At 38.1% G+C, this 72089-nt stretch overlaps 1 long non-coding RNA gene across 1 annotated transcript; it reads left to right on the top strand.

Annotated features, from left to right (window-relative positions):
• Window positions 1–21879: 21879 nt before the first annotated feature.
• Window positions 21880–43849, top strand: LOC120878687. Its single transcript, XR_005724612.1, has 3 exons — window positions 21880–21970; window positions 32575–32578; window positions 43840–43849. It is a non-coding gene; the product is annotated as an uncharacterized LOC120878687 (long non-coding RNA).
• The last annotated feature ends 28240 nt before the right edge of the window (window positions 43850–72089 follow it).

The following is a 72089-nucleotide window of genomic DNA, read 5'->3' as shown; positions in this document are numbered from 1 at the left end:
TCAAATATTGCTCAAATCAACTCTATGAAGTAGTTGCTATTGTTAACGAAAGTTAGGTGTAGTGGGTCTGGGTCCTCACTGCTCAAAAGCCAGTAAACAAGCCAAAACGTGGGAAAAGAAAGTTTCCTTCATTTTAGATAATGGCAATGGGGGTCGGGGGGAGACTGGCAGACATCTGTCCAAAGGCTGACTCCCCTCCCCCCCCTCCTCTACCCCAGCCAAAAAGCAGGGGTGAGAGCATTTATGGACAGAGTCAGGGAGCGGGAGGCACTGCATGCCAAAACATAGTCATCTTTAACAGCTGTCTTCAAACTGGCATCGGTGATCTGACCAGAATCATCTTAACAGTTAATCTTCAGTTCTGTGGTACACCATTTCTTTGTGGTCTGTTCTCAGAATTGTTGCAGCTCATGTTCTGGGAACAGCCTAGTCATCATGTAGGTAACTTCTCCACCTGGTGCTTTGGTATCTATAAGACAGCTCACATGATATGGTTCAGAATATTATCTATAGCACTTGAGAAAGAATTAAAAGTCCTTGACTATGACCACATTATTATTATTTAGTCTCCTTAGACTTGTTTTCCTTTGTTTCAGCATTTCTCATTTATCTGATTAAAGTTATTCTTTGATTAAAGCTTTCCACAGGCAAAAGGCAGGCAGAAGACATGGTGGGGTGGGGGGGGGGAGTGGCAAGGATCATAAAGTCCCACTTCATTTCTATTACTATTCTCACATTTAAAAGTGAAAAATCTGAAGTACAGAAAAGTTAAGTAACTTCCTAAAAGTCACACAGCTTATCAGTGCCGGGCTTTCCTTGCAATGTCTGCTGTCAGTGTGTGCCCTCATCTCCTCCCCCACTGAATCTAGCATCCTTATTCTGGTACCCTGGGCCCTGCACCACCCAGCGCCGCCTGTGCTCTGTCCTTACCCTCTCGGGCTCTCCTCTCCACAAGCATCCTTCTTCTCTTCAGAGGCACAGTGCCCCACCCTTCCCCAGCCCCTTCATTTAACCTAATCCTGCCTAGAATGCTTGACTCCAAAGCCACCATTCTCAGCCTGGAGACCATATCCTTATGTCTTTACTCAAGTACCTCCTACCTTCTCTCTTCATCAATGCTCCCCGTTCTCCTACTGAGGTCTTCACTTCATCTTATCACAATTTGTGATTATATTTAATGTATGTATGTACTTCAATGATTGTTTTCTAGACTTTAGTCTCAATAAAAACAGGAAACATATAACTACTGTGTATCTAGTTATTGCATAGTAGGACTTCAATAAATGTTTACTGAGCAAATAAATGAAATATGGCTATGACTTTCACAAAATTTACAAAACATATAAATGGATGTGTAAATGCATTCAAAATGTGCACGAACTTCATCAGCAGCAGTAATAAGGATTTCTGTTTGTTTGTTTTCTATCAGCCTCTGTCAGGTAGAAACTGAGGTGGAAAATTGTAACAAAATGTATTTTTCTACCATAGCGTAGTATCAGCTAGACCCAGTTCAGTTCAGTTCAGTCGATCAGTCATGTCCAACTCTTTGCGACCCCATGAATCTCAGCACACCAGGCCTCCCTGTCCATCACCAGCTCCCGGAGTTCACTCAGACTCACGTCCATCGAGTCAGTGATGTCATCCAGCCATCTCATCCTCTATCGTCCCCTTCTCCTCCTGTCCCCAATCCCTCCCAGCATCAGAGTCTTTTCTAATGAGTCAACTCTTCACAAGAGGTGGCCAAAGTACTGGAGTTTCAGCTTTAGCATCATTCCTTCCAAAGAAATCCCAGGACTGATCACCTTCAGAATGGACTGGTTGGATCTCCTTGCAGTCTAAGGGACTCTCAAGAGTCTTCTCCAACACCACAGTTCAAAAGTATCAATTCTTCAGTGCTCAGCCTTCTTCACAGTCCAACTCTCACATCCATACATGGCTACTGGATAAACCATAGCTTTGACTAGACAAAGTAATGTCTCTGCCTTTACCCAGTCTGGTTCAAATTCAGAATCCTTGGTATCCCCAGTGTTTCTGCCTGGAGCTCCAGGTTACCTGGAAGCCTTCTGCCCAGATGCTGCCACCACTGTGGACGGTGTTGCCCTCCAGAGACACTGGGCCTCCATGCTGATTCTGCTCTTGGGCTGCTATTTTCACAAATGCTACAGATTCGCTATTGCTGCCTTTGTGTACTGTCTCAGGTCCTGGGGCTGCACTTCCATTCCTTTTGTACCCTGGACCCTACATAAAACCTTGACCAAAATGTCTTGACCACTGAAAAAATTCAGGCTAGGTAGTATCTCACTGCAGTCTAAGGTTGCTTCTGGAACTCCTTTTATACCTGCCTTCTTTTATCCCAGTGGGATTGACAGGAAGTAAACTACTCTTATTTTTGTTTCCCAGTGGTGGGGTGGGGGTGTGGGTGGGTGTGGGGGTGTATTCCCGGTGGCTTAGCAGGTCAGCTGATAAAGAATCCTCTTGCCACTGCAGGAGCCTGTAATACAAGAGACCCGGATTTGATCCCTGGATTGGGAAGATAGATCCCCTGGAGGAGGGCATGGCAACCCACTCCATTATGTTTGCCTGGAGAGTACCAGGGACAGAGGAGTCACAGTCCATAGAGTCCCAAAGAGTAAGACACTGCGGACCACAGAGGGAGCTCTGAGCCAGGAGCAGGGCTGGGGCAGCACTCCCCTGATGGAAGTCTGTCTTCCTACCTCTTTCTTCTGATTGGCTCCTTGATGCTGCGCTTGAGGGCATATTTAAATGATTCTTTTTTGTCATCTCTCTAAATCTTTTCCTTCACAATTATAAACTAAATGTTCTGGGGTTTTGAGAGTAGTGAAAACCTGGAATATTTAAAACTTCAAAAGAGACAAGATTTAAGAGGGAGAAAGATAAAAAGAAGAAGAAAGTATGAGTTTTAAAGCATTATTCCATTAAAAAACAAAACAATGAGCAAATGTGAGTGCCTATTATTTTCGCATTATTAGAGTAGTGGTGAAATAAACAATAAAATGAAGCAGGTGCATTTACAGGAAATAGTAAAGACTTTGAATTTAGAGATACAGTTTCATAAAAGTTAAAGGTAGACTGTGTCAAACAACTTTAGTTTGAATTTTGACTCGGTGCTTAACTAGATTTGTGATTTTGGTGAGAAGGTTCTGTATGCTTATGTAAGAAATATATTTTTCATATTAATGTAAATCCATATACATACATGCCAAAGCACTTGCTTGGTCATTTGGTGAGTTTCTAACCATTGCTGTCTTTATTAGTGTTATTTTATCCAAAAGGTGACTGAATAGGACAGACACTCATGATAAAGTCTCCAGATATTTGCTATGTCATGGCATGTATGACATAGCAGGTATTCTCACTACGCAAAAAATGGTTGCAGCATATAGACTACTAGAGGGATATTTTGTTAAGAGAGCTATCACATACTACACAGTGTTTTTAAATATGCAAAGGATGTTATGCTAAGCAACATAGCAATGAGATTAAATAGACATTTATAAGACTGCCCATTTTATCCCTTCAATGGAGGAGAGAAGGACTAAGATTTGAAAATGGCTGAAAATGGTCACTGCTGGCTGCTTATTGTTCCCATGTTGTCCAAAAGAACTAAAAAGACTTTAATGTTAAAGCATTGTCCTAAGAAGCCCCACCCTCCAAAAAAAATTACCATCATCTCACGTACAACAAGCCAGTATTTTCAGTTAGGCAACTGAATCATTTATTTTATTTTACTTTTTATTTTGTATTTTAATTTTTACTTTACAATACTGTAGTGGTTTTGGCATACATTGACATGAATCCACCACTGGTGTACATGAGCTCCCAAACATAAACCCCCCTCCCACTTCCCACCCCACATCATCCCTCCGGATCATCCCTGTGCACCAGCCCCAAGCATCCTGCATCCTGCATCAACATAGACTGGCGATTCATTTCTTACATGATAGTATACATGTTTCAATGCCATTCTCCCAAATCATCCCACCCTCTCCCTCTCCCTCAGAGTCCAAAAGTCCACTCTACACATCTGTGTCACTTTTCTGTCTTGCATACAGGGTCATTTTTACCATCTTTCTAAATTCCATATATATGTATTTGTATACTGTATTGGTGTTTTTCTTTCTGGCTTACTTCACTCTGTATAATCGGCTCCAGTTTTATCCACCTCATTAGAACTGGTTCAAATGTATTAATTTTAATAGCTGAGTAATACTCCATTGTGTATATATACCACAGCTTTCTTATCCATTCATCTGCTGATGGACATCTAGGTTGTTTCCATGCCCTGGCTATTATAAACAGTGCTGCAATGAATATTGGGGTACATGTGTCTCTTTCAATTCTGGTTTCCTTGGTGTGTATGCCCAGCAGTGGGATTGCTGGGTCATAAGGCAGTTCTATTTGCAATTTTTTAAGGAATCTCCACACTGTTCTCCATAGTGGCTGTACTAGTTTGCATTCCCACCAACAGTGTAAGAGGGTTCCCTTTGCTCCACACCTTCTCCAGCATTTATTGTTTGTAGACTTTTGGATGGCAGCCATTCTGACTGGTGTGAAGTGGTACCTCATTGTGGTCTTGATTTGCATTTCTCTAATAATGAGTGACGTTGAGCGTCTTTTCATGTGTTTGTTAGCCATCCGTATGTCTTCTTTGGAGAAATGTCTATTTAGTTCTTTGGCCCATTTTTTGATTGTGTCGTTTATTTTTCTGGAATTGAGCTGCAGGAGTTGCTTGTATATTTTTGAGATTAGTTGTTTGTCAGTTGCTTCATTTGCTATTATTTTCTCCCATTCGGAAGGCTGTCTTTTCACCTTGATTATAGTTTCCTTTGTTGTGCAGAAGCTTTTAATTTTAATTAGATCCCATTCGTTTATTTTTGCTTTTATTTCCAGTATTCTGGGAGGTGGATCATAGAGGATCCTGCTGTGATTTATGTTGGAGAGTGTTTTGCCTATGTTCTCCTCTAGGAGTTTTATAGTTTCTTGTCTTACATTTAGATCTTTAATCCATTTTGAGTTTATTTTTGTGTGTGGTGTTAGAAAGTGATCTAATTGCATTCTTTTACAAGTGGTAGACCAGTTTTCCCAGCACCACTTGTTAAAGAGATTGTCTTTATTCCATTGTATATTCTTGCCTACTTTGTCAAAAATAAGGTGTCCATATGTGTGTGGATTTATTTCTGAGCTTTCTATTTTGTTCCATTGATCTATATTTCTGTCTTTGTGCCAGTACCATACTCTCTTGATGACTGTGGCTTTGTAGTAGAGCCTGAAGTCAGGCAAGTTGATTCCTCCAGTTCCATTCTTCTTTCTCAAGATTGTTTTGGCTGTTCGAGGTTTTTTGTATTTCCATACAAATCTTGAAATTATTTGTTCTAGTTCTGTGAAAAATACCACTGGTAGCTTGATAGGGATTGCATTGAATCTGTAGATTGCTTCATTTTTTAAACGAAGAAAATGAGTATTCAAACCTTATGGGATTCACATTTCCCAGAGTCAGCCTGAAGGAACTAAAGGATACTTCTCTTAAATTTTAAGGTTTGAAAATCACTGAGAAGTGCTTCCTTTGTCCTTTTATTTAAATTAAACTATGTAGAGGAAATAGCCTCCAATACTGAAAGGGATGTGCTGTAGCACTTAGGCTAGTGAAGACTCATCTCTTCCTCAGGTCTGCCACAGCCAGGGATCTTTAGCTGAAAGTCTGACACGTGGGGTGGCAATGACATTTGAACTATCCCAGAACATCCCAGTCTCACTGTATTTAGAGCTCTTTGACTCTCTATCAGCAGATAATTTTGCAGGTTTCTGCCTAGGGGATAAGATTCACTAATATTATTAGGCTTTGTGACCTGCAATAAAGTTGTTTTCAATGAACATAAGGTTTGCCTGACACAAAGAGCATGACTTTTACTTTTTTTTTTTTTAAACTCTAAACTGAATATGAATTATTTGACCTCTATATTTTGCCTTTTGGTTCCTAGAAAGTTGAAGTGTTTTATATCAGGTAGAAAATGTCTGTTGAAAGAGGGAAAAGTAATTAATTTTTCCCCCTAAAGGAGATCAAATTCCTAGAAACTCAAAGGAATCCCTGTGTAAAATTGATTTAAAACTATAATAACTTTCATAATAAAAGGATTACACAGGATCTGGATACTACAGGGAATATTCCAATACATGCCAGTGTATAATGTAAGTCTGGGCTCCCATGCCTGAGACTTTTCAGAGTTTTTTTTAGATTCCCCTGGACCTGCTTTCCCATCCATCTCTCTCTCTCTCTCTTTTTTTTTTTTAATCACTGAACCTTCCAGATTGTATTTTATTTTCCTGGATTCCCCACATGCATATCTTATAATGGCTTATGCTAGATAACATGTTGCTTTAACAATAATGAAATGTAAGAATATTATTGGAATGTCAACTCTGTTGGGATGCTGCCTCTGAATAACCGTTTGAACCCATAATTCTTGTTCTTAGACACTCACCACTTGATACTATTTTTTCAAATTCACGTTAAATACTGCCATTGCTCTATCTTTATGTGAAGTTATTGCTCTGTTTTTCAGTATCACTCTTGAGATACAGATATTAATAGCTAGATCTAGATTTATCACTCATTTTGACCTCTAAGTAAGTGTTTAAAAGTAATATGTGCTCATGTTCAGTTATTCAATCATATTTGACTCTTTGTGACCCCATGGACTATAGCCCACAAGATTCCTTTGTCCGTGGGATTATACTCGCAGAAATACTGCAATGTGTTGCCATTTCCTTCTCCAGAGGGTCTTCCTGACCTAGGGAATGAACTCATATCTCCTTCACTAACAGGCAAATTCTTTACAACTGAGCGGCTTGGGAAATCCCCAAGCAAATAGATTTTCTTTTAATCTCTCTCCAGAAAGTTGAAAGTGAAAATCCAACATGTGAGAATGGGTATAGGTTGAAAAGAGTATTGGATTAGGCTCAGATTTTGAAATCAGTCTCCATCACTTATTAACTCTGTGTTCCCTAGTTCTCTCCGCTGAGACAGTAGAAATAATGAAGATAAATATTTTTCAGAGCTAATTCAATTGAAAAAATTAGAACAGCCTGTCACATAGTAGATAATCAGTAAATATTAACTATTAAAATTATCTTCCTGGTGTCTCAGTGGTAAAAAATTTACCTGGAACCAGGAGACCCAGGTTTGATCCCTGGGTCACCCATTCCAGTACATTTTAGTTCACTGATTCCTAAAATATTGATGTTCACTCTTGTCATCTGTTTGATCACTTCCAATTTGCCTTGATTCATGGACCTAACATTCCAGGTTCCTATGCAGTATTGCTATTCACAGCATCAGACCTTGCTTCCATCACCAGTCACATCCACAATGGGATGTCATTTTTGCTTTGGCTCCATCTCTTCATGCTTTCTGGAGTTATTTCTCCACTGATCTCCAGTAGTATACTGGGTACCTCCTGACCTGGGTAGTTCATCTTTCAGTGTCCTATCTTTTTGCATTTTCATACTGTACATGGGGTTATCAAGGGACGAATACTGAAGTGGTTTGCTATTCCTTTCTCCAGTGGACCACATTTTGTCAGAACTCTACAACATAATCTGTCTGAGGGTCTCGGGTGGCCATCGAGGCCATGGCTCACAGTTTCGTTTAGTTAGACAAGACTGTGGTCTGTGATCAGACTGGTCAGTTTTCTTGACAGTGGTTTTCAGTCTGTCTGCCCTTTAATCAGATCAGTTCAGTTCAGTCGCTCAGTCGTGTCTGACTCTTTGCAACCCCATGAATCCCACCACGCCAGGCCTCCCTGTCCATCACCAACTCCCAGAGTTCACTCAGACTCACGTCCATTGAGTCAGTGATGCCATCCAACCATCTCATCCTCTGTTGTCCTCTTCTCCTCCTGACCCATATCCCTCCCAGCATCAGAGTCTTTTCCAATGAGTCAACTTTTCGCATGAGGTGGCCAAAGTACTGGAGTTTCAGCTTTAGCGTCATTCCTTCCAAAGAAATCTCAGGGCTGATCTCCTTCAGAATGGACTTGTTGGATCTCCTTGCAGTCCAAGGGACTCTCAAGAGTCTTCTCCAACAACACAGTTAAAAAGCATCAATTCTTTGGCACTCAGCCTTCTTCATAGCCCAACTGTCACATCCATACGTGACCACAGGAAAAACCATAGCCTTGACTAGACGGACCTTTGTTGGCAAAGTAATGTCTCTGCTTTTGAATATGCTATCTGGGTTGGTCATAAGTTTTCTTCCAAGGAGGAAGCGTCTTTTAATTTCATGGCTGCAATCACCATCTGCAGTGATTTTGGAGCCCAAAAAAAATAAAGTCTGACACTGTTTCCACTCTTTCCCCATCTATTTCCCGTGAAGTGATAGGACCGGATGCCATGAGCTTCGTTTTCTGAATGTTGAGCTTTAAGCCAACTTTTTCACTCTCTTCTTTTACTTTCATCAAGAGGCTTTTTAGTTCCTCTTCACTTTCTGCCTTAAGGGTGGTGTCATCTGCATATCTGAGGTGATTGATATTTCTCCCGGCAATCTTGATTCCAGCTTGTGCTTTTTCCAGTCCAGCGTTTCTCATGATGTACTCTGCATAGAAGTTAAATAAGCAGGGTGACAATATACAGCCTTGACATACTCCTTTTCCTATTTGGAACCAGTCTGTTGTTCTATGTCATTTCTAACTGTTGCTTCTTGACCTGCATACAGATTTCTCAAGAGGCAGGTCAGGAGGTATGGTATTCCCATCTCTCTCAGAATTTTCCACAGTTTATTGTGATCCAGACAGTCAAAGGCTTTGGCATAGCCAATAAAGCAGAAATAGATCTTTTTCTGGAACTCTCTTGCTTTTTCCATGATCCAGCAGATGTTGGCAATTTGATCTCTGGTTCCTCTGCCTTTTCTAAAACCAGCTTGAACATCAGGAAGTTCACGGTTCACATATTGCTGAAGCCTGGCTTGGAGAAGTTTGAGCATTACTTTACTAGGATGTGAGATGAGTGCAATTGTGTCATAGTTTGAGCGTTCTTTTGCATTGCCTTTCTTTGGGATTGGAATGAAAACTGACCTTTTCCAGTCCTGTGGCCACTGCAGAGGTTTCCAAATTTGCTGGCATACTGAGTGCAGCACTTTCACAGCATCATCTTTCAGGGTTTGAAATAGCTCAACTGGAATTCCATCACCTCCACTAGCTTTGTTGGTAGTGATGCTTTCTAAGGCCCACTTGACTTCATGTTCCAGGATGCCTGGGTCTAGGTGAATGATAACACCATCATGATTATCCGGGTTATGAAGATCTTTTTTGTACAGTTCTGTGTATTCTTGTCACCTCTTCTTAATATCTTCTGCTTTTGTTAGGTCCATACAATTTCTGTCCTTTATCGAGCCCATCTTTGCATGAAATGTTCCCTTGGTATCTCTAATTTTTTTGAAGAGATCTCTAGTCTGTCCATTTCTGTTCTTTTCTTCTATTTCTTTGCTTTGATCACTGAAGAGGCTTTCTTGTCTCTTCTTGTTATTCTTTGGAACTCTGCATTCAGATGCATATATCTTTCCTTTTCTCCTTTGCTTTTCGCCTCTTCTTTTCACAGCTATTTGTAAGGCCTCCCTGGACAGCCATTTGGCTTTTTTGCATTTCTTTTCCATGGGGATGGTCTTGATCCCTGTCTCCTGTACAATGTCACGAACCTCATTCCATAGTTCATCAGGCACTCTATCTATCAGATCTAGGCCCTTAAATCTATTTCTCACTTCCACTGTATAATCATAAGCGATTTGATTTAGGTCATACCTGAATGGTGTAGCTGTTTTCCCTACTTTCTTCAATTTGAGTCTGAATTTGGTAATAAGGAGTTCATGATCTGAGCCACAATCAGCTCCCGGTCTTGTTTTCGCTGACTATATAGAGCTTCTCTATCTTTGGGTGCAAAGAATATAATCAATCTGATTTGGTGTTTACCATCTGCTGATGTCCATGTGTAGAGTCTTCTATTGTGTTGTTGGAAGAGGGTGTTTGCTATGACCAGTGCATTTTCTTGGCAAAACTCTATTAGTCTTTGCCCTGCTTCATTCCGCATTCCAAGGCCAAATTTACCTGTTACTCCAGGTGTTTCTTGACTTCCTACTTTTGCATTCCAGTCCCTTATAATGAAAAGAACATCTTTTTTGGGTCCTAGTTCTGAAAGGTCTTGTAGGTCTTCATAGAACCGTTCAACTTCATCTTCTTCAGCATTACTGGTTGGGGCATAGACTTGGATTACCGTGATATTGTATGGCTTTCCTTGGAAACGAACAGAGATCATTCTGTCGTTTTTGGATTGCATCCAACCCCTGCATTTCAGACTCTTCTATTGACCATGATGGCTATTCCATTTCTTCTGAGGGATTCCTGCCCCCAGTAGTAGATATAATAGTCATCTTAGTTAAATTCACCCATTCCAGTCCATTTTAGTTCGCTTATTCCTGGAATGTCGATGTTCACTCTTGTCATCTCTTGTTTGACCACTTCCAATTTGCCTTGATTCATGGACTTGACATTCCAGGTTCCTATGCAATATTGCTCTTTACAGCATTGGACCATGCTATCACCAGTCACATCCACAGCTGTGTATGATAGATTAGGGTAAGAGGCTTATGAAAGCTTCCGGATGGTATAGACTGATTGTGTGGGACACTGGGTCTTGTTCTGTTGGGCAGGGCCATATTCAGTAAATCTTTAATCCAATTTTCTATTGATGGGTGGATCTGTGTTCCCTCCCTGCTATTTACCTGGGGCCAAACTATGGTGGGCTTCCCTTGAAGCTCAGTTGGTAAAGAATCTGCCTGCAATGCAGGAGACCCAGGTTCAATTCCTGGGTTGGGACAATTCTCTGGAGAAGAAAATGTCTACCCATTCCACTATTTTTGCCTGGAGAAGGCTACAGTCCATGGGGCCACAAAGTCGGGCACAACTTAGCAACTAAACCACCACCAAACTATGGTGGATTTAATGAAGATAATGGTGACCTCCCTCAAAAGATCCCAGGCATGTACTACTATAGTCCATGCTCCCAACCCTTCAGCAAGCCACCAGCGACCCACGCCTTCACTGGAGATTCCCAGACAACCCACAGGCATGTCTCCTGTGGGTCACTGTTTCTTTCTTCTGGGTCCTGGTGCACAAGGTTCTGTTGTGCCCTCCAAGAATCTATTTCCCAGTCCTATTTAAGTTCTGGCAGCTCTATAGTGGGCCTAATAGCGACCTCCTCCAAGAGGACTTATGCCATACCCACACCCAAAGTCCCTGTCCCTATTCAGCCTCAAAAACAGTAAGATGATTTTTGTATTCTGTTATTATTTACTACTATATTTAGAGCATTTTCTCTGAATAGAATCGTGTGTGGGTGTTGGTGTGGGTGAGAGAGAGTGAAAGCGAGGAAAAAGATAAAGAGGCTATGAGAATGACTTCTTGTTTCTAGGTAGTTTATGCTCATAGTCTTTAGAAATCAAGACTTAGAAATATAAATGTCACCTGTTGAGATAATTTTCACTTCTCCTTACAGGAGAGATTGTGAAGACAAGGGATTGTGTGGTTGGGAGAGTAAAATGATTGACGTTATAGTTGACCACAAATTTTATGAGCATTTTAACACTGAAATGCATATATACACACACAAACATATATCATATACTATACATTAGTTTTATAATCTGTCCATCTGCTTGCAGTTCAAGGAACTCTCAAGAGTTTTCTCCAACACCACAGTTCAAAAGCACCAATTCTTCAGCACTTAGCTTTCGTCACAGTGTAACTCTCACACCCATACACGACCACTGGAAAACCCATAGCCTTGACTAGATGGAGCTTTGCTGGCACAGTAATGTCTCTGCTTTTGAATATGCTCTCTATGTTGCATAATTAAGTTGCTATCTAGGTTGCATGATTATAGTACTATAATCGTGATTATCTGGAGCATGAAGATCTTTTTTTGTACAATTCTTCTGTGTATTCTTGCCACCTCTTCTGCTTCTGTTAGGTCCATACCATTTCTGTCCTTTATCGAGCCCATCTTTCCATGAAATGTTACCTTGGTATCTCTAATTTTCTTGAAGAAATCTCTAGTCTTTTCCATTCTGTTGTTTTCCGCTATTTCTTGGCATTGATTTCTGAAGAAAGCTTTCTTATCTTTCTTTGCTATTCTTTGGAACTCTGCATTCAGATGCTTATATCTTTCCTTTTCTCTTTTGCTTTTAACTTCTCTTCTTTTCAAAGCTATTTGTAAGGCCTCCTTAGACAGCCATTTTGCTTTTTTGCTTTTCTTTTCTGTGGGGATGGTGTTGATACCTGTCTCCTGTACAATGTCACGAGCCTCCATCCATAGTTCATTAGGCACTCTGTCTATCAGATTTATTCCTTTAAATCTATTTATAATCATAAGGAATTTTATTTAGGTCATACCTGAATGGTCTAATGGTTTTCCCTACTTTCTTCAATTTAAATTTGAATTTGCCAGTAAAGAGTTCATGATCTGAGCCACAGTCAGCTCCTGGTCTTTTTTTTTTGCTGACAATATAGAGCTTCACCTTCTTTGGCTGCAAATAATATAATCAATTTGATTTTGGTGTTGACCATCTGGTGATGTCCATGTGTAGAGTCTTCTCTTGTGTTGTTGGAAGAGGGTGTTTGCTATGACTACTTTGTTCTTTTGACAAAACTCTATTAGCGTTTGCCCTGCTTCATTCCATATTCCAAGGCCAAATTTGCCTGTTTCCCCAGGTGTTTCTTGACTTACTACTTTTGCATTTCAGTCCCCTATAATGAAAAGGACATCTTTTTTGGGTTTTAGTTCTAAAAGTTCTTGTAGGTCTTCCTAGAACCATTCAACTTCAGCTTCTTAAGCGTTACTGGTTGGGGAATAGACTAGGATTACTGTGATATTGAATGGTTTGCCTTGGAAACAAACAGAGATCATTCTTTTGTTCTTGAGATTTCATCAAAGTACTGTATTTTGGAATCTTTTGTTGACCATGATGGCTACTCCGTTTCTTCTAATGGATTCCTGCCCACAGTAGTAGATATAATAGTCATCTGAGTTAAATTCGCCAGTCCATTTTAATTCACTGATTTCTAGAATGTCAAGGAATATTTGCTTACACACATACATACACACACACACACATGTACACAGATATCCCCTCTCTTAGATCCCCTTCCCACTTTGTCTTATCCTTCCCAATAATGGCATTGCAGAGCAGTGAGCTGAGCTCCCTGTGCTACAAAGCAGGTTACCACAAGCTATTTGTTTTACACATGACAATGTACCCCTGTCAATCCCAACCTTCCAATTCATTCTTCTTCCCCTTCAGCCCACCCTCTGTGTCTATGTGTCTGTTCTCTATAGTTTAGTAAAGTTCCATCACTCAGTCATGTCTAACTATTTGTGACCCCATGAACTGCAGCACAGCAGACCTCCCTGTCCATCACCAACTCCTGGAGTCCACCCAAACCCATGTCCATTGAATTGGTGATATCATCCAACCATCTCATCCTCTGTCATCCCCTTCTCCTCCTGCCCCCAATCTTTACCAGCATCAGGGTCTTTTCAAATGAGTCAGCTCTTTGCATCAGGTAGCCAAAGTATTGGAGTTTCCACTGCAACATCAGTCCTTCCAATGAACACTGAGGACTGATCTCCTTTAAGATGGACTGGTTGGATCTCCTTGCAGTCCAAGGGACTCTCAAGAGTCTTCTCTAACATCACAGTTCAAAAGCATCAATTCTTCTTTACTCAGCTTTTTTTATAGTCCAATTCTCACATCCATACATGACCACTGGAGAAACCATAGCCTTGACTAGACGGACCTTTGTTGACAAAGTTCTCGATATCTGCATCTCTATTCCTGTCCTGAACATAGGCTCATCTGTATAATTTTTCTAGATTCCATACATATGTCTTAATAAACAATATTTGTTTTTCATCACAGAACCTTGATAGACACATGACTTGTATCAGTTTTTTGTTTGTCTTCAAGGACTGAGCAAGATCTAATCAAGTTAAAGGCAGCACCAAACCTCTCATTGTGTTATGATAACCTGATCACATAAAGAAGTATAGGCTGTGTGAGGCAGGGCAGGCAAACAGGAAGCACTGTGGATTTAAGGAGAGGAGAGTAAGAATGTACTGAGGGATTTATTGGCTGGAGAAAAAGGAGAGTAGTGTGGGAGATGCTATAGACCCAAAACTAGATGTAATGCATGTATTTTCTCCTCAACCACTATTAGTGAAATATTATTCAAATAGCTCCATCCAGGTGCAAAGTTTAGAGATACAACCCATGTTCAAGAAGCATTTCTCAGTACTCTTCTATACTATGGGAAAAGCTACTTTTCTACCACAGTATGGACACATCCTAGGATCCCACAGGATAGGAGGGGACTTCAGAGATGTAAATATTTGGTTGTGTACTGTTTGCCCAACAGTCAAATTTTCCAGAAGCATTTGCTCTTCATTATTTGCTAACATTCAATAAGTTGTTTACTCAGCTTGCTGTCAGAAGTGGTTTGGGGATTTTTATCAGAGCTTCCCCTTGGTCAAGAGTGTTAAGTGAAGTGTAGCAAAGCATGCCTCCCTAATCATAATTGCAATCAAAACATGAATTAAAGGAGAATTTTGATACACCATAGACCAAGCTCCAGCTCCCTCTTCCTATACTGAGACCATCTTTATTTATAAAACATCTTAAATGATGTAGTGTTCAAAAATATTTAATAGAAAGTGGCTATATATTTTCACATAATAATTTTTGTTACTAAATTTAGACAAAAAACATGAAGGAATATTTGGACTATAAAAATAATGATCTACATTTTTAGCCCAGTATTACACATATCTTATTATTATTATTAGAATCTTAATATTAATGAAGTGGATCTTCTACATTGACTTCAAAAGTTAGAAAAGTAAATAGATATGTAAGTAGATGAAATAATTACCTATTCAAAGGTCATGGAAAAATGCCTTTTAATGCCTTTCTCTTCATTTTTACATTGTGTTGCAGAAATCACTGACCATATTAAAGAGCTTTCTGAATTTCCATTTTCAATTAAAGCTAATAGCTTTTCATTTTCTCTTTTACAAAGAATTAAAAAGTTTGTTGCCTAGTTTTAAATTTTTTTAATTAACCTGCAGAAACAGTCATATTTCAACAGAACACAGTCTAGTTGAATACAGATTAAAGAATATTTATCTTTAACACTGGGTTTTAAACATATTACAGGAGGAGTTAAGATGATGGAATAAGAAGACATAGAATCCATCCTTCCTCACAACTACATCAAAACTACTTCTGCAAATGGACCAGTTCTCACAGAGCATCTGCTGAACATTAACTGAAGTCTTTGGACACCTAAAAGGACAAGAAAAAAACCCTTGCAGCCAGGTAGGATGAAAGAAAGAAAGAAAGTCAGAAAAAGCAAGATGTGAAACTGCAGGTAAGAAGGAGAAAAATGCCCTCACAGTGGGGTAATCAGCTGGAGCTGAAAGAGACATTTGGAAGATCAAAGGAGACCTTCTGCAGAAGGTCTGCAGAATGCAGGACAAAGTTAGAGCTATGTGCATGGTCTGTACTACAGAACAGTGCACCCCAACCTGAGTCTTGGATCTCTTATTGTGGAAGGGGGCTAAGGTGCTAGATAGTGACTTTGGAGCACAGACCCAGGGAGGAGACAGCTGTTGGCTGTGAAAAGACAGCTTGAAGGGACAGGAGTAAGCAACTCCACAACTGGGAAGGTTTGCAGAAAAAGTCAGGATACCATAGAAGCAAGGTGTTATAGTTGAGCAGTATGCAAGGGATTGGGCCAGCCACCACTCTAATGCCCTTCCCCATTCACTGACTTTTGCCTCCAAGATCATTGTGAGGGACACCCATCTAAGCAGGCTTGCCTGTTCCTCAAGGCAAGGCCTCTCCCACCTATGTAGTCTCTGGGGTCTTGTACACTGCCCATCCCAAAGCCTTCTTGGGAATCCTGCCTGAGACAGGAATGCCAGTTTTGGCCGTGGCTGAGTGCTAAAACATGAGGTTGAGAGAGCAGATTCAAGGAGAAAACCACTGTTGGCTGCTCAGATAAAACAGAAAGAACAGGAGTGACAGGTTCCAACACGCCTGAAATACCCCTAGAGGAAATATGGTCTGCCTGGGAAACAAGGTGTCAGTATTGAGTGGTGTGCCGGGAGTGAGACCACTACCACTCCTACACCCCAGTCCCTGTCTCCAGAAGCACTGTGAGGAAATCCCACCAAAGCAAGCAAACCCCAGACTATCGCAACTGCCTGCCAGCCTACACTGCTGCAGGAGAATCCCACACACTACAGCTGTGACCACCATAATCCTCCTCAGCCTGAGTAAGGCCCAATCAGCTGTTACTTTTTTTTTTCTCTTGCCTGGGTGGGGAACAGATATCTGAGGGTGACCCATATGCAGAGATGGGACCCAAAATCAAACCTGAGCCCCACAGGCAATGCAGTTAAGGAAAGGAAGAGAAATCTCTTCATGCAGCTGCACAAGCCATGAATTAAGTTCCACCTATCAGATTGCTAAATCACACATCTGTGGGATATCTAAATAGACAATAATTGTTCCCACAACTGAGACCAGTCTAGCTCTAGCAACAGTGGGTTTTGGGGGCAAATACATGTGGGAATCAGGCCAAGTCAGAGTGCCAGCTGATGCCACAGATCCCACAGCAGGTTCAGAGACGTCTATAGAGAAAATGGAGGGCCTCTTCAGGAGTCAGAAATTGGCTGTGTGATGTTATGGGAACTAGGACACTGATAGATAAGACATCAGGAAAATCTTATCACTATCATACCTTTCCTGTCGGTTTCATGTAGCTTAGTTGTTGATGTTGTTGAATTTTTTTTAATTTTATTAAGTTTAAATATATATTTATATGTTGCTGTTGTTTTGTATTTTTTCTTAATTTTCATTCTTTATCATATTTGTTTTTTTTAACATTTGCTTTCTTTTTTTTTTTTAAGTTTGCTTTCTACTTTTGTTCCATTTTACATTTTTTTGTTTGTAAAAGTATAGTATTTATCGATTGTTTTCATTTTTAGTTTCTTTGGCTTGTTTTCCTATTTGTTTTAATTTGTTTTTCTGTATGCTTCTTTGCTTCTGCTTGACTTTTTTTTCATTTGTCTAGGTGTTTGTTTGTCAGTTTGATTTGTGTGTGTGTGTGTGTGTGTTTGTCTGTTGTTATTGTTTCTGTTTTTTTGTTTGTTTGTTTTGGATTTTTTTTTATATGTTTCTTTTCTTTTCTTTCTTGCCGGAGTCCAGCCCCAGTGGATCCAGGGTGATTCAAAGGTGGGGACGGAGTCGGTGTCCTTGGAAATAACTTATTTAATTACAGATAGCGAGTGATTAGAAAATTAGCAGAGAAAAAGAATCTGAATAACTTGGTTTACATGGAATACCAATCACCACCTATGTAGGCCGCAGGCGTCTTCCCATTCTGCTGAAGGAGAGGAGGCACTGAGGCCCCCCTGGCCCAATCTTAGAAACCCTGGCAAAATTAGCAGGTTGGTGGGTACCCATGCATCAGATGGGAATTTGGCCAGAAAATAGCAGGAGAGAAAAAGAGGCTGAGTAACTTGGTTTATGTGGGATACCAACAAAATTCCAAGACAAGGAATTTGCACCATCTACACTGGGCCACCGGCACCACTTGAATATCGGAAGGTGCCCCTCCTTGGGCTCCTTCTTGCCTGGGCTTGAAAGCCGGGACAAGAAAGTAGACATGGCGAGCACCCACACTCCAGATAGGAATTCAGCCAGAAAAACAGGGAGCAAGAAAGAAGGACATGGGGGAATCAGTCTTTTCGGAAACTGATCCGATTTCTTTATTTTTGGGTTTGCTTATACACCTTTTGTTACACATAGGGATGAATACAGAGTCACCCGGGGGTCAGCAGTCCTGACCTTTATCAAAATCAGGTGCTTTACATAAAAAAAAGATCTTAGGGGTTTTACATCATCTTCTGGCCATGAGACCTGCTGACATTTTACGACCCTTTCTTTCTGATAACCAAAAAATTTTTGTCCAAAGGTGATTTTTCTTAAACCAGGCACCACCCTCCAAATAAAATTGCGTTTCTATAGGGTGAGGGTGTAGTGAGTTACAATCAAGAAAGGAATTTATTTAACCCAAGGTTAACATGATTAATCTTAAAGGTTAATACTTATTTCTCCTATATGCTAGTTATATTCATTATAAGGGCAGGGAATATGGAGATTTAGCAGCAAACATCAGCCCAACAAATGAAAATCCTTTCACCAATGTTCCCCTTAAGATCTATTTAGTCTTAAGATAGTGATAAAGTTACATTTTTACATAGCAAGGACACAGTGATTTATAACAAAGTACAGTGATCTATTACAAAAGAGAAAATTCATTAACTCAAAAAGTCTAGTATTGATAACCTTAAAAACTACTATATTTCCTTTTCTATATTCCAAATACATTGATTAATATATTCCCAGGTGCTTAAGGATATGGAGGCCTGGTGACAATCATTGACTCAACAATGAGAAAAGCCCTATGCTAATTAAGGTTCTCAAAATACTCCAAACTCTCTGTGCTGTTTATGGTTGAGAGGTAGTAAACAATCATGTGTGTAGTGGCAGGAGTATGGATAATCCTGTCACACAAGCTAGTTTGCCAGCAGAGAGGTTTGACCTGAGACACCCTTGTCCCATCCAGGGCAGGAAATTAGAAGCAATTATTGGCATAACAAATGAAAAACCCTTCACTAATATAATTCCTAACCAACCCACTATACTAATAATTTCTAACTTCCCAAAAGAATTTGCCTTTAGTAAGGCTAAAACATCTCATGCCTCTCAGGTTGGGAGGCTGTAAACAATCACATGTGGCCGGACGAACCTATACAGGCAGGCTAGATAACCTTCAGAGGAGTCTGTAAGTTGAAACACTCTTGTCATGCCCAGGAATTTTTATTGACTTGGAGCTGCACGGTTACTCCTTCTCTGAGAGAACCGGTGGGGAACAGCCCCCCATAAAGTCGGAGGTGTAGGCGAGAGCATGAAACAGTAAAGTAGATAGACTCTGGTATTGGGGGTAGATGCTCTGGAACAGGGAGTTTCCTGAGGCTTGATCACGCCTTTGTGTATGCCAAGCCTCCTTCCTCATGACCTTTGCCATGGGCGGAGTTCCTCATGCTGGCTCCCGACACTTTCTTTCTTTATTTTTCTTTTCATTTCTTTTTTCTTTGGCTTTGTTGCATGACTCTGTTCCCTAGTCAGGAGTCAGACCTTGGCCTCTTAGGTAGGACTGCCAAGTCCAGGATGCAAGACTGCCCAGGAATCCATGTGCCCAGGGGATATTATTTGAAGTGTGCTTTTCTGGGGGTGTGCATCTCAACACCAAGACCCAGCTCCACCTAATTGTGTGCAGGTTTCAATACTGGGCATCTCATGCCAAACCCAGCAAGATAATATAGCCCCATGCATCAATAGACAGGGTGCCTAAAATCATACTAAGCTCATGGAAACTCTAAACAAGATACCTGATGTGGCCCTGCCCATCAGAGGGAAAAGCTCAGCCCCATCTATGAGAGTACAGACACTGTTCTCACCACCAGAAAGTCTACACAAGCCCCTAGACCAAACTCACCCACCAAGGGGCAGACAACAGGCACGAGAAGAACTATGACCCTGTAGCCTGCAGAAAGAAAAGCATGAATACAGTAATTTAGACAAAATGAAATGACAGAAAAACATGTTGCAGATGAAGAAACAAGATAAAAACCACAAGATCAAATAAATGAAGAGGAAATAGGCAGTCTACTCAAAAAATAATATGGAGCGTTAATAGTAAAGATGATCCAAGATCTTGGAAGTAAAATGAAACCTTGGATTGGAAGATATAAGAAATGTTTAAAAATACAGAAGAATTAAAGAACAAAACAATCAGTGGTGATTGCACAGTAACTGAAATGAAAAGTATACTAGGAGGAATTAAGACCAGAATAATTGAGGCAGACGAATAGATAAGTGAGCTACAATGGTGAAAATAACTGCCACAGAGTAATAAAAAAAAAAAAAAAAGAAATCAGGACAGTCTTAGAAGTCTCTGAGACAACACTAAAAGTATCGCACTCATGTTTTAGGAATCTCAGAAGAAGAAGAGAAATAGAAAGTGTCTGAGAAAATATTCAAAGAGATTATAGTGGAAAATTCCCTAACATAAGAAAGAAAATAGCCATCGAGTACAGGAAGCACAGAAAGTCCCACTCAAGATAAACCCAAGCAGAAACACCTGAGACAAATATTAATCAAACTAGCAAAAAATTTAAAATAAAAAATATTAAAAGAAGAAAAGGAAAAGCAATGAATAATATCCAAAGAAATTCCCATCCTGTTATCAGCTGATATTTCAGCAGAAACTCTGCAGGCCATAAAGGAATGGTAGGATATATTTAAAGTTAACAAAAGGAAAAACTCACAATCAAGATTACTCTAACCAGCAAGAATCACATTCAAAGTCAGTGGAGAAATCAAAAGCTTCACAGAAAACCAAAAGCAAAGAGAAGTCAGCATCACCGAACCAGCTGCACAACAAATGTTAAAGGAATTTCTTTGGATGGGAAAGAAGAGAAGAGAAAAGACCTGCAAAAACAAACTCAAAATAATTGAGAGAATGCTAATAGGAACATACATATTGATAATTAACTTACATGTAAAGGTATTAAATGCTCCAATCTAAAGAGAGAAACTGGCTGAATGGATACAAAAATATAACTCATATATATGCTGTCTTATCACAGACCTATTTCAGACCTAGGGACACATATAGACTGAAAATGAACAGATGGGAAAAGTATTCCATGAAATGGAAATTAAAAGAAAGCTGGAGTAGCAATATTTATATCAGACAAAATAGACTTTAAAGACTTTTACAAGAGACAGAGAAAGACACTACCTAATAATCAAAGTAACAATCCAAGAAGAAGATATAACAATTGTAATTATTAACACACCAGAATAGGAGCACCTCAATATATAAGGCAAATGCTAAAAGTCATAAAAGGGGAAATCAACATTAACATAATAATAGTAAAGGACTTAAAACTTCACATAAACTAATGAGTAGACTAAAGAGACAAAAATTAATAAGGAATCATAACCCTTAAAAGATGCATTAAATCCAATAGACTTAATATTTATAGAACATCTCATCTAAAAGCAGCAGAATGCACTTTCTTCTCAAATTCACATGGAACATTCACCAGGGTTGATCACACATTTGGTCAAAAATCAAGCCTTGGTAAATTTAAGAAAATTGAGGTCATATCAAGCATTTTTCTGAGCATAATACTAATGGATTAGATATCAATTGCAGAAAAGAAAAGCAGTGAAAACACAAACACCTGAAGACTAAACAATATGCTACTAAATAACTAAGAGATCCCTGAATAAATCAAAGAAGAAGCCAAAGCATACCTAGAAACAAATGACAACGAAAACTCAGCAATGGAAAACCTATGGGACACCACAAAAGCAGATCTAAATTGAACATTTATAGGAGTGCAATCCTACCTCAAAAAAATAAGAAAAAGCTCAAATAAACTAACATCACACCCAAAGCAACTAGGGAAAAATAACAAAACCCAATACTAATAGAAAAAAATAAATTATAAAGATCAAAGCATAAATAAATGCAATAGAGATGAGGAACAAATTATTAAATGCTGGTGAAAATAAAAGCATGTAAGAAGATAAACAAAATAGATAAACTTTTAGATGGACTCATCAAGAAAAATAGGGAGACAATTCAAACAAGTAAAATTAAGAATAAAAAGAAGTTACAACTGACACCACAGAAATACAAAAGATCATTAGAAACTACTACAAGCATCTATATTCCAATACAATGGACAACCTTGAAGAAACGTACAAATTATTAAAAAGGTACAATCTTCCATGACTGAACCAACAAGAAATAGAAAATATGGAAAGACCAATCACAATTACTGAAATTGAAACTGATCAAAAATCTTCCAACAAACAAAAATCTAGCACCAGAGTACTTCACAGGTGAATTCTGCAAACATTTAGAGAAGAGCCAACACCTATACTTCTCAAAATCTTCCCTAAAATTGAAGAGGAAGCTTCATGTCTTCAGGAAGGAAAGCTCCCAAGCTCATTCTATGAGGTCACCATCAATCTGATACCAAAACCTAAAGAAGATAGCACAAAAAAAGAAAACTACAGGCTTATATCACAGATGAACATAGACACAAAAATCCTCAACAAAATATTTGAAAGCAGAATCCGACAACACACTGAAAGGATCATACACCAGGATAAAGTGGGATTTATCCCAGGAATACAAGAATTCCTCAATAGATGCAAATCAATCAATCTGATGCACCATATTAACAAAATGGAGAATACAAAACACATGGTTATTCCAATAGATGCATGAAAAGCATCTGTTAATACTTACAACATTTAACACCCATTTATCATTTAAAAATAATAATAATAATAATAGACAATGCCTATAGAGGAAAACTACCTCAACATAATAAAGGCCACACATGACAAATCTAGGACAAAAAATTATTCTCAATGGTGAAAAACTGAAACATTTCCTCTAAGATCAGAAACAATACAAGGGTATCCACTCTAGTCATTATTATTCAACATATTTTGGAAGTCTTAGCAATGGCAATCAGAGAAGAAAATTAAATAAAAGGAATATAAATTAGAAAAGAAAAACTGCCACTCTTCACAGGTTACCCCATCAGGTTCTCCTGTCTGTGAGACTTTTCAGGCAATAATACTGGAGTAGGATGCCATTTCCTTCTCCAGGACATTTTTTGGACCCAGTAAATAAACCAGTATGTCCTACATATCCTGCATTGAAGGTGGAATCTTTACCTGCTTAGCCATTAGGAAAGCCTCCTAAATTGGAAAAGAGAAGTAAAACTGCCACTGTTTACAGATACTGTGATACATAAAAAATCCAAACATGCCACCAGAAAGCTATCAGAGCTAATCAATTAATTTAGTAAAGTTGCAGGATACAAAAATAATACACAGAAATCTATCATTCCTATATAGTAACAAGGAAAGATCACAAAGATAAATTAATAAAATAGGAATTTAAAAAATTACGTTTACCATTGTCACAATAAGAATAAAATTCCTAGGTATAAGCCTACCTAAGGAGGCAAAAGACCTCTACTCAGAAAACTATAAGATACTTATCAGAGACGATGCAAATGGAGAGATATACCATGTTCTTGGACTAGAAGAATCAATCTACAGACTCAATGCAATCCCTTTAAAATTGCTAGTGGCATTTTTCACAGAATTAGAGCCAAATATGTTAAAATATGGAACCGCAAAAAACCCTGAATAACCAAAACAGTCTTATGATAAACCAACAACAGTTGAAGGAATCAGACTCTCTGACTTCAGACTATTCTATAAAACTACAGTAATCAAGAGAATATTATACTGACGCAAAAAGAGACATGTCAATCAATGAAACAGGATACAAAGATCAAAGGGAGACCCACACACCTATGGTCACCTAATCTATGAAAAAGGAGGCAAGGTAATACAGTGCAGAAAAAGTAGACACATCAATAATTGGCACTGGGAAAACTGGACAGCTACATGTAAAAGAATGAAATTAGAACATTCCTTTAGTTCAGAACTTTCCTTAATACCATGCAAAAAAAAAAAAAAAAACTCGAAACACATTGAACACTGAGATGGGGTCTAGACACTATTAAGGCCTTGGAAGAAAACATGAGCAACACACTCTTTGATAAGTATTCTGTGAGATATTTTTGATGTCTCAAAAATATCTGCAGTGAGATACTTTTGATCCACCTCCTAGAGCAATGAAAATAAAAACTAAAATAAACAAATGGGACCTAATTATATTTAAAAGCCTTTACAAAAAAATAAAATAGTAAAAGCTTTTACATAGCAAAGGAAGCCATAAACGAGGTGAAAAATAACTCTGAATCAGAGAAAACATTTGCAAATGAAGCAACCAGAAAAGGATTAATATCAAAAGTATATAAACAGCTCCTGGAGCTCAATATCAAAACATAAACCATCCAATTAAAAAGTGGGTAAAAGACCTAGACATTTCTTTGAAAAGATCTACAAATAGTCAACAAACACGTGGAAAGATGCTCAGCATCACTATATTATTGGAATTGCAAATCAAAACTATAATGAAGTATCACCTCACACTGCTCAGAAAGACTATCATCAAAAAATCTATAAACAATAAATGCTAGAAAGAATGTGGAAAGAAGAGAATTGTCTTACATTGGTGGGAATGTAAATTGATACAGCTACTATGAAGAACAATATGGAGGTTAATAAAACTAAAAATAAAACAACCCTATGACCCAGAAATCTAACTCTTGGGCATATACCCAGAGAAAATTATAGCCAAATGATACATGCACCCCAAGGTTAATGTTAACACTATTTACAATAGCCAGGACATGCTGCTGCTGCTGCTGTTAAATCACTTCAGTCGTGTCCGACTCTGTGCAACCCCGTAGGCAGCAGTCCACCAGGCTCCCCTGTCCCTGGGATTTTCCAGGCAAGAATACTGGAGTGGGTTGCTATTGCCTTCTCCAAGTCAGGACATGGAAGCAACCTAAATGTCTATCAACAAAGGAACAGAAATATGTGATGTGGTACATATGTACAGTGGAATATTACTTAGGCAAATGGAATAAAATTGTGCATTTGGAGAAACATGAATGGATCTAGAGATTGTCATAAAGAGTGAGGTAAGTCAGAAAGAAACAAAATAACATATATTAAGACATATATGTGGAAATCCAGAAAAAGTTGAAGATGATATTATTTGCAAAGAAGAAACAGAGACACAGACATAGAGAACAAATGTATGAATACCAATGGAAGAAGGGGGGTGGAATTCATTGGGAGACTGGGATTGACATTTATATATTCCAGGTTACATTAGTGGTAAATAACCCGCCTGCCAATGCAGAAAACATGAGACGTAGGTTCAATCCCTGGGTGGGTAAGAATCCCTGGAGTAGGAAATAGCAACCCATTTCAGTATTCTCACCTGGAGAATCCATGGACAGAGGAGCCTGCCAGATTACAGCCCATAGCGTTGCACAGAGTCAGACATGGCTGAAGTGAACCAGCATGCACAGTATTCTATATAAATTAGGTGACTAATAAGAACCTAATGTTTAGCACAGGGAACTCTGCTCAGTGCTCTGTGGTGACCTAAATGGGAAGGGAATCTGAAAAGCGTGGACATATGTATCTGTATGGCTGATTCACTTTGCTCTATAGAGGAAACTAACACAAGAGTGTATAAAAACTATACTCTGATAAACAAAAACAACTATACTCTGATAAACAAACATTAATACAAAATAAAGGTTCTGAGAAGTCCTACTTGAAAATAGCCTATTTAAATTCATATTTACTTTCATGCTATACTTAAGTACATCCTTACAAACATAATGTTACATGGAATAAATCTTGGTACTGCTAAATTTAAAATATTCTTAAAAAATATAGGAATACCAGAAGCATCCTATAGCATAATTCCTTACGGAAAACAGTTTTGCATAGTGTTTAACATTTCCACATGTATTTGTAGCTTCCATAAATTTTAAATCAGTCCACATAACTCATACAAAAAAAATGTAAAGCAGAAAATGATACAATTCATAGAAAAGAGAAAGCACAAATATGACATTGAAAGTTTGGCTTTGAAAATCTGTCAGCTATTTCCTCATAGTGTATTAACCGAAGGAGAAAAATGGAGCACCAGGACGTTTGGCCATGCATCACTTCAGCTGGGGTTTTCAATTTGTAAAGGTTGAAAAGTCATTTTTCCTTTCCAGCTCATAAAAGGTGAAGCTTTATAGCCAGAGGGCATTTTGTTCAGATCTCAGATCCCAGTCTTCTTTGCCTCATGTGTGAATACATTACCCTGGTTTCACAGTTACTTCTAATTTATGTTTATTTGGAAGAATGAAGTCACAATTTTTTCTCTACAATGAATGTTTCAAAATATAAATAGTTGAACCAAATTGTCTTATAGTTTTTATTTTACCTATCATTTTTTAAAATTGTGTATAACTAGAGACATATTTCTGAAGAGTTCATATAAGCAGTACTGGAGAGATTACAAACATGATATTTATTTGACTCAGGTAAATTAAAACCATATAATAAATTTAAATTTTCTGGTAAATTAAATGCTAAAGAAAGGGGTAGTGGAAGAAATTTAAGGTTTCAAAATTATTTTTGTATAATAATGATAACTGTCATGACAAATAGACTTGAATATTGCAAAATTCAAATAGAATATGAGTATTGTAAAATTACTTTCTAAAAGACTGAAGTATATTTGGTATTGAAAATAAATGGGATAAACTAATAAAGTAAACATTTCCACAAAAACATATATCCTTAATTTTTTGAACATTTTAGCACTTAGGCCTTTTATTTATTTATTTATTTATCACTTATTGTAATTTTATATTTTGGATCATTCCTAAAGGATATTAACCCTGAATATTCACTGGAAGGACTGATGCTGAAGCTGAAGCTCAAATACTTTGGCCACCTGATGCAAAGAAACTGCCATGATTTTGGGAAAGATTGAGGACAAGAAGAGAAGGGGGCAACAAGGGCTAAGATTGTTGGATGGCATCACTGATTCAATGGAAACTAGTCTGAGCAAACTTAAGGAGACAGCGAAGGACAGGGAAGCCTAGTATGCTGCAGTTCATGGGGTCTCAGAGACTACGACATGACTTGACAATTGAAGAGTACAAATTTTGAATCATAAATTATACTCAGATTTGCTAGAAAAAGCTGCAATATTCTACAAATTTTGCCATATGCTTTTAATTTCTGCTGTGAATAATATGTAACTGAAAACACATACAATGGATGCTTTTGCTATAGAGATGAATCATTCAATGTTTTTACAAAGAACCAAAGAAGGCATGTGTGCCCATGTTCTGAATCACATACAGGTCTAGATTTAAATTTGTTTAATGCAGCCAAAGATGGAGAAGCTCTATACAGTCAACAAAAACAAGACCAGGAGCTGAGTATGGCTCAGATCATGAACTCCTTATTACCAAATTCAGACTTAAATTGAAGAAAGTAGGGAAAGCTGCTAGACCATTCAGGTATGACCTAATTCAAATCCCTTATGATTATACAGTGGAAGTGAGAAATAGATTTAAGGGCCTAGATCTGATAGATAGAGTGCCTGGTGAACTATGGAATGAGGTTCATGAAAGGAGACAGGAGACAGGGATCAAGACCATCCCCATGGAAAAGAAATGCAAAAAAGCAAAATGGCTGTCTGGGGAGGCCTTGCAAATAGCTGTGAAAAGAAGAGAAGTGAAAAGCAAAGGAGAAAAGGAAAGATATAAGCATCTGAATGCAGAGTTCCAAAGAACAGCAAGAAGAGATAAGCAAGCCTTCTTCAGCGATGAATGCAAAGAAATAGAGGAAAAGAACAGAGTGGGAAAAACTAGAGATCTCTTCAAGAAAATTAGACATACCAAGGGAATATTTCATGCAAAGATGGGCTCGATAAAGGACAGAAATTGTATGGACTTAACAGAAGCAGAAGATATTAAGAAGAGGTGGCAAGAATACACAGAAGAACTATACAAAAAAGATCTTCACAACCCGTATAATCACGACGGTGTGATCACTCATCTAGAGCCAGACATCCTGGAATGTGAAGTCAAGTGGGCCTTAGGAAGCATCACTACCAACAAAGATAGTGGAGGTGATGGAATTCCAGTTGAGCTGTTTCAAATCCTGAAAGATGATGCTGTGAAAGTACCACACTCAATATGCCAGCAAATTTGTAAAACTCAGCAGTGGCCACCGGACTGGAAAAGGTCCGTTTTCATTCCAATCCCAAAGAAAGGCAATGCCAAAGAATGCTCAAACTACCACACAATTGCACTCATCTCACATGCTAGTAAAGTAATGCTCAAAATTCTCCTAGCTAGGCTTCAGCAATATGTGAACCGTGAACTTCCTGATGTTCAAGCTGGTTTTAGAAAAGGCAGAGGAACCAGAGATCAAATTGCCAACATCTGCTGGATCATGGAAAAAGCAAGAGAGTTCCAGAAAAACATCTATTTCTGCTTTACTGACTATGGCAAAGCCTTTGACTGTGTGGATCACACTAAACTGTGGAAAATTCTGAAAGAGATGGGAATACCAGACCACCTGACCTGCCTCTTGAAAAATCTGTTTGCAGGTCAGGAAGCAACAGTTAGAACTGGACAGGGAAAAACAGACTGGTTCCAAATAGGAAAAGGAGTACGTAAAGACTGTATATTGTCACCCTGCTTATTTAACTTATATGCAGAGTACATCATGAGAAACGCTGGACTGGAAGAAACACAAGCTGGAATCAAGATTGTCGGGAGAAATATCAATCACCTCAGATATGCAGATGACACCACCCTTATGGCAGAAAGCAAAGAGGAATTAAAAGCCTCTTGATGAAAGTGAAAGATGAGAGTGAAAAAGTTGGCTTAAAGCTTAACATTCAGAAAACGAAGATCATGACACCTGGACCCATCACTTAATGGGAAATAGATGGGGAAACAGTGTAAACGGTATCAGAATTTATTTTGGGGGGCTCCAAAATCACTGAAGATAGTGACTGCATCCATGAAATTAAAAGATGCTTACTCCTTGGAAGAAAAGTTATGACCAACCTAGATAACATATTCAAAAGCAGACACATTACTTTGCCAACTAAGGTTCGTCTAGTCAAGGCTATGATTTTTCCTGTGGTCATGTATGGATGTGAGAGTTGGACTGTGAAGAAGGCTGAGCACCGAAGAATTGATGCTTTTCAATTGTGATGTTGCAGAAGACTCCTGAGAGTCCCTTGGACTGCAAGGAGATCCAACCAGTCCATTCTGAAGGACATCAGCCCTGGGATTTTTTTGGAAGGAATGATGCTAAAGCTGAAACTCCAGTACTTTGGCCACCTCATGTGAAGAGTTGACTCATTGGAAAAGACCGTGATGCTGGGAGGGATTGGGGGCAGGAGGAGAAGGGGATGACCGAGGATGAGATGGCTGGATGGCATCACTGACTCGATGGACGTGAGTCTGAGTGAGCTCCGGGAGTTGGTGATGGACAGGGAGGTCTGGCATGCTGCTATTCATGGGGTCGCAAACAGTTGGACACGACTGAGCGACTGAACTGAACTGAATGCACCGCCAATTATTATGTAAAATAATTGCTGCTAAGGATGTATAACTATTATATAAAAATATAACAGTTTTATATCCTGCAACAATTGTCAATTTTGTTAACTTTTCAAAAAGGTATTTTTTTTTTACTCATTTTCTCTCTTTTCCATTTTCATTTTCAATGATTTCTTCTCTGATCTTTACTATTTCCTTCCTTCTTTCTTTCTTATAGATATACCTTGCTTTACTATTACTAGTTTTTAGTTTCCTGAAGTAAATTATTTATTTGAAACCTCTTCTCATTCCTAATGTAAGCATTTTTGTATTATACATTTCCTTCTCAGTACTACTTTAGCTGTACTCTGTATATGTTGATATGTTGTATTTTAATTTTCTTTCTATTTTTATTGTTGCTGTTCAGTCTCTAAGTCGTGTCTAAATCTTAGCAACACTATGGACTGCAGTACACCAGGCTCCTCTGACTTTCACTATCTCCCAAAGTTTGCTCAAATTCATATCCCTCTAGTCGATGATGCTATCTAATCATCTCATCCTCTGCCGCCTCCTTCTTCTTTGAATTCAAGTTTTCCTATCATCGAGGACTTTTCCAATGAGTTAGCTCTTCCCATCAGGTGGCCAAAGTCTTGGAGCTTCAGTAACAGTGTTTCCAATGAACATCCAGGGTTTATTTCCTTTAGTAATGACTAGTTAGATCTCCTTGCAGTACAAGGGACTCTCAAGAGTCATCTCAGGCACCACAGTTTAAAAGCATCAGTTCTTCAGCACTCAGCCTTCTTTATGGACCAGCTCTCACATCAGTACAATAGCTTTGACTATACAGACCTTTATTGGCAAAGAGATCTTTGCTTTTCAATACACTGTCTAGTTTTCTTATAGCTTTCTTTCCAAGGAGCAAGTGTCTTTTAATTTCATGGCTGCAGTCAGCATCCATAGTGATTTTGGAGCACAAGAAAAGAATATCACTGTTTCCACTTTACCTCTTCTTTTTGCTATGAAGTGATGTGGTCAGATGCCATGTTCTTAGTGTTTTTTTTTTTTTTTTTTTTGAGTTTCAAGCCCTCTTTTCTACTCTCTTCTTTCACTCTAATCAAGAGGTCCTTTAGTTCCTCTCATTGTCTGCCATTAGAGTGTTATCACCTGCATATCTGAGGTTGTTGCTATTTCTCCCAGTCTTGATTCTAGCTTGTGATTCATCCAGCCTGGCATTTCAGATGATGTACTCTGCATAGAAGTTAAATAACCTGGGTGAAAATATACAAACTTGTCATACTCTTTTTTCAATTTGGAATCAGTCAGTTGATCTTTGTCCATTTCTAACTGTTCTTCATGACCTGAATGCAGTTTTCTCAGGAGACAGAAAATGTAGTCTGATAGTCCCATCTATTTAAGTATTTTCCATGATTTGTTGTTATCCACACAATCAAAGGGAATAGCATATTCAATGAAGCAGAGGAAGATATTTTTCTGGAATTCCCTTGCTTTCTCCATGATCTGACATATATTGGCAACTGATCTCTGGTTCCTCTGCCTCTGTGAGATGCAGTTTGTATAACTGGAAGTTCTCAGTTCAAATCCTGATGAAGCCTAGGTTAAAGGATTCTGAGCATAATTGTATTAGCATGTGAAATGAGCCCGATAGTTGAAACATTCTTTGGAATTGCCTTTCTTTGGGATTGGAAAGAAAACTAACATTTTCCAGTTCTATGGCCACTGCTGAGTTTTTCAAATTTGCTGACATATGGAGTGCCACACTTTCACAGCATCATCTTTTAGGATTTAAAATATCTCAGCTGTAATTCCATCACCTTCACTAACTTTGTTCATAGTAATACTTCCTAAGGCCCACTCGACTTCACACTCCAAGATGTCTGTCTCTAGGTGAGTGATCATACTGTCATGGTTATCTGGGTCATTAAGACCTTTCTTGTATAGTTTTTCTTTTTATTTTTGCCACCTTTTCTTAATTTCTTCTGTTTCTTTGCATGAAATGTTCCTGTATACCTCCAATTTTCTTGAAGTGATCTGTAGTCTTTCCTATTGCATTGTTTGTCTCTATTTCTTTGCACTGTACATTTAAGAAGTCTTTCTTCTCTCTCCTTGCTCTTTTCTGGGACATTGCATTCAGTTTGGTTTACCTTTCCCTTTCCCCCTTGCTTTTCTCTTCTCATCAGTCCTCAACTATTTGTTAAGACTCCTAAGAGAACCACTTTACCTTCTTGTGTTTCTTCTTCATTTGGATAGTTTTGGTCACTGCCTCTTTAACAATGTTACAAACCTCTGTCCATTGTTCTTCACGCACTCTGTCTACCAGATTTAATCCCTTGACTCTATTTGTCACCTTCAATGTATAATCATAACAGATTTGACTTAGATCATACCTGAATGGCAGGAATTCAGAAGTGGACTCAATTACATCAATTCTCTTTTTCTTCAGAAAGCTCTGACTGACCAATACACAGGCTCCCACAGTTCTCTTTAGGTTTTCTCTTTTGATAGTTCTAGACATTATTGTTGTAGTTAGTGCAAAGGAGAACAGAGGAACCAGTCTAAATCATCTTGTCCTAAAATATATATTGTGGTAAAGCTCACGATCATAAGAAAATTATTTCAAGCACTTTCTGATATGCATCTTTAGAAAACCTCTTTCATTCTCTCCTTTGTTTTAGATACTGTGACTTTCAGGGGATAACTTCTCACAGTATCAAAGATGCCCAGTACAAACAAGTCGTCTCTGAGAACTCATTTCTGATAACAATCATTAGTCAACTGTAATGGCCTCTGTGTTGCATTTGCCACATCTGTTACCTAAGATCTTCTTTCTTTTCTCAGATATATAATCATACCACTGAAGCTAACACTCTTATCTGTAGAAGGTAGTTCCTTTTTTATGAAATTTCAAGTCATTTAATCTAAAATCCCATGGTAGCCTTCCTCTTTTATTCAAAAATCTACTCTTTCCCTTAGAAGTTGGAGATACCTAATATAATAAAGTATTGCAAGAACTAAAGGGAAACTGTCTTGAAATGAGAAGCTGGAGATAAGAGGTAACATAATATTGCTGTCTTCAAACCTTTGATCTCATTTCAAAGGGAAGAAGAATGAGACATTTTCTATATTTTCCAAAGGACAAAATCAGGACTCAATGAAAAAGCTCTAAAAAGAACAAAATCTTGGCACTAAGTGAGTAAAAATAAACTAAAATTATATCTATATCTATAACTATATCTATATATAATGTTTAACTTTCAGCAATGTCAAAAGGTGAAGTAGGTTCTTTCGGGGAGTTTTTAGTTACTAATTCATCAGTGGAGTTACTCTTATGATTTGAATCCATAACAAGACTGTGCAAAATGCCTACAAATATAGTGAAAAGAGATTATAATATCAAAGGACCTTTAGATCAGATGTTCTCTAATGCCCTTTCCAAGCTTGAGACTATAAAGCTTGAGACTTTGCCATTTCTCAAAAAAATAAGAGAATAGATAATTTATACTTAAGACCAAAGGGTCTTAAGTACTATACTTAAGTACTAGAAAGGTCTAGTACTGATAAAAAATATTGGAAGAAATGTTTTAAAATCATTTATAAACTACAGATAGATAATAAATATAAAACAAATAAATACAATTTATTATTACAGGACTACTAAAATAGAATGTTTTTATTCTACACATATTTTATCATTTTTGTATGAACATTATAAACATTTTTATACTGGACTGGTCTAATTTAACCACTTTGCACTCTTCAAAGGAATAGGACTGAATTTGAGATTAATTTCTACCTCTTTCTACAAGTCAACACTTCCTTCATTAAAGATACATTTATTTTTCTTACCTACACTATTTAGTTATTCATAGCTTTTGCTTTAAAGTTAATAAGATACAGACCTATGTTTAGTGAACTTTTCTGATTTTAGGCTTTCATATGAAGGGATGCTGGGTTTCCCTGGTGGCTCAGATGATGGGGAATCTGCCTGCAATGCAGGAGAACTAGGTTCAACTCCTGCATTAGGAAGACCTCTTGGAAGAGGGCATGGCAATCCACTCAAGTATTCTTGTTTGGAGAACCCCTATGGACAGAGAAAAGGCTATGGCCCATGGGGCCACAAAGAGTCGAACATGACTGAGTGACAGCACACACACAAGAAGGAATGGTAAAGAAGGCCATTTATAGCTTTGCTAACAAATTTAGTTCATTCAGAAATATTTTATAAACTTAATATGATAACAAATAAAACCACTAGCAGATTTCCTTATTTGTGGCTTTTCATTTTGAACCTTTTTAGTAAGAAAATTCATTCTTAATAATAGCAATTTCATAATGCCTTCAGGAAAAAGAAGATCATCAATTTCAGTGGTGTGGAAAAAAAAGAAAATCAACTATTGTATAACTGGTGGAAAGGGCACTGTAATATTCCTATCTATGACTGTAAGTAAAATGATCAGGATTTCAGTATACTTTAGTGTGTTACTTAAATTAGCCACGTCAAGAATTATGTAGGAAACCTGTTAATGGACACAGTACTAGGCTTTTAGAATCAAGTTTCTGAGAATCGATTTGAAGATTTGTATATATCATAAAGACACATTCAAGTCTCATGACAGCAACAATTAAATAAATAATAAAATAATTATTAAAACAAAATAAAACTCTTTATGAAGTGAGAAAAATATGTTTAATGATTTTGAAGAGCTATAAACATGTATAAAACATAACATTTTTTCTTGCTTTAGAAAAACACCTTTAGACACAGATGTATAGAACAGTATTTTGGACTCTGTGGGAGAGGGAGAGGGTGGGATGATTTGGGAGAATGGCATTGAAACATGTATAATATCATGTAAGAATCGAATTGCCAGTCTATGTCCGATGCAGGATACAGCACGCTTGGGGCTGGTACATGGGGATGACCCAGAGAGATGTTGTGGGGAGGGGAGAGGGAGGGGGACGTTCATGTTTGGGAACGCATGTACACCCGTGGTGGATTCATGTCAATGTATGGCAAAACCAATACAGAATTGTAAAGTAAAATAAAATATATATATATATATATATATATATATATATATCATATATGAAATGAATCACCAGTCCAGGTTCAATACATGATACTGGATGTTTGGGGCTGGTTCACTGAAACGACCCAGAGGGGTGGTATGGGGAAGGAGGAGGGAGGGGGGTTACCTGTGGCAGATTCATGTTGATGTATGGCAAAACCAATACAATATTGTAAAGTAATTAACCTCCAATTAAAATAAATAAATTTATATTAAAAAAATAAAATAATTAAAAAAAAACATCTTTATCTCCATCAGAAGATTAATTGTCTCATGGGCTATTTAGTAAATGGGAACTACTTTAAAACTTTTTATTATTTGTACAAGTAAAGCAGGCTGGAACATATATAGCACTAAATATTTGGGAATAATATTTTCACAAATTGAAAAGTTGTAGGGATTTAGCTCAGAAGTTCCTAAGTGTCATCCAAAATGGAAGGAAAGGCTTTGTTCTCAATGTTTTAATCTGTTTGAGGGATTACTACACAAAAAATAAGGTGGGGAGGCTCCAGGTAGAATGGCTGAAGGAGAGTCCACCAACCCTGGTCATGCAGTTCATCAGGGAGAGGTTCTGTGGTTGTGTTGTTGTGTCCACAGTTGGATCTTTTCCCCTCCTGGTTTTTGCACTCTTCTATGTGAAGGTTGTCTCAGATTCTGTGTGTGTCATCCAGATCCAAAGGTTGGTTTTGTCTTTGGTTTTCATGACAACAAATCTGCACACATAGAAATTTTTCATAACTTCTGTACATTATTCTGTATTGAAGGTGTTCTAAGAATAAGAAAGCAGACAGACTTCTGCAAAAACCTGTTTCCCTCATTTCTTTCTTTCTGTTTACAAAACTTGTATATATATGCAATACATCTTCTACTCTAAAAGAATCTTCAAAGACTCTTTTTCAAATACAAATAATTATATTTGTGAAAGAACTCCTGAAGACATGTTTACTCCCATGAGAATGGAAAAGTTTTATCAGCTGTAAACTGTTGTTTATTTATTTTTGTTGCTTTTTATCAAATCCCCAGGGACTTGGTCAAGTGCCTGGAATATAGTTCTAGACTCTCAACAACTAATTAATCTTGACTAAACAAGTGAGATGCTTTGTCTACTGAGAATTTTCTTTCTTTTTTCTTTTTTTCCCCAGTTGGAGTATAATTATTTTTCAATTGCTTTGTGTTAGTTTCTGCTGTATGACAAAGTGAATCAGCTATAGGCATGTATGTGTGTGTGTGTATAAACCTATGTCTATAATATAAACCCAAATTCATATTTATATGGCTTCCCAGGTAATACTAGTGGTAAACAACCTACTTGCCAATGCAGGAGACATGAGAGATGCAGGTTCAACCCCTGAATCTGGAAAATCCCCTGGGGAAGGTCATGGGAATCCACTCCAGTATACTTGCCTGGAGAATCCCATGGACAGAGGAGCCTGGTGGGCTATAGTCCATAGGGTCTCAAAGAGTCAGACACGACTGAAGTGACTTAGCACACACACACACACACACACACACACACATATTTATATTTATCCCCTCCCTCATGGACCTCACTCCCATCCCACACCCTTCCTATCCCTCTAGGTCATCAGTTCAGTTCAGTCGCTCAGTCGTGTCCAACTCTTTGTGACTCCATGAATTGCAGCACGCCAACTGTCCATCACCAACTCCCAGAGCTCACTCAGACTCACATCCAACGAGTCAGTGATTCCATCCAGCCATCTCATCCTCTGTCGTCCCCTTCTCCTCCTGCCCCCAATCCCTCCCAGCATCAGAGTCTTTTCCAATGAGTCAACTCTTCACATGAGGTGGCCAAAGTACTGGAGTTTCAGCTTTAGCATCATTCCTTCCAAAGAAATCCCAGGGCTGATCTCCTTCAGAATGGATTGGTTGGATCTGCTTACAATCCAAGGGACTCTCAAGAGTCTTCTCCAACACCACAGTTCAAAAGCATCAATTCTTCAGTGCTCAGCCTTCTTCACAGTCCAACTCTCACATCCATACGTGACCACAGGAAAAATCATAGCCTTGACTAGATGGACTTTAGTTGGCAAAGTAATGTCTCTGCTTTTGAATATGCTATCTAAATTGGTCATAACTTTCCTTCCAAGGATTAAGCGTCTTTTAATTTTATGGCTGCTATCACCATCTGCATTGATTTTGGAGCCCCCCCAAAAAATAAAACCTGATACTGTTTCCACTGTTTCCCCATCTATTTCCCATGAAATGATGGGACCGGATGCCATGAGCTTCCTTTTCTGAATGTTGAGCTTTAAGCCAACTTTTTCACTCTTCACTTTTACTTTCATCAAGAGGCTTTTTAGTTCCTCTTCACTTTCTGCCATAAGGGTGGTGTCTTCTGCATATCTGAGGTGATATTTCTCCCGGCAGTCTTGATTCCAGCTTGTGTTTCTTCCAGCCCAGCGTTTCTCATGATGGACTCTGCATGTAAGTTAAATAAGCAGGGTCATCAATGAGCAGCAAATCGAGCTTCCTGTGCTATACAGCAGGTTACTGCTATCTATTTTACACATAGCTGTGTACATATGGGCTTCCCTACTAGTGCTGATGGTGAAGAGTCTGCCTGCAGTTTGGGAGATCTGGGTTTGATCCCTGGGTCAGGAAGATCCACTGGAGAAAATAATGACAACCCACTCCAGTATTCTTGTCTGAAAAATACCATGAACAGAGGAGCCTGCTTGGCTACAGTCTATGGGGTAACAAAGAGTCAGGCAAGACTGAGTGACTAACACTTATATATATATATATATATAGGTACCACATCTTTTTTTATCCACTGCTCGTTTAATGGACAGCTAGATCATATTTGGTAATGTTGAGCATCTTTCCATGTGTTTATTGGTTGGTCATCTGTTTATCTTCTTTGGAAAAATGTCTATTTAGGTCTTCTGATACCCAAATTGGATTGTTTATTTATTGACATTTATATTGAACTCCATGAGTAGTTTGTATACTTGTGATATTAATCCCTTGTCAGTTGCTTGGTTTGTAAATATATTCCCCCATTCTGAAGGTTGCCTTTCATATTGTTTATGGTTTCCTTTGCTATGCAAAAACTTTTTAAAATTAGGTGTCATTTGTTTAGTTGTATTTTCACTACTCTAGGAGGTGAGTCAAAAAATATCTTGCTCTGATTTATTTATGTCAAAGAATGTTCTGCCTGTGTTTTCCTCTAAGTGTTTAATACTGTCTGGCCTTACATTTAGGTCTTTAATGCATTTTGAGTTTATGTTTATGTATGGTGTTTGGTAATCTTCTAATTTCATTCTTTTACATGTAGCTGTCCAGTTTTTCCAGAACTACTTATTGAAGAGGCTGTCTTTTCTCTATTGTGTAGTCTTGCCTCCTTTTCCACAGATTACAATTGATGAACCTCCATACATAGCTGTATGGGTTTACCTCTGGGTTTTCTATTCTGTACCATTGATCTATATTTCTTTTTGTGCCAGTACAATATTGTAGTGAATACTGTAGTAATCAACTGTAGTGATAACTGTAGCTTTGTGGTATAACCTGAAGATGCAGAATCTGATTCCTTCAGCTCTGTTTTTCTGTCTCAAGATTGTGGTATTTGGGGTCTTTGGTGTTTCCACACAAATTGTAAAGTATTTGGTTCTGATTCTGTGAAAAAAAAAAAAAAAGGTAATTTGAAATGGCTGCACTGAATCTATAGATTGCTTTGGGTAATACAATCATTTTCCCCATATAGATTCTTCCAATTCAAGGACATGGTATATCTGTTTGTCTGTTTGCGTTGTCTTCTATCGGTATCTTATAGTTTTCTGAGTAGAAGTCTTTTGTCTCCTTAGGTAGGTTTATTCCTAGGAATTTTATTCTTTTTGTTGTAATGGTAAATGGGATTTTTTAAATTAATTTCTCTTTGTGATCTTTCTTTGTTAGTGTATAGGAATGCAAAATTATGTATTAATATTGTATTCTGTAACTTTACTAAATTAAGTGATTAGCTCTAGCATTTTTCTAGGGGTATGTTAGGATTTTCTATGTATCATGGCATCTGTAAATAGTGACAGTTTTACTTCTTTTCCAATTTAGATTTCTTTATTTCATTTTCTTCTCTCATTACTATTGCTAGGACTTCCAAAATGATGTTGAATAAGAGTAGCTAGAGAGGACATCCTTATTTTATTCCTGATCTTCTAGGAAATGCTTTCAGTTTTTCAGTGTTGAGAACAATATTTATTGCCTTTATGAAGTTGAAGTAAGTTTCCTCTATGTCCACTTTCTAGAGAGCTTTTATCATAAATGGGTGTTGAATGTTATCAAAAGCTATACCTGCATCTACTGAGATGGCCATATAGCTTTTAGTATTCAATTTTTTAATATGAGGTATTACATTTTATTGATTTGCATAAATTGAAGAATCCTTGTACCCCTGGGATAAATCCTAGTTGATCATGATGCATGATCCTTTCAATGTGTTGTTGAATTCTGTTTGCTAATATTTTGCTTAAGATTTTTTCACTTATATTCATCAGTGATATTGGCCTGTAACTTTCCTTTTTTGTAATATCTTTGTCTGGTTTTGGTATCAGGGTGATTGTGGCCTGGTAGCATGAGTTTGGGAGTCTTCTTGAGTATTTTCTTATATGGGTTCAAAAATACATATCTTACTAACACTCCTTAACATGCCTTTCACAAGTGAGGAAAAAATCACTTTGTGATATCCGTCTTCATTGTAGTCAAATAAGTTGGAGAGTTTCCTGTCTTCTAACCTGTAAAAACAATTGTGACTCCATATACATTTCCACAAAGAAACACACATACACAAACACACTCTAGGGCCTTGGTTTAAGTTTAAGGAGCATTCTGATGGATGGGGAAGTAGTTGTTCCTACAGGAAGGTATTACCATGTGACAGACTAAATCATATCTGCGTCAACTCCAGCTCTCTAAATGAGGCTAATGTTGCTGCTTCTGACCTAGTTGTTTGCTCTCACTTTCTGAGGATAACTCATAGTTTCTCACTCACATTATTCTTTTAAGAAGAAGCCAAACTTACACTTTTCTGTGATTCATTTTCACAGTAACTCAGGTTGACTTGGATGAGTTTCCCAGGCAGTATTTTGTCTTATCTTACTGACAGTTTCATTCCCAAATATATGTATTATTCCTCTTCTTTCATGTTTTCTAATCATAAATACATATAGAATATGGTCATATTTAGTCTGGTAAAGGTTTCTGGGAACATGAAGTATCTTTACTTCTCCAGTTAGGGTTCTTCTTCTTCATGAATCAATCTTTTATTTTTTTTATTTTATTTTTTTAAGTTCCTAGGCCACACAGAAAGATTGAAAATTATCCTTCTTGTCCTTGGAAAAGGATGACCAAAGGGCTGAATTACAAGGACATGTGGTGTTTTGGTTGGTCCTGTAGACATGTCAGCCTCTAACAGTTTCAGCATCTCAAGTTTTTATAAGATTGCTAGATGCCAGAATCAAAAGCAACTGAGAAGGGGCTAATTAGATAAGTGGGGAGAGAGGATGTTTGCAACAGCCATTGATGGATCATTTATAAAGGTGATATTCAGAGGTAGTTCAGTTCAGTTCAGTCGCTCAGTGGTATCCAACTCTTTGCAACCCCATGGACTGCAGCATGCCAGGCTTCCCTGTCCATCATCAACTTCCAGAGCTAACTCAAACTTATGTCCATGGAGTCAGTGATGCCACTGAATTGGCAGAGGTAGAGAACTCTCTAATTTTTAAAGCAACAATGACCTGTTGGCAAGTGTTTTTCTATTATTATAAAATACCACCTGCTGCATAGCAGACTGAATTTGACTTTTGCTCCCTGAAAAATAATCACTTGACATGTGACATAAGTCTCAGTACCTTAAAAATTGTTTTACCAATTGTCTCCAGGATGGCTATTTTACAATCCAATAAAAATATAACAATCTTAAAAAATATATATGGGGCCCTCACATTTGTAGAAAAAGGACTCATAAGGATATTATTTCACTAATATTAATGTAGTTACTGCCTTAGTACTGAAGGTAACAAATCTTTAGTAAAAAATATTAGGCCTCTCATTGTTGTTTACCAAGCAGCATTTCATGAGATTTCCTGCCTGTGTCATTACACATAGAGGAAACATTGGTTTTACAATAGAAATGCTGTGCAGAAAACCTGTAATCACCAGATTGTCTTCATAAGTAACACGAATGTGGATTTCCATTCACTAATTTACACTCCTTAAGCTCCACTGGGTCACAGTAGAAATAGGTTTTGTATAAGGGCCTTACTCAAATAAACTCCTAAATTACAAATCCTCATGTCCAACCACAATTCATATCTGGTCCTTTCCCTCACTCCTCATGTCAGAGATGTTGCTGCTGCCTTTGCCATGATAAATGCTGCAGAAACAAACCAACAACTCACACATGAACTCCAGATTTTAGGAAATGTGTAAATTTCAAAATATAACCTGAAAGAATTAAAAACCTGAGATTTAAATGTACTGGAAATAGATTGAAAGTTGGGATTGATTTCTATGTATGTTAAACCAAAATACTACCCAACTGTGTGGGCTCAGAGGACATTCATCCCCCTTTAATAAAGCCATAAACTCAGTACTTTACTTTGTTATACAGTCAAAACCTAAGAACAAAACTTTCAGGTGGATACACATATGTTTAAAGAGTTTCTTATTCAGCCATCTCAAGTAACACTGCCCAGTAGAAATACTGTTCAGTTCAGTTGCTTACTCGTGTCCAACTCCTTGCAACCTCATGAATCGCAGAACGTCAGGCCTCCTTGTCCATCGCCAACTCCTGGAGCTTACTCAAACTCATGTCCACAGAGTTGGTGATGCCATCCAGCCATCTCATCCTCTGTTGTCCCCTTCTCTTTCTGCCCCCAATCCCTCCCAGCATCAGGGTCTTTTCCAATGAGTCAACTCTTTGCAAGAGGTGGCCAAAGTATTGCAATTTCAGCTTTAGCATCAGTCCTTCCAATGAAAACCCAGGGCTGATCTCCTTTACAATGGACTGGTTGGATCTCCTTGCAGTCCAAGGAATTCTCAAGAGTCTTCTCCAACACCACAGTTCAAAAGCATTAATTCTTTGGTGCTCAGCTTTCTTCACAGTCCAACTCTCACATCTATACATGACCACTGGAAAAACCACAGCCTTGACTGCTGCTGCTGCTGCTACGTCGCTTCAGTGGTTGCTGACTCTGTGCAACGCTATAGATGGCAACCCACCATGATCCCCTGTCCCTGGGATTCTCCAGGCAAGAACACTGGAGTGGGTTGCCATTTCCTTCTCCAATGCATGAAAATGAAAAGTGAAAGTGAAGTCATTCAGTCGTGTCCGACTTCTAGTGACCCCATGGACTGCATCCTATCAGGCTCCTCCATCTATGGGAATTTCCAGGCAAGAGTACTGTGGTGGGGTGCCATTGCCTTCTCCTTAAACTTGACTAGATGGATCTTTGTTGGCAAAGTAATGTCTCTGCTTTTGAATATGCTATCTAGGATGGTCATAATTTTCCTTCCGAGGAGTGTCTTTTAGTTTCATGGCTGCAATCACCATCTGCAGTGATTTTGGAGCCCCCAAAATAATGTCTGACACTGTTTCCACTGTTTCCTCATCTACTTCCCATGAAGTGATGAGAATAGATGCCATGATCTTCATTTTCTGAATGTTGAGCTTTAAGCCAACTTTTTCACTCTCTTCTTTCACTTTCATCAAGAGACTGTTTAGTTCCTCTTCACTTTCTGCCATAAGGATGGTGTCACTTGCATATCTGAGGTTATTGATGTTTCTCCCAGCAATCTTGATTCCAACTTGTGCTTCTTCCAGCCCAGCGTTTCTCATGATGGACTCTGCATATAAGTTAAATAAGCAGGGTGACAATATACAGCCTTGACATAGTCTTTTTCCTATTTGGAACTAGTCTGTTTTTCCATGTCCAGTTATAACTTGCTTCCTGACCTGCATACGGGTTTCTCAAGAGGCAGATCATGTGGTCTGGTATGCCCATCTCTTTCAGCATTTTCCTCAGTTTATTGTGATCCACACAGTTAAAGGCTTTGGCATACTCAATAAAGCAGAAATAGATGTTTTTTTCTGGAACTCTCTTGCTTTCTCCATGATCCAGCCAATGTTGGTAATGTGATCTCTGGTTCCTCTGCCTTTTCTAAAACCAGCTTGAACATCTGGAATTTCACAATTCATGTATTGCTGAAGCTTGGCTTGGAGAATTTTGAGCATTACTTTACTAGCGTGAGAGATGAGTGCAAATGTGCCGTAGTTTAAGCATTCTTTGGCATTCCTTTTCTTCGGGATTGGAATGAAAACGGACCTTTTCCAGTCCTGTGGCCACTGCTGAGTTTTCCAAATTTGCTGGCATATTGAGTGCAGCACTTTCTCAGCATCATCTTTCAGGATTTGAAATAGCTCAACTGGAATTCCATCACCTCCACTAGATTTGTTCATAGTAATGCTTCCTAAGGCCCACTTGACTTCCCACTCCAGAATGTCTGGCTCTAGGTGAGTGATCACATGATCATGATTATCTGGGTCATGAATTTCTTCTTTGTACAGTTCTCCTGTATATTCTTGCCACCTCTTCTTAATATCTTCTGCTTCTCTTACGTCCATACCATTTCTGTCCTTTATGGATCCAATCTTTGCATGAAATGTTCCCCTGGTATCTCTAATTTTCTTGAAGAGATCTCTAGTCTTCCCCATTCTGTTCTTTTCCTCTATTTCTTTGCATTGATTGCTGAGGAAGGCTTTCTTATCTCTCCTTACTATTCTTTGGAACTCTGCATTCAGATGCTTATACCTTTCCTTTTCTCCTTTCCTTTTCACTTCTCTTCTTTTCACAGCTATTTGTAAGGGTTCCTCAGAGAGCCATTTTGCTTTTTTGCCTTTCTTTTCCACGGGGATGGTCTTGATTCCTGTCTCCTGTACGATGTTACGAACCTCCATCCATAGTTCATCAGGCTCTCTGTCTATCAGATCTAGTCCCTTAAATTTATTTCTCACTTCCACTGTATAATCATAAGGGATTTGATTTAGGTCATATCTGAATGTTCTAGAGGTTTTCCCTACTTTCTTCAATTTAACTGTGAATTTGGCAATAAACAGTTCATGATCTGTGTGACAGTCAGCTCCCAGTCTTGTTTTTGCTGACTGTATAGAGCTTCTCCATCTTTGGCTGCAAAGAATATAATCAATCTGATTTTGGTGTTGACCATCTGGTCATGTCCATGTATAGAGTTGTCTCTTGTGTTGTTGAAAGAGCACGTTTTCTTTGACCAATGTGTTCTCTTGGCAAAACTCTATTAGTTTTTTCCCTGCTTCATTTTGTACTCCAAGGCCAAATTTACCTGTTACTCCAGGTCTCTTGAGTTCCTACTTTTGTATTATAGTCCCCTTTGATTAAATTGACACCTTTTATGGTTTTAGTTTTAGAAGGTCTTGTAGATCTTCATAGAATCATTCACTGTTGTCTTATTTGGCATTAATAATTGGTGCATAAACTTGGATTATTTTGATGTTAAATGGTTTGCCTAGGAATGAACTGATATTATTCTGTCGTTTTTGAGATTGCAGCTAAGTACTACATTTTAGAGTCCTTTGTTGATTATGGGGCTACTCCATTTCATCTAAGGGACTCTTGCCCAAAGTAGTAGATACAATGGTTATCGAAATTCCATTTGCCCATTCCCATCCATTTTAGTTCACTGATTTCTAAAATGTCAGTGTTCAGTTTTTCCAATCCCTGTTTGACCACGTCAAATTTGCCTTGATTCATGGACCTAATATTTCAGGTTCCTATGCAATATCGTTCTTTATAGCTTCAGAGTTTACTTTCACCACTAGAGACATCAACAGCTGGGTGTCTTTTCTGCCTTGGCTCAGCCTCTTCATTCTTTCTGGAGCTATTTCTCTGATCTTCCTCAGTAGTTGATTGGACAACTACCAACCTGGAAGTCTCATCTTTCAGTGTCATATATTTTTGTCTTTTTATATTGTTCATGGGGTTTTCAAAGCAGGAATACTGAAGTGGCTTGCCATTTCCTTCTCTACTGAACCACATTTTGTCAGGCCCTGACTAGCAGGGACAAGCCTTTCAGCTGCTTCTTGTATCCAGAGGATATGCCTGGTGCCCTAGTTTTTCCACAGCTGGTCCTCTTGAGTGTGTACACCTTCAGTGGCCACTGTGTCTTGGTCAATGTGCTGCTGTCTGGAGGCCTGGGCAAAGGCCCTGCTGGAGTTGTTGGCTGCTGCCAGTTGAAGTTGGAGAATGCCCAGGAGGGGAGTGTTTTCTGGCTTAACCATTGCCATTGGCCACCCTGGGGCAATCTAAGAGGCTGAAATTTACGGTGTTTTGTTCCCAGGAGATGAGAAAGAAGCTTATGCATTTAGTTGGGAGATTATCCCCAATTATAAATAAATAAAAATAATAAAAAAAAACTTCCTTAAATGATGTCTTTTATTTTAAGTTTTAGACAACTTCTTAAAATGTATGCCCAAGGTGAGAAAGTCACGTGTCTCCCTATAATCTTTCTTCCTGAGTGTCAAAGATGATCTGTATACATTTAGGTTGCCACCAGTGGCCAGCCTTGGATCACTATGCTGGCAAAATCTTTTTCCAACTTCTCCACTCTTTCTGCCTCAGGACTCCTTGACTCCAAACAAGCAAGCAGTTAGCCACTAGTCATAGACCCAGTTAAATCAATAGGTACACGTCTTGCATTTTGTTATTATTTTTAATAATGTCATTTTATGGGAAATGTGTTTACAGTTTCAAGTAATTATTTTTAATCATTTTTCTTTCAGTTCATATATTTATTGCATTAAGAACAATGCTGTTTTTGCACTATTATGGAAAATTTTTATTTTATTTTATTTTTTGTTAGAATATCTTATTTATTTATTTTCAGTTCTCTTCTACAATCTGCCTGCATGGTCATTCATCCTATTTCTTTTCTTTCTTCCTTTCTTTTTTTTTTTTTTTCTTTACTTTACAATATTGTATTGGTTCTGCCATACATCAATATGAATCCGCCACAGGTATACACGTGTTCCCCATTCCAACCCCCCCTCCCTCTTCCCTCCCCATACCATCCCTCTGGGTCGTCCCAGTGCACCAGCCCCTAGCATCCAGTATCATACATCAAACCTGGACTGGTGATTCGTTTCATATATGATATCATACATGTTTCAATGCCTTTCTCCCAAATCATCCCACCCTTTCCTTCTCCCACAGAGTCCAAAAGCCTGTTCTATACATCTGTGTCTCTTTTGGTGTCTCACATTGTTTTGGAGAATATGGAAGGGAGAGATTGATGCTTAAAGCACACACATTCTACCAGAGTCTTCCCTAAGGAATCAAAGGTAGTTTTGCTTAATTTTGCAGAGAGCTTCAAATGCATGGTTGACAGGTGATGTTCCCTCAAGTATTTCAGAGGATGACTAATCTGGGCCTATTTCTTTCTGTCTTTAATGCTCATTTCAGTTAGATTAAGGAAAATACTTATTAGTTCTGGTCAAAGTTGTTTAGTAAGAGATGGTAGACCTAGCAACCTGTTAAATATAAGGATCTTGCAGTGATTTGGGAGAGCTGCCCAAGGGTATTCTCCTTTATATGATGATTGCAAAAGAAAAAGGTTATCAATACTTCCTCACTCTCAAAAAAAAAAAAACAAAAAACAAAAAACAAAAACAAAAAAACAAACTTCCTCACTCTCCTGTAACTCTAGGAGGTATTCCTTCTCCAGGAATCAGAACTGTTGCTTTTCTTCTATTGACCACAAATCCTCAAGCCCCAATAACTTCAATCTGCATTTACTGGAAATGACCTCTTTTATCGAAAACCATGTGTAGAAAGGAAAAATAACTTTTTTTTTTACAACATATAAAAATATCTTTTTGTCCCTTTTCTGTTTAGGCCACTTTTTGAGGGGATAGCAATCATTGTACATGATCAAGTGTTCCTTTTCCTTTTGTTCTATTATTATATCAAGTCATTATGAGGATCCAGGTGGCTCATTTAGCATTTTTGCCACTGTCTAGCTGAGCTGCCAGTTGGAACAGTTACCACTCAGTTCCACTTAGGGATGCAATTGGGGGAAAGAAAGGATCTGCCCAAAATCAAGCAGAGAAAAATTCCAGACTTTCTTTTTTTAATATAAATTTATTTATTTTAATTGGAGGTTAATTACTTTGCAATATTGTATTGGTTTTACCATACATCAACATGAATCTGCCACAGGTATACACGTGTTCCCCATCCTGAACCCCACGCCCTCCTCCCTCCCCATACCATTCCTCTGGGTGGTCCCAGTGGACCAGCTCCAAGCATCCAGTATCATGCATCGACCCTGGATTGGCAATTCGTTTCATATATGATATTATACATGTTTCAATGCCATTCTCCCAAATCAAAATAGGTATATATGAAATCCCACACCTTTCATTCTGATCATTATCTAGAGAGTCACTAAGTGGAGATGGCCTTTCTCTAAAGACAGCTCCATTCATGACCAATCTGCCCTACTAAGGTATGTAGACTAGGAGCAAGTGATGGAGACATAGCCATAAATTATTATGAATTTTGAGGAGGATGCTTCAATAATCAAGCTATTAGGGTACATGAAAAGTTTATTGAAAACATTGATTACCAGACCATTGTTCATTAGCTTCTGTGAAAAAGCGTGATTCATTAGCACATGAGATTGTCAGGAAACTGAAAACAAACGTTTCAAAAGCCACGATCATATGGCCAAAGTCATCTGATCACACAAGAACAGCAGCGCCATGACTTGAATAAGTGCCCATTTTGGTGCGACCTCACCAGTCATGAGGGTGATCAGGTTCTGGCAGTCAAGAGTGAGCAGGGCCACAATCTATCATGTTGTTAGGAAATAAATAGATCAAAAAAGAGCCACAAGTCTGGCAGAAGCCACACATCTGGCAGGCACTGCTGGCCTCTGCATCAGACACATAGATCTGTTTACTTTGTGCCTAGTCTAGGAGAGTAGTTTTGTTGCCATATCTGGCACAATTATGAGCATAAGACAATAGTGGCAACAATTTGAATTTTAAGTCTCTTGATCAGGAGCTTGACTGCATTTGGCCTCTTTAGTTAAGCAGCTTTTAGTGTGGCCATTCTGTGTTGATCTAATAACTCTGACATTTATCTCACATGTGGAGTTTCATCTTTTGGAAGATGGCCATGTGCATCTTCCAAAAGTGGTATCTTTAATTCCCCAATCTGTAGTTTTCTGAGTGTGAAACTAAACTGGAACTGGATCTCTGAGGAAATAGCTCAAGCACACCGAACACATAATAGACTAATTAAGGGTAGAATAGGCCAGATAAATAAGAACAGCCTTAGGCTGGGCTTATTAAATTAAAACCATGCCTTTCTCAACTGTGTAGCCTAAAAGAGTGCAACAGCCTAGTGGACACCATCAAGTTCCACCTTGGCCAAAGCACAGTGAAGCTCTGTGAGTTAAGGGCCTTGTTGAAGACCAGCTTTGCTCCAGTCAATGGAATGGATATGAAATTTTCCTTCATAAGATAGTTGCCACTTTTTCACAAAAAATATTGAGGAGTCACTGGGGCCAAATAAAGCAGTGTTTTTGAATATAACTTTTCTGTTTGACTAGCTAAGTTTCTGGTCCTAATTTCTTTGTTAATCATTGAGCCTGAGTTGATCTACCCCCAGAAAGGAATGCATCTCAAAAAGGTCTTGCATCTCAGCAGTTGCAAGACCATGGTACATGTGCTCAAGTTGTGCTGTGCTATGCTCAGTCACTTGGTTGTGTATGACTCTTTGAGACCTTAGGGACTGGAGAACATCAAGTTACTCTGTGCATGTAATTTCTCAGGCAAGAACACTGAAGCAGGTGGCCCCTACTCCAAAATATCTTCCAGATCCAGGGATTGAACCTGCTTCTCTTGCATCTCCTGCATTGGCAGATGGATTCTTTACCAATGCACCACATGAGAAGCATGCTTCGTTTATACAAAAGTTTAATAATAAGCTAATGGGTGACTTTGAAAATGAATGTGTCCATTTGTCATGCCAGGGATATAATGAGCTCAAATCCTCAAGGCAGGGACTCCTTCCCATTTTTGAGGTGCCTATCATCAACATGATCAAGCACAGAGACTCACAGCTTTAAGGACTGTTAGAGCAGTGAGACCCAAAGAAGACACCTATTATCTTCATTTAATGATGTAAATCCCAAATTTCCCAGCAACTGTCTACATGTGCTTTTTTTTTTTTTTTCATTTGAGGAATTCCTTCTGATACTAATGAGAAGTTAAAAATGTTAAAAACATTTAACATGTTGACTCAGAAGTAGAATCAACAACCACATGCATAGAATTGACTATAGAGGCTTCAGATCACTTCCAGAGTAGGGTGTACACTTTCTAGGATGGGGTATATAGGGTAAGGGCCAATAACGACACTCTAAAAGGAGAATGAACAGGGTTAGGCAGGTTTTCAGGATAGACTTAGAGCACTATCTCTTCTCCAAATCCACAGATGTGTCCTGCTATGATCCCTACCCCCCATCATCAAATTCATATGTGAAAAACCTACTATCCAAGGTGATAGTCTTAGGAGGTGGGGGCTTTAGAAGGTGATTAGGTCATGAGAGGAACCCTTCATGAATGGGTTTTCCTTTATGTCTTGCTCAGTCGCCAAGTCATATCCAACTCTATGATCCCATGGACAGTTACTAACTTTCATTTCTAATGTTTTTTAAAATGCCCCTTTTTTTTTTAATGTGTTCTTCTCTTTTCTATTTACTGAAGTAAGAAATCTTGGCCTCCCAAGACATAATGCATTCCATTTCCATTCCGTTTTAAGGTTAATATCCCTTTTGTTCCCTGTAGCCATTTCAAGCTTAATTTTTCCTTTACTGCTGTCACTGTTTAAGACAACACGCACACATATAATACCCAGATAGTACTCACAATACTGATGAATATGAATCTAGGATTTTTGAATTGAAAATAGTTATAGACACTCCATTTCTTCTTTTGAATGATGGATACTTTATGTTTATGTTTTTCTAAAAAATTAATAGGTGTGGTTTTGAGGGTGGCGATGCTGGTACTGAAATGAGTCAGGGACTCCAGGTCCAACCAAGTATCTATTCAGCCAGGCCTCCTCGGGATCCAGCATTTTGGGGTCCACCATGCTGGATCATGGAAAAAGCAAGAGGATTCCAGAAAAACATCTATTTCTGCTTTATTGACTATGCCAAAGCCTTTGACTGTGTGGATCACAATAAACTGTGGAAAATTCTGAGAGAGATGTGAATACCAGACCACCTGATCTGTCTCTTGAGAAACCTATATGCAGGTCAGGAAGCAATAGTTAGAGATGGACATGGAACAACAGACTGGTTCCAAATAGGAAGAGGAGAACATCAAGGCTGTATATTGTCACCCTGCTTATTTAACGTCTTTGCAGAGTATATCATGAGAAACGCTGGACTGGAAGAAACAGAAGCTGGAATCAAGATTGCTGGGAGAAATATCAATAACCTCAGATATGCAGATGATGCAACCCTTATGGCAGAAAGTGAAGAGGAACTAAAAAGCTTTCATTATGTTTTGTTCAATTAAAAAAAAAAAAGCTTCTTGATGAAAGTGAAAGTGGAGAGTGAAAAAGTTGGCTTAAAGCTCAACATTCAGAAAAAAAAGATCATGGCATCTGGTCTCATCACTTTATGGGAAATAGATGGGGAAACAATGGAAACAGTGTCAGACTTTATTTTCTGGGGGTCTCCAAAATCACTGCAGATGGTGACTGCAGCCATGAAATTAAAAGACGCTTACTCCTTGGAAGAAAAGTTATGACCAACCTAGATAGCATATTCAAAAGCAGAGACATTACTTTGCCGAATAAGGTCCGTCTAGTCAACGATATGGTTTTTCCTGTGGTCATGGATGGATGTGAGATTTGGACTGTGAAGAAGGCTGAACGCCAAAGAACTGATGCTTTTGAACTGTGGTGTTGGAGAAGACTCTTGAGAGTCCCTTGGAATGCAAGGAGATCCAACCAGTCCATTCTAAAGGAAATCAACCCTGGGATTTCTTTGGAAGGAATGATACTAAAGCTGAAACTCCTGTACTTTGGCCACCTCATGCGAAGAGTTGACTCATTGGAAAAGACTCTGATGCTTGGAGGGATTGGGGGAAGGAGGAGAAGGGGATGATAGAGGATGAGATGGCTGAATGGCATTACTGACTTGATGGACGTAAGTCTGAGTGAACTCCGGGAGTTGGTGATGGACAGGGAGACCAGGTTTGCTGCGATCCATGGGTTTGCAAAGAATCGGACACGACTGAGCGACTGAACTGAACTGAACTGATGCAGGTGGAGGATGAGTGGACAGTGGGTGGAGGAACTTGAGGAACTTAATCTAAGCAATAGTTTCTGAACCTTATAACCACAGGATTTCAGATTTAGATAGAGTAAATTATAAATATGAAAGTGGTATTTGCAGTAAGGTTATTGATAATGAGACTATAGTCAATGCTTTGAGTTCATCTTGGCAGCCTTCATTTCAAGATATTTCAGGATTCTTAAAAGAACTCAATATTGCCAAAGGAAGTGCAACAGTTTGAAATCCCAGGATTAAAGGAGTAGAGATTTTCTAGCTAGGTGTTTGAGTAGGAAGTTCAGAGATCTGGCATTGCACAGCTATAGATATTGCTTGGGGTGACAAGTTTACAATTGGGTTTATGATGCAAGCAGGTGAAGAATTTCTTGAAGACATATTTCGACTTCTCTTGCAAGGAAAGTCAAGTCATTGCCTGCGTGTAGGACTCTCTCCCATGGGCACATCTGAGAAAGGAACCTTTTTTGGAAAACATGTCCTGATGACTGGAGAGAAGGAATGTATCCTTTTTGTGACCTACCAAGATGGCAGGCCAGCAGAGAAGGCTTATATCTTCTTTGCTGAGCCCAGAACACATTGAGGAGGCACAAGGACTTGTTAGATAAAAGATACATTGAGCCTCTCAGGAGCACAGAAGCTGACATTCAGCAAGTGGGTTGGGCTGCCATCCTCCTGGCACAGGGATGTCTTCAACAACCCTGAAGTTCTCTGAACTTCATACTATTGAAATTTTATTGAGGCTTCATACCAGAGGCATGACCAATTACTATTTCCATGTATAATCCCTCTCTTATCTCTAAGGAATGAAAGATGGGGCTGAAAGTCCCAAATTTTTAATTATAGCTTGGTCTTTCTGGTGACAAACCCCCATCCAGGAACCTAGAAAGAGTCACTTCATTATAACAAAAGACACTCCAGGAAACTCCAAGGGATTTAGGAGCATGGTGTCAGATGTTCTTATCACTCAGGAAATATCAACAGTCTCATGAGTTTTGTGCCAGCAATTGGGATGAAAGACTGAAAGTTAGAACAAAAGATTCTCCTGTCAGCCTTCTTTACAAAGAGTTTAGGAGCTCTGCATCAAGAATCATGTCAAGAGATCTATCTATCTATCTATCTATCTATCTATCTATCTATATAATTATTTCACACCAGAGTAACTAGCCTGTTTTTTTTTTTTTTTTTCCTCCTTACACCTCACCTTCACTCCCTCCCCTGCCACATGATTTATTGGGTTGAACAAAAATCCTAGGCCATTGAAGTTTTCTTAGATGAAGCCACAGCTGCAATGCTAAGAGGCAGTTTGTATTAGCTTTCAACTACTGCCTAACAAATTATCAGCAACTTGTTGTCTTAAGCATCCATTCATTAGTTCATAGTTCTGTAGGTCAGAAACTGGATGGGCTTGATATGTTCCCTGTATATGGCTTCATGAGATCAAAATTAAATGTTGGCCAGGCTGAGCTCTTACACAGAAGTTCTGGAAAAGAATCTAAACTTCCAGGCTTATTCAGATTGTTGGTAGATTTCAGTCTCTGTGGTTGCAGACTGAGGTTTTCTCTTCTTTCCTTGAGCTGAGGATCGGTCTCAGTACCCAGAGACCACTCTCTTCTTTCATGTAGCCTCCTCCTTCTTCAAGCTGGAAATGGCCTATGGACATCCACACATGTCCATTGCTGGGCTCCAGCATCTCAGTGTGCATCCAGTCAGGAGAGTGGGCTCTCTCAAGTGCAGCTTCTTTTCCCAAACTGCCAAAGCCATTAGATCCTGGCAGCTCCCTGACAGCTTGGGAGCCCCCTGCTGAGGTTCCCTGAACAAGAGGGAAATTTACCAGCAGAGGACATGTCTTGCCCACCCAGATGAGGATGGCCACTTTTTTCTTTTCTTTTTTTTTTTTTTAAGCTATAAATCTCAATATTTACAAGAATAATTCCATTCTTGGTTCTCAGACTACTGGCTACATAAGGAACTGTTTACTTCTGATAACAAAAAAAGCCTAAACATGTGCCTTCTATTAAAAAATAGAATAACAGGAACGCATGTACACCCGTGGTGGATTCATGTCAATGTATGACAAAACCAATACAGAATTGTAAAGTAAAATAAAAAATAAATTAAAAAAAATTAAAATAATAAAAAAAATGCCTCCCTTATTGCATGAAGGCTTTTTCTCCTTTTAGGAACAGCATACAACCAAATTTTGTCAGGGGGCCTTCCTGCCAACTGCCCTGACCCCCAGCTATGACTCTATGCCTTTAAATCTGCCTGAGGTTGTCATTATCACACTGGTCAAAGAGAGGCAGAATGTGGGCCTGGTGAGTCCCCAGACAAAGACTGCTTACAGTCTTCTCATCCCTTTTTGGGAGAGGTAAGTACTGAAGTAAGTGCATAAGGGTTTAGGAGTCTGGCAGGCTGTAGTCCATGGGGTTGCAAAGAGCTGGGAATGGCTGAACGTGCACATACAAACCTCAAAAATAAAATACAGGAGCAAAAACCAATTTGTTAAATGCCAATTTTAAAGAAGGAACTAGATTTAAAGATATTGCATAGTTCTGTGGGGTCATAATTGAAAAGAAATAAACATAAAGGAACTTTAATTGTGTTTCTCTATTTGTATCATCCAATGTAATCTATTGTGCCCTGTATATTTTGTGAATTGTCTTTCTTAAACAAGATTATTCTACACTGAGTAAATGCGGTGAAATGATTGTAGTGGTATAATTCTGATATCATCTAAACTTTTAAAAATTCCTAGAAGAAGAAAAATAAAAAGAGCAGTGGAAGAGCACATTTTGCCTATTTTGGGCAGCACTGTGTGGATGCTATTTTAAACAATGCTCTCTTGTTTTGCCCAAGTTCAGTTGACGCATCCAGCCCGGAGTTCATACTTGAGCATCGACGGACTGAGAAAAGAGAGTTAAGGAGAGCTTAAATTCTACATGCATCATTCAGACTCTGGAACAGGAGTGATGAGGAATATCTATTCTTCTTCTGTTTCCTTTCCCCTTCACTGTGATAACTAACACCCAACACCACCCCACACCCTCAAAATAAATAAATAAATAAATAAATAAATAAAAGGCACCTACACTGGACCTGTTCCTTTCTGGGACAGGATCATGGGTTTCTTTGTCACGTCTGTGTTGGGGCTCAATGTGGCATAGTGGTAGTGGTTTACTAGGTAAATTGTATCCAGTTCTTGTGACCCCATGAACTGTAGCTTGCCAGACTCCTCCGTCCACGGAATTTTATATGGAATCTAGAAAGATAGTACTGATCCTATATGTAGGGCAGCAATGGAAACATAGATATACAGACAGATTTTGGACACAGTGGGTGAAGGAAAGGGTGGGATGACTTGAGAGAGCAGTATTGAAACATACATTACCATATGTCAAATAGATAGCCAGTGGAATTTGATGTATAAAATAGGAAATCCAAACCTGATGCTCTGTGACAATTTAAAGAGATGGGATGGGGAGTGTGGTGGGAGGGAGGTTCAGGAAGGAAGGGACAATACTAACGCATATATATGGAATTTAGAAAGCTGGTAACGATAACCCTGTATGTGAGACAGCAAAAGAGACACAGATGTATCGAGCAGTCTTTTGGATTCTGTGGGAGAGGAAGAGGGTGGGATGATTTGGGAGAATGGCACTGAAGCATGTATAATATCATATAAGAAAGGAATCACCAGTCTAGGTTTGATGCAGGATATAGGATGCTTGGGCTGGTGCACTGGGATGACCCAGAGGGATGGTATGGGGAGGGAGGTGGGAGAGGGGTTCAGGATTGGGAACACGTGTACACCTGTGGCAGATCCATGTTGATGTATGGCAAAACCAATACAATGTTGTAAAGTAATTAGCTTCCAATTAAAATAAATAAATAAATTAAAAAAGAGAGAAGGAAGGGACATATGTATGTCTACGGCTGATTGATGTTGACGTATGGCAGAAACCATAATGAAAAATAATCATACTTCAATTGTAAGCAAAATAAAATTTTGAAAAAAGGATAATGGAGTAGGTTACCATGTTCTTCTTCAGGGGATCTTCCCAACCCAGGTTTCCTGCTTTGCTTGCTGTCTTCTGCATTGATTGTGGTTTCCTGCTTTTCTTTTCCAACTGAGCCAGCAGGGGAGGCCCAATATGGTGTAGACATAGTTGCAAAATAAAGTAGATGGTTGCCTACATAAAAAAGGCCACATTATATTATAAATGTCATAATATACCCTTTGCTTAAGACAAGAAAATTCTTAACCCCAAGTAATTGTTAGTAATTTTAAACTTGAATTTCATGAATATATAAGTAACTTTGCCCTTAATTGGGAAAATTAACAAGTGTAAGTGCTTAGTTTTCTAAGTTCTTCTTTAATCTAGGAATTATTGATATTTGTAGCTATGCTAAAAATTATTATACCCAGGATAGTGTTAACATTTAAATAATCTTAAACCAGATTTCTCACTGCCAGAGAATGAAATTGAAAATAAACAAAGGAGGAATGCTGGAAGGAACTTATAGCGTTGAATAGATAAATAGAAAGATACATACAGAAATGAAATACAGATGAGCATTTAGACCTGGGTGAGGTTTTTGTATTCAGCTCTTCTTGGGTCACTTTTTAAGTGACTGATGCTGCAGCATTGTTCTGGTTGTTGATTATGTTGTAAGAAGAACAAAGTTATATTTTTTGTACTTGTGCCTCTTGATATCACTAGAAACATATGTATCTCAAAAATTATATATACATATAGGCATATCAGGACCTTAACATATGAGTCTGGAACATATGTAGTGCCAAACAGTGAGGGAGTTCTTTAAGAAAGGATGGAGGCTTGTCTACAGAAAATAGGATCCAAACTCAAAGTGCTTCCAAAGGTCATAAATATAACTGTCTATGTAGTAGTAGCAATAGTAGTCATGGTAATAATAAAAATGATATAAAGTTACCACTGGATTATAACTTTATTCAAATGATTAAGATTACCAGTAATATGACTTGTTATCTTACACTGACGAACTCTATGGCATTCTTGGCCAAAATGAAAAGCTTCAATCTAATTTCAAGGAAACATCAGACAAAAGCAAATTGAGGCACCTTCTATAAAAGAACTGACTAAAGTTTTTTCAAAAGTATTAAGTTTTCAAAAGTCAAAGGCTAACAGAGTGTCAAAAACTGTAGGATATTCATTCCCCCAAATCCCCTTCCCATACACACTGCTACATGACTTTTAACAGAGATATATATGTACAGCTGAGTCCCTTTGCTGTTCACCTGAAACTGTCACAACATTGCTTGGTACAAACAATACAAAATAAAAGTTTAGAAAAAAATTATAGCGATCAAAACACATAGCAACTTAATGCAATGTTGGATTCTTAGGTTCAGCAATAGAAAAAAGATATTAGTGGAAAAAATGGTGAAATTAGAATAAAACTTAGAACTATGGTTATATAAAATGTTTACATTAGGATAAGTCGAGTAAGGGTATACAGGAGCTCTGTATTATTTTTGCAAATATGCTGTAATTTACAAATTGTTTTAAAGTTAAAATTTATGCAAATGACTAGGAAACATTATAAGTTAATAAACTAAAAATATATTTTATACATAATATTCAGAATAACCAATATTTCACCTATAAGTGATATTTATTAGCATTTTTATAACTCAAAAGTTTAAGTGAACATATATTATGACATGATCACAAAAATACTGGAAATATAAACAAGGAGAAAAACTGGATTAAATATGCAAATGTATTAGCAGTCACCATGCGTTCAACTATAATTCAAAAACTAGTGAGGACTGGGACTTCCTTGGTGGTTCAGTGGTCAAGACTCCAGATTTTAATGCAGGGGTCACAGGTTCAATCCCTGTTCTGGGAACTAAGATTCAGATCCTGCATACCATGAGATGTGGCAAAAATAAATAAATAAATAAACAAACAAAAAACTAGTGAGCATCTACAGAGTGAATAAGACAAAAACAATCTTTGCTTTCAGGAACTTACATTATATTTTGGGAGACATACTAAAATAATCATATAACATAATGCAGTATTTAGTAACTAAAGGAAAAATTCTACAAAGGAGGAAAAAAAACACAAAACATAAGCAATTCAGAATGTGTATTTGGTCTTTATTTCTGAAGCTAAATGGGAAGATACTAGAAGTGTAGGCAGGGAAATACAGTTTTATATGAAGGAGATGAGAGGTGCAGACTCTCGGGCAAGGTTTCCTTTCCAAGTTCAGGTAAGAGATTCTGTTTTCTTGGGCTAGCGGCTTGCCACTGGAAGTGTGGAAAACAAGACAGCTTGATCTAAGTTTTGGAGAGAGAATAAACAGGGGTTTTGGTGACCTGGATGAGGAAGGTGAAGAGAAGGAAAAAATGGAGACTGACTCTGAGATTCTTGTATTAAGTAATATTGTGAGAAGATGGAGAAAACAGACAAACAAAAAAAAAAGAGGTTTACTGTTTGAGGACGCAGGGGCTCACTATGTAAGAATTGTTTTGGGATTGGTGGAAATGGACAGTTTGGGGTCAAAAGTGAGCAGGACTCAGCAGGAGACAGAATTTTGCAACTTGACTGTTCTTCCTCTAATTGCTGAAATACAGCACCATTTCACTATGGCAATGCTAATACACCTTAAGTAGCTGTTAGTGTGGCAAATTTTCTGGTTAAGAGGTAGGGAAGAGGAGAAGATTATTTCTTCTAAGCTAAGCTAGTTTTTTTCTACTTAATTTTTTTTATCCTATTTTAAAATATTTTATAATGTAATCATATTAATTTACAACTTAAAGTAATAGTAGTTATAATTTCTAAAGAAGGTGTTTCAAACTATACTGGTTTGATGGAAAAAAATAAACTATGATAGGTGGTTATAGTTTATTAACCAGTTGAATACTGATTGATTTCAGAATCAAATATAGACTTTTTTTTTCTTTGCAAGGAAATTAGTGCATTAAATATGAAAGCAAATAGATATTAGTGCTCACAAGCATTGCAGACAGAAATTTTTTTTGAGTTCTCATTTTTTGAAGTAAGGTGTTTTCAGTCATTCAGAAAAGTCACACTTTATAAAGACTATTATTCTTCTATATTGTTGAAGTACATGTAAATCTTAGAATTTTTCTGTTTTACTTATTAAATAATGATGAATCTTTAAATGTAGTTACTGTAATACTGACCTTTATATATATATACACACACACACACACACACACACTCTGAGTGTACATGGTACAGATAATTCACAACAGTGGTTGGTGTTAATTTGGCTTACGGGAGCCACATGAAACTTCTGTACTTACCTGTGGCAGATTCCGGTATCCCAATGTTCATTGCAGCAGTATTTACAATAGCTAGGACATGGAAACAACGTACTGTCCATTGACAGATGAATGGATAAAGAACCTGTGGTACAATAATGTGGTACAATACAATGGAATATTATTCAGCCACAAAATGGAACACATTTGTGTCATGTTGATGTAAGGCAAAACCGGTACAATATTGTAAAGTAATTAGCCTCCAATTAAAATAAATAAATTTATATTTAAAGAAAAAACAAAAATGCTATAGGACAATAAACAATATTGAATTTAGAAAATCTAAATGTAAGACCAGAAACTATAAAACTCCTAGTGGGGAACATAGGCAAAACACTCTCCGACATAAACCACAGCAGGATCCTCTATGATCCACCTCCCAGAATTCTGGAAATAAAAGCAAAAATAAACAAATGGGACCTAATTAAAATTAAAAGCTTCTGTACAACAAAGGAAAATATAAGCAAAGTGAAAAGACAGCCTTCCGAATGGGGGAAAATAATAGCAAATGAAGCAACTGACAAACAACTAATCTCAAAAATATACAAGCAACTCCTGCAGCTCAATTCCAGAAAAATAAATGACCCAATCAAAAAATGGGCCAAAGAACTAAATAGACATTTCTCCAAAGAAGACATACAGATGGCTAACAAACACATGAAAAGATGCTCAACATCACTCATTATTAGAGAAATGCAAATCAAAACCACAATGAGGTACCACTTCACACTAGTCAGAATGGCAGCCATCCAAAAATCTGCAAGCAATAAATGCTGGAGAGGGTGTGGAGAGAAGGGAACCCTCTTACACTGTTGGTGGGAATGCAAACTAGTACAGCCACTATGGAGAACAGTGTGGAGATTCCTTAAAAAATTGCAAATAGAACTGCCTTATGACCCAGCAATCCCACTGCTGGGCATACACACTGAGGAAACCAGAATTGAAAGAGACACATGTACCCCAATGTTTATCGCAGCACTGTTTACAATAGCCAGGACATGGAAACAACCTAGATGTCCATCAGCAGATGAATGGATAAGAAAGCCGTGGTACATATACACAATGGAATATTACTCAGCCATTAAAAAGAATACATTTGAATCAGTTCTGATGAGATGGATGAAACTGGAGCCGATTATACAGAATGAAGTAAGCCAGAAAGAAAAACACCAATACAGTATACTAACGCATATATATATGGAATTTAGAAAGATGGCAATGATGACCCTGTATGCAGGACAACAAAAAAGACACAGATGTGTATAGCGGACTTTTGGACTCAGAGGGAGAGGGAGAGGGTGAGATGATTTGGGAGAATGGCATTGAAACATGTATAATATCATGTAAGAATCGAATTGCCAGTCTATGTCCGATGCAGGATATGGCACGCTTGGGGCTGGTACACGGGGATGACCCAGAGAGATGTTGTGGGGAGGGGGGTGGGAGGAGGGTTCATGTTTGGGAATGCATGTACACCCGTGGTGGATTCATGTCAATGTATGGCAAAACCAATACAGAATTGTAAAGTAAAATAAAAAATAAATTAAAAAAATATGTTGAGAAGAATTCCAAGCTCTTAAAATATTTTGAATTAATGTAAATGATATCTAAATTTCAAAATCATATGATTCACTTTTGTAGTCACTTCTCCCTAAAGCATGAAAAGCTAATATATCCTAATGATGGTAGTGGTTTAGTCACTTTTACAAACCATGGACTGTAGTCCACCAGACTCCTCTCTGTGGGATTTCCCAGCAAGAATACTGGAGTGCGTTGTCATTCTCTTCTCCAGGGTATTTTCCCAATCTAGGGATATAATCTGATTCTCCTTCCACATTGAAGGCAAATTCTTTACCATTTGACCTACAAGGGAAGTTCATGGATTTAGATAGGGTTCCTTTATCACCATTTATTTCAAGCACCACTATGAATCTGATGATAATGGAATGATATCCTACTTTGGAAGCAATGGTCTTTAAACAAGCTTTCTATTTTCCCTAGAGCCCAGAGAATGCTAATCAACTAGGTGGTTCACTGAAAATATGTGATATAGATAATTATTCAGACTGCTTATACAACCCCAGACATGGAATACTTTTTATGTCCTACAGTCTTTTGGTGATTCAATGAGTCATTTCATTTATCTGTAGATTCCACCACAAGACCTGGTCCTATATTTTGGGATGAATCCAAGTAATTCTAATCACTTTCCTACAAGGAGTCCTCCTCTATTTTCTTTACCAAGTGTCTCCTTCCTTGAATATGTCCAAGAATGGGCTGTTTAAATCTCTCTTCCATTTGAGAGGTCCAGTGGTTTGTTAATAACCTTCAGGTTTAAGAAGTTTTCCATGTGTTTGAGGTATGGAAAGAGCAGTTTGATTTTCTTTCATCATTCAGGTACTTTATATCCATTAATGTAGCAGTTCAGAAAAATCCTAGAGAGATTGCTATATAAATGGTGGTTAAAAACATGAGAGTTGGTAGGAGACAGAAATAGATTTGGATTTTGTCTCTATTATTAAATATTCAAATTTTCATAAGATTGTTACATATGCAAGAGTGGTAAATAATTTTTATTTTTAAATTATTTTTAGTAGTTTTTATTTTCATGTATATGGTAGAATTAGTATGCAATTTTTATAAAAAAAAATTTCAAATCCTGAAAGATGATACTGTGAAAGTGCTGCACTCAATTTGCCAGCAAATTTGGAAAACTCATCAGTGGCTACAGGACTGGAAAAGGTCAGGTTTCATTCCAATCCCAAAGAAAGGCAATGCCAAGGAATGCTCAAACTATTGAACAATTGCACTCATCTCACACGCTAGTAAAGTAATGCTCAACATTCTCCAAGCCAGGCTTCAGCAATATGTGAACTGTGAACTTCCTGATGTTCAAGCTGGTTTTAGAAAAGGCAGAGGAACCAGAGATCAAATTGCCAACATCTGCTGGATCATGGAAAAAGCAAGAGAGTTCCAGAAAAAGATCTATTTCTGCTTTATTGACTATGCCAAAGCCTTTGACTGTGTGGATCACAATAAACTGTGGAAAATTCTGAAAGAGATGGGAATACCAGACTACCTGACCTGCCTCTTGAGAAATCTGTATGAAGGTCAGGAAGCAACAGTTAGAACTGGACATAGAGCAACAGACTGGTTCCAAAGGAGTACATTAAGGCTGTATATTGTCACCCTGCTTATTTAACTTATATGCAGAGTACATCATGAGAAACGCTGGACTGGAAGAAACACAAGCTGGAATCAAGATTGTCAGGAGAAATATCAATAACCTCAGATATGCAGATGACACCACCCTTGTGGCAGAAATCGAAGAGGAAATAAAAAGCCTCTTGATGAACATGAAAGAGGAGAGCGAAAAAGTTGGCTTAAAGCTCAACATTCAGAAAACAAAGATCATGGCATCTGGTCCCATCACTTCATGGGAAATAGTTGGGGAAACAGTGGAAACAGTGTCTGACTTTATTTTTTGGGCTCCAAAATCACTGCAGATGGTGACTGCAGCCATGAAATTAAAAGACGATTAGTCCTTGGAAGAAAAGTGATGACCAACCTAGATAGCATATTCAAAAGCAGAGACATTGCTTTGCCAACTAAGGTCCATGTAGTGAAGGCTATGGTTTTTCCAGTAGCCGTGTATGGATGTGAGAGTTGGACTGTGAAGAAGGCTGAACGCCAAAGAATTGATGCTTTTGAACTGTGGTGTTGCAGAAGACTCTTGAGAGTCCCTTGGACTGCAAGGAGATCCAACCAGTCCATTCTAAAGGTGATCAGCCCTGGGATTTCTTTGGAAGGACTGACACTGAAGCTGAAACTCTAGTACTTTGGCCACCTCATGTGAAGAGTTGACTCATTGGAAAAGACTCTGATGCTGGGAGGGATTGGGGGCAGGAGGAGAAGGGGACGAGAGAGGATGAGATGGCTGGATGGCATCACTGACTCGATGGACGTGAGTCTGAGTGAACTGCGGGAGTTGGTGATAGACAGGGAGGCCTGGCGTGCCAGGATTCATGGGTTTGCAAAGAGTCAGACATGAATGAGCGACTGAACTGAAGTGAACTGATTGGGAATTCATTGTGAATTACATTAAATCTTTAGGTTCTTGGCCAAAAATTAACAACTTTACAATATTGCACTCAAACTCATGAATCCCTGATCCTTGTTAGTCTTTAATTTCTCTTAAACATGTTTAGATTTTTGTATTGTTTTTTAGAGATCTTATACAACTTTAGTTATATTTCCAGGTGTTTAATATCTTTGTATTTTTGTAATTAGTAACATTTTAGAATTTTTATCATCAATTTGTTCCTGATATTTCTGTTCTCTTTGATTTTTTTTTCTCTTTGATCATTCCTGTAAGATATTAATGACTTTGTTAAACTTTATATTCAGCTTTATAATTTCTGTATTTCTCTATTTTATATTTGTTTCCTACTTCTTTGTTTACTCTTATTTTTTAATCACTTCTAATTTCCATATTCACTATGTTTGATATTTCCCTTTTATTTCTAACTTTTTGAAAAGGATTCATAATAAATCAAGGTTTTTCAACCATCTTTTTTCATATTCATTTAATTCTATATTTTTTTTCTCTTTTAAAATTGAGATTTGATTTCAACTGTTATGCTTTGGAATAAAATAGAACAGTTTCTTTTTTTTTTTTTTTTTTGTAGATGAGAATTTGCATAGCTTCTACTCAATCCCAGTACATCTATATTTTATATAGACTGTAAAAGGATTTTGAGAGGCCAGAAATCAATATAGCAGGTAAAAACCATCTAGAATATATCTCAGTAATTAAATCCAACTAGTGCTACATAATATTTAAATTAGATGAAAATAAACTATGAAATTATATAATTTATCATCCTAAAATTTACAAAGTCTTATGGAAAAAAATAAGAATTTTAAAAGTATTATTGATTTATCATATTTGCATATTTAATTATTTAATGAAAATATAATTTTTACATTGTACAAATATATTGAACATTTACTAATTTTTCAGTGATTAAAATAAATTAGGATTATTGCAAAAGTATTAGACAAAGTTTTTTTTTTTAATTTTACTTTACAATACTGTATTGGTTTTGCCGTACATCAACATGAGTCTGCCACGGGTGTACACACATTCCCAATCCTGAAGCCCCCTCCCACCTCCCTCTCCATACCATCTCTCTGGGTCATCCCAGTGCACCAGCCCCAAGCACCCTGTATCCTGCATTGAACCTAGACTGGCAATTTGTTTCTTATCTGATATTATACATGTTTCAAGGCCGTTCTCCCAAATCATCCCACAGTCTCCCTCTCCTACAGAGTGCAAAGGACTGTTCTATACATCTGTGTCTCTTTGCTGTCTCTCATACAGGGTTATCATTACCATCTTTCTAAATTCCATATTTATGTGTTAGTATACTGTATTGGTGTTTTTCTTTCTGGATTACTTCACTCTGTATAATCGACTCTAGTTTCATCCAACTCATTAGAACTGATTCAAATGTATTCTTTTTAGTGGCTGAATAATATTCCATTGTGTATATGTACCTCAGCTTTCTAATCCATTCACCTGCTGATGGACATCTAGGTTGCTTCCATGTCATGGCTATTATGAACAGTGCAGTGATGAACATTGGGGTACATGTGTCTCTTTCAATTCTGGTTTCCTCGGTGTGTATGCCCAGCAGTGGGCATTTTTGCAATTTTTTAAGGAATCTCCACACTGTTCTCCATAGTGGCTGTACTAGTTTGCATTCCCACCAACAGTGTAAGAGGGTTCCCTTTTCTCCACACCCTCTCCAGCATTTATTGCTTGTAGACTTTTGGATAGCAGCCATTCTGACTGGTGTGAAATGGTACCTCATTGTGGTTTTGATTTGCATTTCTCTGATAATGAATGATGTTGAGCATGTGTTCATGTGTTTGTTAACCATCTGTATGTCTTCTTTGAAGAAATGTCTATTTAGTTCTTGGGCCTATTTTTTGATTGGGTCATTTATTTTTCTGGAACTGAGCTGCAAGAGGTGCTTGTATATTTTTGAAATTAGTTGTTTGTCAGTTGCTTCATTTGCTGTTATTTTCTCCCACTCGGAAGGCTGTCTTTTCACTTTGCTTGTATTTTCCTTTGTTGTGCAGAAGCTTTTAATTTTAATTAGATCCCATTTGTTTATTTTTGCTTTTATTTACAGTATTCTGGGTGTGCATCATAGAGGATCCTGCTGTGATTTATGTCGGAGAGTGTTTTGCCTATGTTTTCTCTAGGTGTTTTATAGTTTCTGGTCTTACATTTTGATCTTTAATCCATTTTGAGTTTATTTTTGTGTATGGTGTTAGAAAGTGTTCTAGTTTCATTCTTTTACAAGTGGTTGACCTGTTTTCCCAGCACCACTTGTTAAAGAGATTGTCTTTATTCCATTGTATATTCTTGCCTCCTTTATCGAAGATAAGGTGTCCATAGGTGTGTGGATTTATCTCTGGGCTTTCTATTTTGTTCCATTGATCGATATTTCTGTCTTTGTGCCAGTACCATACTGTCTTGATGACTGCGGCTTTGTAGTAGATCCTAAAGTCAGGCAGATTGATTCCTCCAGTTCCATTCTTCTTTCTCAAGATTGCTTTGGCTATTGAAGGTTTTTTGTATTTCCATACAAGTTGTGACTTTATTTGTCTAGGTCTGTGAAAAATACTGCAGGTAGCTTGATAGGGATTGCATTGAATTTGTAGATTGCTTTGGGTAGTATACTCATTTTCACTATATTGATCCTTCTGATCCATGAACAGGGTATATTTCTCCATCTATTGGTGTCCTCTTTGATTTCTTTCACCAATGTTCTATAGTTTTCTATATATAGGTCTTTAGTTTCTTTAGGTAAATATATTCCTAAGAATTTTATTATTTTCATTGCAATGGTGAATGGAATTGTTTCCTTAATTTCTTTCTTTTTTTTTTTTTTTACTTTCTCATTATTAGTGTATAGGAATGCAAGGGATTTCTGTATGTTGATTTTATATCCTGCAACTTTACTATGTTCATTGATTAGCTTTAGTAATTTTCTGGTGGAGTCTTTAGGGTTTTCTATGTAGAGGATCATGTCATCTGCAAACAGTGATAGTTTTACTTCTTCTTTTCCAATTTGGATTCCTTTTATTTCTTTCTCTGCTCTGATTGCTGTGGCCAAACCTTCCAGAACTATGTTGAAAAGCAGTGGTGAAAGTGGGCACCCCAGTCTTATTCCTGGCTTTAGGGGAAATGCTTTCAATTTTTCACCATTGAGGGTAATGTTTGCTGTGGGTTTGTCATATATAGCTTTTATTATGTTGAGGTATGTTCCTTCTATTCCTGCTTTCTGGAGAGTTTTTATCGTAAATGGATGTTGAATTTTGCCAAAGGCTTTCTCTGCATCTATTGAGATAATCATATGGCTTTTATTTTTCAATTTGTTAATGTGGTGTATTACATTGATTGATTTGCGGATATTGAAGAATCCTTGCATCCCTGGGAAAAAGCCCACTTGGTCATGGTGTATGATCTTTTTAATGTGTTGTTGGATTCTGATTGCTAGAATTCTCCTAAGGATTTTTGCATCTATGTTCATCTGTGATATTGGCCTATAGTTTTATTTTTTTTGTGGCATCTTTGTCAGGTTTTGGTATTAGGGTGATGGTGTCCTCATAGAGTGAGTTTAGAAGTTTACCTTCTCTGCAATTTTCTGTAAGAGTTTGAGTAGGATACATGTTAGCTCTTCTCTAAAGTTTCGGTAGAATTCAGCTGTGAAGCCGTCTGGACCTGGATTTTTATTTGCTGGGAGATTTCTGATTACAGTTTCCATTTCCGTGCTTGTGATGAGTCTGTTAAGATTTTCTATTTCTTCCTGGTTCAGTTTTGCAACGTTGTACTTTTCTAAGAATTTGTCCATTTCTTCCATGTTGTCCATTTCATTGGTATATAATTGCTGATAGTAGTCTATTATGATCCTTCATATTTCTGTGTTATCTGTTGTGATCTCTCCATTTTCATTTCTAATTTTATTGATTTTTTTTTCCCCTTTGTTTCTTGATGAGTCTGGCTAATTGTTTGTCAATATTATTTATCCTTTCAAAGAACCAGCTTTTGGCTTTGTTGATTTTTGCTATGGTCTCTTTTGTTTCTTTTGCATTGTTTTCTGCCCTATTTTTTAAGGTTTATTTCCTTCTACTAACCCTGGGGTTCTCCATTTCTTCTTTTTCTAGTTGCTTTAGGTGTAGAGTTAGGTTATTTATTTGACTTTTTTCTTGTTTCTTGACGTATGCCTGTATTGCTATGAACTTTCCCCTTTGCACTACTTTTTCAGTGTCCCACAGATTTTGGGTTGTTGTGTTTTCATTTTCATTCGTTTCTATGCATATTTTGATTTCTTTTTCTTATTTCTTCCATGATTTGTTGGTTATTCAGAAGCGTGTTGTTCAGCCCCCATAAGTTAGAATTTTTAATAGTTTTTCGCCTATAATTGAGATCTAATCTTACTGCATTATGGTCAGAAAAGATGCTTGGAATGATTTCAGTTTTCTTGAATTTACCAAGGCTAGATTTATGGCACGGAATGTGATCTATCCTGGGGAAGGTTCCGTGAGCACTTGAGAAAAAGGTGAAATTCATTGTTTTGGGGTGAAATGTCCTATAGATATCAATTAGGTCTAACTGGTCTATTGTATCATTTAAAGTTCGTGTTTCTTTGTTAATTTTCTGTTTAGTTGATCTATCCACAGATGTGAGTGGGGTATTAAAGTCTCCCACTATTATTGTGTTATTGTTAATTTCCCCTTTCATACTTGTTAGCATTTGTCTTACATATTGTGGTGCTCCTATGTTGGCTGCATATATATTTATAATTGTTATATCTTCTTTTTGGATTGATCCTTTGATCATGATGTAATGTGTTTTGTCTCTTTTCACAGCCTTAGTTTTAAAGTCTATTTTATCTGATATGAGTATTGCTACTCCTGCTTTCTTTTGGTCTCTATTTGCATGGAATATCTTTTTCCAACCCTTCACTTTCAGTCTGTATGTGTCCCTTGTTTTGAGGTGGATCTCTTATAGACAACATATATAGGGGTCTTGTTTTTGTATCCATTCAGCCAGTCTTTCTCTTTTGGTTGAGGCATTCAACCCATTTACGTTTAAGGTAATTATTGATAAGTACAAGCCCATTGCCATTTACTTTATTGTTTTGGGTTCTAGTTTATACACCTTTTTTGTGTTTCCTGTCTAGAAAATATCCTTTAGCATTTGTTGGAGAGCTGGTTTCGTGGTGCTAAATTCTCCCAGCTTTTGCTTCTCTGTAAAGTTTTTGATTTCTCCTAAATATTTGAATGAGATCCTTGCTGGATACAGTAATCTGGGCTGTAGGTTATTTTCTTTCATCACTTTAACTATGTCTTGCCTTTCCCTCCTGGCCTGAAGAGTTTCTATTGAAAGATCAGCTATGGGAATCCTCTTGTGTGTTATTCGTTGTTTTTCCCTTGCTGCTTTTAATATTTGTTCTTTGTGTTTGATCTTTGTTAATTTGATTAATATGTGTCTTGGGGTGTTTCACCTTGGTTTATCCTGTTTGGGACTCTCTGGATTTCTTGGACTTGGGTGATTATTTCCTTCCCTATTTTAGGGAAGTTTTCAACTATTATCTCCTCAAGGATTTTCTCATGGTCTCTCGTTTTGTCTTCTTTTTCTGGGACTCCTATAATTCGAATGTCGGAGGGTTTCATATTGTCCTGGAGGTCTCTGAGATTGTCCTCATTTCTTTCAATTCGTTTTTCTTTTTTCCTCTCTGATTCATTTATTTCTACATTCTATCTTCTACTTCACTAATCCTATCTTCTGCCTCTGTTATTCTACTATTTGTTGCCTCCAGAGTGTTTTTGATCTCATTTATTGCATTATTCATTATATATTGACTATTTTTTAAATTTCTTCTAGGTCCTTGTTAAACCTTTCTTGCATCTTCTCAATCTTTATCTCCAGGCTATTTATATGTGATTCAATTTTGGTTTCAAGATTTTGGATCATTTTCACTATCATTATTCAGAATTCTTTATCAGGTAGATTCCCCATCTCTTCCCCTTTTGTTTGGTTTGGTGGCCATTTATCCTGCTCCTTTCCCTGCTGGGTATTCCTCTGTCTCTTCATCCTGTTTATATTGCTGTGTTTGGGGTGGCCTTTCTGTATTCTGGCAGTTTGTGGAGTTCTCTTTATTGTGGAGTTTCTTCACTGTGGGTGGGTTGTACAGTTGGCTTGTCAAGGTTTCCTGGTTAGGGAAGCTCCTGTTAGTATTCTGATGAGTGGAGCTGGATTTCTTCTCTCTGGAGTGCAACGAAGTGTCCAATACTGAGTTATGAGATGTCAATGGGCTTACAGTGACTTTGGACAGCTTGTATATTGAAGCTCAGGGCTATGTTCCTGTGTTGCTGGAGAATTTGTGTGGTATGTCTTGCTCTGTAACTTGTTAGCCCTTGGGCGGTGCTTGGTTTCAGTGTAGGTATGGATGCATTTGATGAGCTCCTGTCAGTTAATGTTCCCTGGAGTCAGGAGTTCTCTGGTGTTCTCAGTATTTGGACTTAAGCCTCCTGCTTCTGGTTTTCAGTCTTATTTTTACAGTAGTCTCAAGACTTCTCCCTGTATACAGCACCATTGATAAAACATCTAGGTTAAAGATGAAAAGTTTCTCCACAGTGAGGGACACCCAGAGAGGTTCAGAGAGTTACATGGAGAAAAGAAGAGGGAGGTGGGAGTTAGAGGTGACCCGAATGAGATGAGGTGGAATCAAAAGAGGAGAGAGCAAGCTAGCCAGTAATCATTTCCTTATGTGTGCTCCACAGTCTGGACCACTCAGAGATATTCATGGAGTTATACAGAGAAGAGAAGAGGGAGGAAGAAGTGGCCAGGAGGATAAAAGAGGGAAATGAAAAGGAGAGAGAAAGATCCAGCCAATAAACAGTTCCCTAAGTGTTCTCCACCGTCTGAAACACACAGAGATTCACAGAGTTCGGTAGAAGAGAAGAGGGAGGGAGGAGACAGAGGTAACCTGGTGGAGATAAAAGTGTCCAAAGGAGGAGAGAGCAGTCAAGCCAGTAATCCCGCTCTCAAGTAAAAATGGGTAATGAAGATTAGGTTTTTGAAGGTATAAAATTGATAACAAATACCAACAAGCAAAGATTAAAAATCTAGAGTAGAGGTTGGATTTTCAAAAATACAATACTAAAGAAAGAAGAAGTAGAAGAAAAAAAGCAAAGTCACAAGAATTATTATATATATATATATATGAAGTTTGCTTTAAAAATAGTCTTTTTTTTTGAAAAGCAATAGTAGATTATAAAAATGAAAATTAGAGGAGTAATAGAGGACTTAAAATTTTTTAAAAGTTTTAAAAAAAAAGAAGAAAAAGAAAAGAAAAAAAAAAGAATGATCATAAAAATAGTAGAAATATATCTAGGACTTTCTCTGGTGTTGTTGTGGGCAGTGTGGAGTCAGTTCATTTTCGGATAGTTCCTTGGTCTGGCTTATATTTCTCAAGATATAGACGCCTTCCTATGTTGTTGGTAGTAACGACAGGGTTTTAATCTATTGCACCTGTCACTTTCAAGGCGGTTCCCTCTGTTTTAGCTTCTGCTTCCTGGTCTCTTCAGGGTCTGATTTCTGCCCTGACACAAGGGGGGCAGTGATGGACACTTTTTTTTTTTTTAGGCTCACTTATTCAGTCGTGCTGTGGGGAGGGAGGGACGCTGCAAACAAATAACACTGGCATGTGCTCGCAGTGTCTCAGCCACACTGGGCCTGCCCCTGCTCATGGCGCACACAGCTCAGGCTCTAGGTTGGTCCACCAGGAACCGTCTGAGGCTGACCCTGGGCTGCATGCACCTCCCAGGTCTCAGCCGCCCATATATAGGCACTCAGGTAGTCCTCAGAGGTGCAGACTCGGTTGGGACTGCATTTTGTGCCCTTCCCAAGTCCGAGTAGCTCAGGTGTTTGGTGAGCACGGTCACTGCGACATGTCACCTCTCCATCACTGCTGCTCAGTTTTCTGGGTGTACAGCTGGCACACCTTCTCAGGTGGATGATGACTGACCAGAATCCCAAGAAGTCTTAGTTAGCAAAGAAGCCTGCTTGCAGTTTGGTAGGTAATGTCTCTCTGGGGCTGCAATTGCCCCCTTCTGGCCCTTCCAACTCTGGCTGCCTGTCACTGGAGGGGGATGGTCTGCAGCCAGCTATTTCTGTTCCATCCTTTGTTCTGTGCACGGTCCTGGCCGTGTCTTATGTTAGAGCTTTTCACGTGGTAGCTATCCCACAGTCTGGTTTGCTAGCCCAATTTAGTTCACTCTGGTTACCCTTGGGGAATTTGGGCCTGATCTTCCAATGCAGCCCACACCTCCCTGCCCAGCCCCCACTTGCTAGTGGTGGATGCAGGCGTCTGCGCTGCTTCTCCTCTGAGGGAGTTACCATTGGGCTCCTAATCTGTGGGTTTTAATTATTTATTTATTTTTTCCTCCCTGTTTTGTTGTCCTCTGTACTTCCAAGGCTCACCACAGACTCAGCAATGAGAGTGTTTCCTGGTGTTTGGAAACTTCTCTCTTTTTAAGACTCCCTTCTCAGGATGGAGCTCCCTCCCTACCTCTTTTGTCTCTTTTTTTTGTCTTTTATATTTTTTCCTACCTCTTTTTGAAGACAACGAGCTGCTTTTCTGGGTGCCTAATGTCCTCTGTCAGCATTCAGAAGTTGTTTTGTGGAATTTACTCAGCGTTTAAGTGTTCTTTTGATGAATTTGTGAGGGAGAAAGTGGTCTCCCTGTCCTATTCCTCTGCCATCTTAGGTCTGCCCCCTAAATATTTTTTAATTCATTTTATTTTCACAATGATAAAAATAAAATGTATTAATATGATACTTGAATTAAAACAAATAGTTTGTATATTCTAAGTCATTTTCCCTGGAGGAAAATTTCAAAAGGGAAAACAAATGAGAAATATAATTGTGACTGTTTGGCAAATTGCTAGCTGTACAGATTCTATGATTGGATCCTTATTCCAAATTGAACTACTCACAATTAACACTGCAGAGATAATCTTTTCTGGAACCAGTGATCACATTGCCAAAATGTCTTGCTTGCTCAGATCTATCAACAAGCTGGCACACCTGCTGGGTCACTGCCATTGCCTTCAGCTAGCCTCCTGACATTCAGAGCCTGGGCTCCACACCAAATGACCCAGTCTCACTCACCCCATTCTGCAGGCTCATTCCCCACCCCCAACCCCCCTTAGCCTCTATTCTGAATTGTCTAATTATTGTCCTTAATCCTTAGGACAGAAACTTATTTTTCTTATTCTTTTTCAATTCTCATCCTCTTCCTCATCAACAGAAAGTTAATTTTGTTGGTGGTTGAATATGTCTGGCAAAGGAAACTGTATTTACTAGCCTCCTATACAAATAGGGCTGACATGGATGTAACTAAGTCCTGGCTGATGACATTTATCAATAGTTTTTGGTCATGTACATTGGGAACTCAAAAGAAGAAGGGATTTAAGTCAACAGACATATGTCTCTTTCTTACTGCCTGAAAAGCAAATGGGATGATAAGAGTACTGGTTTTCATCTTGTAAGTACAAGGTTTCTTTGAGAATGGAACTTCAGGATGCAGAACACACACATAGAAGAAAGCAAAACATTGTTGAGTTGACTTGAACAGCCCAATTGTATATTTCATTATTTGCAAGATTTATGAGCCCCTATTTTATTTTAAGAATAAGTTTTTGTTTTCTGTTACTCCAAGTCTAGCAAACTGATACATCATTCTGAGAGAGGTGACACAGATTACAGAAATGTTTATAATAATGATTTATTAAAAAATGTAATTTTCCAAAAGAATCAATCTGAAATGTAAATTTATTTTTTCATTTCAACAACAGAAGGG

The sequence above is a fragment of the Oryx dammah genome, unplaced genomic scaffold, assembly GCF_014754425.2.
Source record: "Oryx dammah isolate SB20612 unplaced genomic scaffold, SCBI_Odam_1.1 HiC_scaffold_19, whole genome shotgun sequence".
NCBI lineage: Eukaryota > Metazoa > Chordata > Mammalia > Artiodactyla > Bovidae > Oryx > Oryx dammah.
This window is presented reverse-complemented; position numbering and strand designations above follow the sequence as displayed.